At 34.3% G+C, this 60,948-nt stretch overlaps 4 long non-coding RNA genes across 5 annotated transcripts; 2 read left to right on the forward strand and 2 right to left on the reverse strand.

Annotated features, from left to right (window-relative positions):
• Positions 1–27,441: 27,441 nt before the first annotated feature.
• LOC148782978 (uncharacterized) lies at positions 27,442–28,628 on the reverse strand. Its single transcript, XR_016051798.1, has 2 exons — positions 28,504–28,628; positions 27,442–27,683 (listed from the first exon to the last, which is right to left on the reverse strand). It is a non-coding gene; the product is annotated as an uncharacterized LOC148782978 (long non-coding RNA).
• Positions 28,629–37,576: 8,948 nt separating this feature from the next.
• LOC148782979 (uncharacterized) lies at positions 37,577–38,931 on the forward strand. The gene is made up of 2 exons (XR_016051799.1): positions 37,577–38,481; positions 38,680–38,931. It is a non-coding gene; the product is annotated as an uncharacterized LOC148782979 (long non-coding RNA).
• A 2,600-nt stretch (positions 38,932–41,531) lies between these two features.
• On the forward strand, positions 41,532–59,305 carry LOC148782980 (uncharacterized). 2 transcript variants are annotated; one of them, XR_016051802.1, is made up of 2 exons: positions 41,532–41,705; positions 44,885–45,251. It is a non-coding gene; the product is annotated as an uncharacterized LOC148782980 (long non-coding RNA). The 2 variants fall into 2 exon arrangements; XR_016051800.1 differs by lacking the exon at positions 44,885–45,251 and adding an exon at positions 56,194–59,305 and having other exon boundaries at positions 41,539–41,705.
• Positions 44,208–45,881, reverse strand: LOC148782981 (uncharacterized). The gene is made up of 2 exons (XR_016051803.1): positions 45,682–45,881; positions 44,208–44,435 (listed from the first exon to the last, which is right to left on the reverse strand). It is a non-coding gene; the product is annotated as an uncharacterized LOC148782981 (long non-coding RNA).
• Positions 59,306–60,948: the final 1,643 nt, after the last annotated feature.

Genomic DNA, 60,948 nt, shown 5'->3' on the forward strand with positions numbered 1-60,948 from the left:
CCTTCTCGATAGTTGCAGCTGCAATCTCGCCGTTCACGCCCACCAATTCCGGCCAGGAGCTCTTCCCTGTCTCAACAACTCATGTCACTTTGTTAATACGTGTCACATATGAACGTAATGATCAAATCCTAGGGGGAGTTTGGATTGATCGAGTAGGTGCATTATTGACTTCCACGAATCGTGACTAAAAAGTTAAAACCGGTAGCTATACGAGTCAATAACAATGTGAAAATGGAGAGAAAACAACAAAAAACAAAATCAAACACAGAGCAAATAGAAATGCAAAGAAACAGAGAAGGATACTGGTATTCATGTAGTTTAACGTAAATGTGATTACATACATGTGCAAAGATGATTAATGATTTCATGTGCAGCTCCAAAAGGTGCAAGATGATTCTCCTGATAAATTTTTCATTTTAAAAAAAAATACATAAAGATCTTCTACATCATCTCAAGCACTACAGGGGTGGCAACAAGCTGGGTGGCCTGGCTTGGCTTGTCCTGTCCCCGTCAGCCCAGCCCAGCCCAAAAAAATTAGTGCTTGGGCCACAAAGTGTGGCCGAGGGTAGGGCCGGGAAGGCCCGGCACATTGCCAGCTCTATCATCTAAGATAACCCCAAAGAAACTTATTTATATGCTTGAAATACCACTATAAGTCCAACGAACCCTCACACTATAACTAAGGAGCGGGATCCAAAATGGGATAGATGCTATGTTACAATAACTACAAGAAACAGTAGCACACAGCAAACAAAATGATAATATTCCTCAGTAAGGCCTCAGGAAAATTAACAAAAATAAAGAAAAATTATGAATTTCAAGAAGTGTCAAAATGAATATGAAATTTCTCTTTCAAAATGTGTGCACTGTCAACACCACACGTGCGAGAGACCTATGCAGAGAGTGGCCTTTCTTTCTCTCCATGCACGCCAGAATGAGTGGTAAGGGATATCTTTACCTTGACACTCTGAAGCCATGTCTGAACCTTTTCTTCTTTCTTCTCTCTCTCTCTCAAAATCCTTATAATTGTGTGAAAGTAAATCTCTCCCTTTCTATATTTCTCTCTCTGAAAGTCCTTTTAAATGTGAGAGAGTCACCAAGATTTATAGCCATTGGATTAGTGCTTGAGGCTGTACATTATTGACTGCACACCGCCATATTTGAATTGTCTCCTGCTGCATCACGTACCAGGCATATGACTCCATAACTTATCCAACTTAGATGGTTATGTCTTACAATATACATCCTTTAAAAGAAAACGCTTTCTCATTTCAATTTCAAGATGCCTCTCCATTTTTTTTTGAAGTTTTTTCTTTTGAGGAATTTTGGACATTGCATTCAAAGCCTATCTCCTCATTTAATTGGGTTGAATATGGATTTTAGATGACACGTTGTGGGTAGGTTGAATGAGGATAAAGGATACATTATCCTTATGACAGAAGGCCACCTTTGTGTTCATCTTCCACAAGCAAGCTAAGGATATCCATATTTTTCAAACACATAAAGGACCAAACGCATTTTGAGGATATTCATCCACCTCACCTAAGTTTATCTTGCCCATTCTTGTTCAGTTTATTTGGAAATCAATTTTTCTAGTCATAAGATTTCTAACCTTGCAAACTTGGGGTGGCAATGAGCCAGGTGGCTCGGCCCTAAAAATCTAGGGGCCTAGGCCACATAATGTGGCTCAAGAGCCAAGCTAGGGTTGGGTCACAACAGTCCAAGGGATACGCTAAACTCAATTTGTAGGAATGGGCTAAAAGATAGATGGTCAAGGTGGTGGGTCGCTACTAGATTATCAGAAAAAAATAAATAAAAAAATAAAAGAATAAGAAAAAGGAAACATCAATTTGTGCAATTTTAAGGATATCAAGGCTAGGTGGCAAGGGTGGCGGGCTACTACAACATGACGTCAGTTTTACTCCAAACATAGATAAGATTTCCCTTCCAGTAAACTATGGGGTTACTAGAAAGGTAGAATTATATATTCCAAGAGCAAAAAATATTATTGAATTCTCACTTCCGACTTTGGAACTAACAAAGTAATGTGGAGCACAATGTTACCAGATAGGTAGGGTGGGAATGGATCCGATTAGACCGGGGAACCGATGGGTCGAATCCAAGTCCAAAACCTAGACCAGAACACTATTATGCTCTGGGCCCGGCTTCTGCCGGACCCCGCCTATACCCATAGACCGTTGGAGATAAAAACTTGACTTTAAGCCCAATTCGTGTGAGTCTATTAAGGATCATATACAATAAGAACTTGTAATTATCTTTACCTATTAAATGACAAATCATACGTCTTGAAATCTAATGCGGGTGATTGTGACCTTGTTGTTAATAATATGGGTATATGATGATAAAAGAGGAGGGCAAAAAAAAAGAAAAGCTAAGAATCATAGGGTGGCTATGGACCCGACCAGACCAGGGACATGAGGATGGGTCCGGGTTCAAAACCTGGGCACGAATGCTATTGGGTTCGGGTCCAGCCGGACCCGACCCATTGCCACCCCAACAGATAGGCAGGATAGCCTTCCTTTTTCATGTAATATAGTATAATAATATACACATTAGGATATAATATTTACCCATGTTGATAGTTTCAAAAACTCTTTTCAGTGTTTAAAAAAGTCGTAAGGTATACATAGTGTTGTCAAGTGGGAGCACAATGTACACTTATTCTTGCACCAAAAGAGGTATATGCAAGGATCTATTGGACAAGAAATTTGGAGAAATTAAAAAAGTTTAAGTTTTCTAAACAGCTAGATCTGAGCATCCATAATTGGGATGGTTTGTTTGATCTAGGATGTTATCTTTTTTTTGAAGAGTATAATTTTTAATTTAATTGGAATTATGTATTTTTTGCCGTTGGTTGCTAGGTTGAGGAGTCACATTCCTAAAATTTTGGGTCCTAAAAGTACTACTACAAAGGGGTAGGCTTTACCTGATGGAGTAAAAGGATGATATGCTCCCCCGGGAGCATATAATATTTTGACAAACTATTCCATAGGACTGATTACCTTGTAAATGAGACTAGAGAAACTTCAAGATAGAAATAGAAAATAGGTAATGGAGAGAATGGGGCAGGATAATGTTTGGAGAACCACTATTATTTGATGGACTTGGATCTTTGTGGATTAAAAATTAGGATTGTTAGTTTACTAGTTGAAGAAGGATAGATGGTGAGCTTGTCTTTGAGGGATTGTTAGGCGTTAATCTCACATTCAACGCGTTAAGAAGATAATTTCCCTAGAGGCATCTGTATGACATGGGAAGGCGTAAGGTTTAAATGAATGTTTAATAAAAGTAATGTGTTGATATATAAGTCGGTGTTAATTTTCCACGTTTATGTATGGATAAGGACCACCTGGTGATTGTTCAAATATGGGGGCAGCCGTCAATGGCGTGCACCCTAAAGCAAGGGAAACAGCACTATAAATCTCTGAGCTAACACTCGTATCCTGCATTACAAGGATTCACAAAAACTGAGAGACATGGCGTCAGAGGACTGCCAAGGTAAGGATCCCCCATTTATATTTACATTAAGAGAGAGGCCCAGTCTTGCATTGCCTGTTGCACCTATACTGCGGGTTTGGGCCTACACAAACCCAGTGCATGCAACATCAGAAACTCATTTTCGTCATTTCCTTTTCCTTATCAAATTACTTTCGTTGAAATAAATCCGTGTATTGCTTTTGTTGAAATACATCCGTGTACAAATAACTACTGAAATATGATGATACACGGATTATATTGATATCCAAATCTCATATTTTAGGTAACTAGATGCGAAGAACATCATGATAATATATTTAAAAGATATTTGAAGATATCAATTTCTTTTTATTTGTTATTTTGTATTTTTTATTTAATACTCGATGAAAGAAATAATGGGCACTATTGAATAGCCTTTCAACTGTAGATGTAGATCCAAGAGACCGAACCACTTGTATTTTCTTCTTCTTTTTTTCTTAATTTATTTTATAACTTCCTTCACGGTTATCCAGCACTTCCAAGGGGACCAGAATGTTTATTTGGTTCCACTGGCAAAACCCAGATTTCCATTGACTGAAAATTTCTTAATCTTTTATTGTATTTATAATCAATGTTAAAATAAAAAATAAATAATCGATTTTCAATAATGAAAATCCCACGGTCGATGGTGTGATTTGGTGCACTTCATGAAGTCCAAATCCTTTTTCTTTCAAATTGATTTTAAAGATGAATAAAACATTATTCGAGAAGTATAGAATAAAACTAGCCTTTTAAAGATGGTGTTTTAGTTGTGGGGCCGAATCTGCAATTTGGTTTCTTGGGATCACCAAACCCTTGTTCCTTTAATTGATTTCAAAAAGAAAATGCCTCCCTTCATAAACCGACTCGCGTATAAATCATATCATCTTTTGATGTTTTTTTTATTCCCTCTTTACGGTGCAATTTATCAAAGTAAGAGACACATATTCAAACCCTATCTTGGCTATTTAACATTTTACTTATATGTTTTAATTAAACTTCAAAATGACCATAAAATTTTACGGTGCAATTTATCAAAGTAAGAGACATATTCAAACCCTATCTTGGCTATTTAACATTTTACTTATATGTTTTAATTAAACTTCAAAATGACCATAAAATTTTACGGTGCAATTTATCAAAGTAAGAGACACATATTCAAACCCTATCTTGGCTATTTAACATTTTACTTATATGTTTTAATTAAACTTCAAAATGACCATAAAATTACACGTGATTTTGAGTTGAAATACTAGAAAAGGGGTACAATTTTACATGGTTGAAATGCGAGGTACATTTGGATAAATTTCATGCCATAAAATTTAAAAATAAGAAAATGATTCCTTTTTTTTATATTAACTTTTGATTAGGATTGAAATGTTATGACACCTGTCACCCTTTCAAGCGGTTTAAGTGTAAACAAATGGACATAATTTGCAGGGAAGAGCTCATGGCCGGAATTGGTGGGAACCAACGGTGAAGATGCCGAGAAGACTATCGAGAGGGAGAATCCATTGGTGGATGCTAGAATCGTGACCGAAGGATCCTCGGTTGATCTGCAATTCGGTGCGATAGGGTCTGGGTTTGGGTGAATGAAGATGGGACCGTCACGCGTGTGCCGGACATAGGCTAGAAGCTGTAAACGATTCATTCAGTTATTTCTTAGCATTTGGTTTCTAAGTCACGTGTGTGTTTATGAAATAAAGGGGAGCTCCCCATCTCCATATGTATGACTATCGTTAATACAGTCAATATATGGTAGCAGCTTAATGCTTATTGTGAAAAGTAGCGCAACATGACTTACAAACTGGATTTACACTATGCACATCATGAATACTTAGTTTAGACCGACCGACCAATGGCGATTCCACCGTTTTTCTAGCAGGCATGCTTGTGAACCTCATGTCCAACTTATAATATGGGATTGTACACAATAAGATCATTTACCTTTGGTATAAGGATCTCACCTTATTTATAATCATCCTATGTGAAATTTGAATGCTTGAATGTGTTTCAAAATTCGAAAAAATTTCTTTTGAACTTTGACGTTAGTCAATGAAATAAATGTAGCTACCCAATTTTATATCAAGTGGTAAAGATGATATATATATGTATATATTGAGAAAATATATTGTGCGCCCAAGTGTGTACTGCTACAGTAAACGCCCACAGTCCAGATTGAATCTCGGCCGATCTGACCATCACAGATGTCTTATAGTGTTTGAATTTTATTTATTTTTCTACAAATCCAAATTACTTGAAATTTTAAGCGTATATTCTTAAAAAATAGGCCAATCTAAAAGATATAAAAAAACATTTATATGAAATAAATTAACCAAAATACCCCTAAATATTTTAGGGGATATTTTGATCAATTTTTTCGTGCAAATTATTGTTTTTATATTTTTATTAGGTGCACCTTGATGAGAAGAATACACGCCTAAAATTTCAAGTGATTTGGATTTGTATAAAAATAATTAAAATTCAAACACTATCGGACATCTGTGAGAGTTAGATCGGTCACAGATCTGGGTCATTATCGTATGGGCGTACAGAAGTGACTCCCATATATAAATAGGGCAATGATTTCATACAACCGTTGTATAGTAATATGATGCAACAACCTTGAAAAACCATGTTATTGTCATTTGTTTGATCCAAATTTAAAAATATACACGCTTTTCATTCTAATGAACAATCACAAAAAAAGAAAAAAAAAAAAATGGAAAACACAACCTAGAAAGTACTTTTTTAGCCCAATTAACATAGACCATTCATTTTGGTGAGATTCTTAGATCTAGGCCTTAGAATGATTTTTTTCATTTCTAATTTTTTTTGGATGGCTTTATTATGATTAGATGTACAATTAAAAAAAAAAAAAAGATTTTGAGTTTATAAAAGTTAAGATAATGAAATTCATAAAATAAATGGTCTAGATTCGTTTTTGAAGGGGACTCATTTTGACGATATCTAGGGTTCAAAGTGAACTTTTTATTTTTTGAGGATTGATTATTGAGATGAAGAGAGTGTGTGTGCATAATTTTGGGTCGTACAAATACCACAAACATGGTCTTCTAGAATTGTCGTTGCATTATATTATGATACAACTGTTGTATTGGATATATATATATATATATATATATATATATATATATATATATATGAGGCATGTTAAACTACAAACCGATAATCATACTTGCTGTCCAACTAGTTCAACTTGATTTATTTTTTTTGATAGATCTGTGGGGAATACAGGCCGCTACACGTTTGGAATGGAGACAATTTCTTTGAAAGTAATAGTAAGAATTGAGGCCGTGACCTTTAATTGGGTCTCATGTGACCATGACCCGATCCGTATTCTCAGTTAAGTCTGATCTTAATAACATTAGTCAATTTTGTTTCTCTTTAAACCTTTAAAAGTACCCCAAATTCTGGCTAAAAAGAAATAGCCCTCCAAAAAAAATGTTTGTTTTTTTATACAAGAGCACATAATTTTATTGATCAAAGTGAATTACGAATTACACAAGTAAAGAAGAACATACAACTAAATCTAAAGATTCAGATTCGTCTAATATATCTACGACCTCGTTTGCCTCCCTATAGGCGTGGTTGAAGAGTACCTTATGTGATTTGCAAGAATCAGCAGATTCATTTATTCACAGGCATCCCCCTTGGGAGATTCATCTTAAATATGGATTTTGATTCTAGATTTTTAAGGATCCAAAATCTATATCACGGCGATCATGACTAATTAAACAACCACCTATTTCTGCTTACCCGCCCAATAGATTCCAAGAGACAAGTGCTTGTGTGCCTATTTCGTCCCGCTCCACAAATTGATTTATGAATTCAAAATTCATAGGGCATTCGAGCATAGTGACAAAAACAACCTCGTCTGCCTACTCGCGACCAAAAATCTCATGATCAGGGATCCAGGCGGCTTCTCTTACTGTCCTTTAGTTGGTCACGGTTTAAAAATACAAAGTTTTGTTTTTTTTAGGTTTTTATGAAACCGTGTGCCTTGGATTTAGTCGAGCATATCGTGTCTTGAATTTCAGTTGGCATCCTTTGTTTAATGGCAATATTTTTTTTTATTTTTGTGAGTAATTCTATAAAGAAGATAGACCCCATTTTGCTAGTAATTTAAGAAATTTTTTTTAAAGCGTTGATAAAGTAGTTTTAGTAAGAATGAAAACCACTACGTAGTGATTATGTGGGGGTGCTACAACCCTAGCCCTTTTCCCAAACGTGTATCTTTAAGGACATTTGATGATGAGGGAACACATGCGTCCCCTAACTCGCACCTTAGACTAAAGGGTAAGATTTTGATGAGTCAGTTGACTCTCTATTTGCTTGTGTACAACTAAATAAATTTATCACTAAAATATAGGGCACCCCAATAGCCTTAGATGGTAATAACATACGGTGTTTTGAAAAATAAATTTTGAGAAAATAAATATAAATAAAAAATCCCTTCTAATTTGTAACGTAGTTACCTCAAAATTAACAAGATTATACCATTTTTTAAAAACCTTAAATACAGCTTAGAATTTAAATTTTAAAACCTAATCATTGTTACCTATAAACAATACCCTGAAAATCTATCATCTAAATTTTAACTTTTGAAAGTGGCTTAAAACTTACTCAAATTTTAATTTGAATATCAGAGCTATTTTAAGGAATTCACTTAGGAAAGGCATTTATAGAAATTTATATTCGGTGGAAAACAATATAACTTCATTAAGGCCTTGTTTTGTAACTAAGAAAATAGAATATAACTTTCATTGAGGCCTTGTTTTGTAACTAAGAAAATAGGAGAAAACGACATGTTTTCACAGTTACCACATTTTTTTCAATTCAAGAATGGGAAAATGCATGGAAATAAGGCGCCTCACATTGCTCCGCATTTCCTCAGGAAGAGAGGGGAAATAAAAGACCCCCCTCATCCGCTTTTATTTTTGCCATGCTTTAGTGCGAGCTTTTTTCAGTTTTCACAAGTTATTAAACAAGGGTTCTCGGAGTCCAACCGTGATGTTTTTTTTCTTGTTTTTGGGTAATTCAATGGTTCTTTTTTTTGGATAATTTAGTGGGAAAAATAAACCCCTACCTATTTTTTTGAATGGATTAGTGAGTGACCTTTTTTGAAAGAATTAGTGGGTGGTGTGAGCAGGATTGAAAACCACAATATGGTAACTACGAATAGATTAGTGAGTTACCTCGTTTGAAGGTATTAATGGGTGGTGTGAGCAGGATTGGAAACTACAACATGATAACTACGAATAGATTAGTGAGTTTATCTCTTTTGAAGATATTAGTGGGTGGTGTGAGCAAGATTGGAAACCCCAACATCGTAACTAAGTATGCGGTGCTACCCCTATGACGTAAACCCTTTTCCCCGAGTTTTCTACTTTTACCTTCCATTTTTTTTCAGAGATTCCCTAAAAAACACAGCTTGCACAGTAACAAAACAGGGTCCAAGAATAGATGAGCACACTAAATAATATCACACGTATCCTTCTTAAAAGTATACTATATCCTTTGAGATTTAAATATCGAAGAAATCGAGTATCATCAAGGGCTTTCCTTTTCTGAGGTTTCCTGAAATGGAAACACAGAAGAGAATTCCAAAACCAAAAGACCCGAATTAAGAGGTTTCCTTTTCTGAGGCTCCCTGAAATGTAAACTACAAAGAGAAGTCGAAAACCAAAAAGCCTGAATTAATTCCTAAATATTTGAAGATGGATCTCTTAAATGGACAATTAATTTTCTAAAAAACAAACTATTTCTTTCCTGCCATTCTGTGGCAGTATAAATACCAACGGCCTCTCCTCCATTTATGACTATCACAACCACACAACAAGATGGCAGGAGTATGCAGCAGTGACCGTAAGTCTCTCTCTCCCCCTATCTCTCTCTCTTTCTCTTTCTTTTTCTCTCTATATAGATCTCTAAGAGCAATGGATGAAATAGTGTCAGTAATGGGGAGAATCAGAGATACCCCCTTGACCCTACTTTTTTACGCATGTCACCCGCCTATAATTTGTAAATCGCACCCATAATGCCCAAGTTCTTATTTTGCAACCGCCACCCATGTTATAAAGTAGGATCTTTTAGGATGAAAATACCCCCCATTTAGCCCATGTTTGCCCAGCACGTGCCGATCCGGCACAAAAAAATGTGTCCGACCAATTTTGTATCTTCTAAATGCGTTGGTCCCGCAACCTTCTGACAAGGTGTACTGGTCCAACAAAAACTTGTGCGTGACTGAATTCTAATAATTTACTGGTCCGATACAAATTGTGCTGGACTGACTTATATTGAAATTGTGCTGGTATTGTACAAAATGTGCTAGACGGGCTTCTATATTCAAGTTGTGAGGATCCAATACATTTTGTATGAACCTCCTTAAACGGCGAAAGTAGAGATTGAAACATGAGTTAAAATAAAGTTATTTTAGTCCAAAAAAGTTAACTCTTTTGCTTGGGGGTATTGGGATTAACAGTGTGATAGAAAAGTTATTTTAGTCTCATAGGATTCACAAAATGAAGTTATTTTAGTCTCATAGGATAAATGAATCCTTGACCTCTTGAATACAAAAGATAATACCAACACCAGCAATTTCATGAATAGATATTAATGTGGCATACACAATATTTGGTTTTTTAAAAAAAAATATTTTCCGTCCATTTAATTATTTAACTTAGATTTTGATAGGGCCAACTATCAACCATTTTAATGAACATTAAAATCAAGAGTAACCAATTGACAATGAAAATAGAAATATAAATTTTACTATAATCAAATATTAGCTAACTTAGTTTCGTTTTTTGACAAAATCATGGAAAAAAAAGTTTTTCAGAGCATACACCAAGTTATGCTTTCTTAAAAGACTTTATACTCAAGAAGGAGCACATATTAGATTCATTCCCTTTTATAAAACCCTATCTCAAAGTATTCTCAAGGTCCAAGACTCTTTTGGATCCTTAAGAAAAAAAAACACTTCCTGAGCACTCAGTGTTAGTGGGAAAACAATATGCCCTAAGATGGTAAATCTAAAGTGTTTAAAAATTAAAAATATTTTCTTTTTTATGGTCATTTATTAGTGCTTCTGACATCCAAAGATGGGCAAAATCCTACTTCGATGGCCTTACCGTGCCCTCCAGAAGGAGTCCTAGTGTATACTTTCATTGTTTTTAAAAACGCGATCTAGGAAACAGTTTTTCAAATTATATTGCACATTACAATTATTTGTTTTATAACCTTTCTTAATTTTCCTTTTATATATATATATATATATGGACCAAATTTATCTATGTAAATTGTTTAAAGTGACCAAATTTGAATGGATATTGCAGAAAAGACCAGATGGCCCGAACTGGTTGGAACCAAAAAACAATTTGCAGTACATACAATTGAGAAGGAGAATCCGAACGTCCATGCTCAAGTCGTGCCACCGGGATTCTATATTCCTCCAGACATCCGTTGCTGGAGGGTCTTGGTTTGGATTAATGAACATGACATCGTAATAAGGATACCAATTGTAGGATAGATAAGGTTATCGCTACTTTGTACTGAATAAAAGAAGACAAGGAAAAAGAATAATTGAATAGGTTCTATACATGCATTTTCAGAAATGCTTTGTCCTATGATACTCGTCTCTGTTTTGCTTTATTTATGTAATAACAATGATATATTGGTTTCTATCTAATCCAATTCATGATTGAATGAAAGTCAGTAGGGAGATTGCATTTAAGGGTACTTCTTTTGAGCATGCAACTCATAAATGATTTATCTTGAGTGCATGGTAGCCATTTCTTCAATTTGGATATTGGAATTTTGAAATCTAGGTGTTTATTTCATTGAAGACAGTGAGAGCTTCTAGTACGTTCAGGTCTAGTTCATTCAAAGAATGAATTCAGTTTTAGTTAAATGTTCAAAATTAAGGAACTCTATGGTTCATATTGAAAGTTGATCTAAGAAGGGTGAGAACCTTAAAGTTTCTCTAAATCTATCCCAAGCCCAAGTGCAGAAAGTAGGTTGTGTTATGCAGGCAGCCAACATAAAATAGATAGTCGAGATGATCAATTGGAGGGTTGCATCAAAACAACCTTTTTGATAGATTTTTGAAGCGCCCCACGCTTTAATAGTATAAGGTTACACCTTATATAAGGTTTTTCCTAGTAAAGAAAATGTTTCGCGTTTCTTGTAAAAAATTAATGTTTAGTGCACACAAAACATCACAATACTTATAACGTGAGGTCACTAAAATAACATAAAACCTAGCCAAAAATCAAATGAAGGGCCTATAACATTAACAAATATCATACTTTTTCCCATCTCAATTTCTTGTGTGCTCTGTCGTGCCTGAGCAGGTAAATCTGACTTTTTCGAGCGTGTAAGTGGGGGTTTCACTTAGAGGAAATAGATAAGGATTGACATCTTCTTGCTCACTTCAAAATGTCAGTAATGCGTGCCCGGCATCATCTTTAACTATTCAAACTTCAAAGAGAGTCTTATGGAACCATAACACTTTCACACTACCATCCTATGAATGGACGGCTACGATGGTACTTTTAATAAGAACCTAATTATGCATGAAGACTTATGGGCCGTCCATTAGAGTGTTGAGATGGTGGTGTAACAGCATAGCATTGCACATGTGTATACAAATGCTTTGAAATGTGAAAATCGGAGTTTCTTTGAAAAATATGAGTTGAAAGTTCAACATATAAAGAAGTGGAGCACCTAACCAAATTAATAGCATTGCTCCTTACACGTCTCCAAAGGATATAGTTGTATAAATAGCATTGCTCCCTATACATCTCCTACTATCGATCTCCAAGAGAAGAGAAGAAAAGATGTCATCAGATTCGATATGCCCTCCTGGTAAGATTCTCTCTCTCTAAATTAGCCCCAGTAAGGTTTCTTTGTAAATTAGGATTCTTTTGGTCCCTGTTAGCCTCAGTAAGGTCTTCAATGTAACAAGCACATACTCATGGCCAGTGTTTTGAGACTCTGCCGACCCCTACGAGCGTTTTGTTCTAAACCCCATTTTTATAGGTTTTATATAAGGAAATTTGTTTCATGGGCCGATTCCTAAGGTCGTAGGGCAAGCCCGAGTCCCTGGCTATCAAATTTCACATCAAATGATTGTAAAGAATTGTTACCCTTTTGTATCAATGCTAAATAGTCTCATTGTATATGATTCTTTTTATGGGAAATTGACTTTTAACGATTAAAATCCCATGGTCGATGCTGTGATTTGGTGCTCTTTATGAACTCCAAATCCTTTTTCTTTTAAATTGATTTTAAAGATGAATCAAACATTACTTGAAAAGTAGAGAGTAAAAGTAGTCTTTTAAAGATAGTGTTTTGGTTGTGGGGCCAAATGTGCAATTTTGTTTCTTGGGACCACCAAACCCTTGTCCTTTAATGCATTTCAAAAAGAAAATGCCTCTCTCTCTTGATAAACCAAGTCGCGAATAAATCATATCATCGTTTGATTTTTTATTTTTTTAGCGATGCAATTTATTATCCTTCAAACCCTCTGGGAAGATGCAATCTGAATTTCTGAGGACTTGAAAATATGTTTCTACCCCTAACTATAAAAGAGAAATTATTCAAAATATTCATGTTGGCTATTTAACATTGTATCGTTATATTTTGATTTAATTCAAAATGCCCATAAAATTACACATGATTCCGAGTTGAATGGTAAAAAAGGGGTAAAAACGTTACATAGTTGAGGTGTATTTCATGTAAGAACATTCTTTTCTGATAGACTGTTGAGGTGGGTCTCACTTTTATAGAGTAAGGGGCCACGTTTATGTAAAATTTTTCAAGTTCTTTATATTAACTTGAGATTATGATTGAAATATTATGCCATCTACCGTCCCCCCGTTCCTTTAACATCCTTTTGAACTGGACTGATTTAAGTGTAAATAAATGGACGTAATTTGCAGGGAAGAGCTTATGGCCGGAATTGGTGGGAACCAACGGTGAGGATGCCGTGAAGACGATCGAGAGGGAGAATCCAACGGTGGATGCTTCAATCGTGCCTGAGGGATCCATCGTTACCACGGACGTTCGATGCGATAGGGTCCGTGTTTGGGTGAATGAATATGGGACTGTCACACGTGTGCCCACTATAGGCTAGAAGCCGTAAGCGTATTTATTAAGTAATTCTTAGCCTTCGGTTTCCAAGTCACGTGTGTGTTTATGAAATGAAGGGGAGTTCCCCATTTCCCTATGTATCTATCTATTCTGATTATTGGTAATACAGTCAATATATGGTGACAGTTTAATGCTTATTGTGCACAGTAGAGCACTATTTCTTACAAACTGGATTTACACGTCTTCACTATGCACGTGCGTATCTTCATGAACACTTTGTTTCGACCAACGGAGATTCCCACCGTTTTTCTAACAGCCATGCTTGTGAACCATTTCATGTGCAACTTATAATATGGGAATTGTATGCAACCATATCATTTACTTTTGATACAAAAGGTGGTCACTTTGCTTATAATTATTCCACATCAAATCTTATAGCTTGGGTGTATCTTAAAGTTTTTTTAAAAAAAAAAAAAAAAATTGAATTTTAAGTTTGGTCAATGAAATAAGTGCAGGCACTCAAATTCACATCCCATCAGGTTTAGAGCTTTCACGCAAAACATATTTTTTCAGGTGAGACTACATTTTGTTTTTATAAAGCCTAGACCCTATAGGAACTTCCTCCTACTCTAATAGGAGGAAAATACAAACGGTTAATACACATTAATAATATGTACGTGCATTGTACGTGATATTGAATATTAATAAATGAAATATTTTATCATTGAAAAAAATTCAATTTCAATAAAACATGGTATATTAGAGAGAGAGATAATTTAATACATTTATCTTCACAATTGAATATTTTATTAATTAATAATAAATGTGATACTATATTATTGAAATATATTATTAAAATATATAGTCAAAATACATAAAGCCAAAGTTATGATAGAAACATAGTTATTATTTTATTTTTTTTCTATTATTAATATTAGTATTAATATTATTATAAATATAAATTAACAAAAAATAAAATTAGAAAAATTATTATATTATTTTTATTGAAGTAAAATAATAATAATAATAATAATTTATTTATTTATTTATTATTATTATTATTATTATTATTATTATTATTATATTTTTTATCATATAAGGTAGGACCCATTGATCTTGAATACTAAAGAAAAAAGATTATTTTTCTTTTTTATTCTTATGTTAAATGATAAATCGACTTTCTTTCTATCCCAATTTTGCCCTTTAATTTTGTTCCATAATAAAGAGTTCAAAAGAGGCAATAATACACCTAGAAAATAAGAGAAAGCTATTACTATCATAAAAACACTATTGTAATATTAAAATATTCATAAAACACTAAAATATAACAAAATGAAGTTAAAATCATAAAGGGTTAAATTGAGATAGAAACAAAATTGATATAATCTAACATAAAAATCAAGAAGGAAAAAAAAAATCATTTCTTCCATTAGCATTTAAGATCCATGGGTTTTACCTTATACGATAAAAATAAATTATAAAATTAAAATTAAAATATTATTTCATAATAGATGAATAATGCAACTAGAAAATAGCAAGAGAAAGCTAGAAGAAAAATAACATAAATAAATAACTCATAGAAACTCAAAACAAAAAATTATACAAATAAAATATTATTATTAATAATAATATTAATAATAATATTAATAATAAATAATAATAAGTATTATTTTATGAAAGAAGAAGAAAAATAAGATAATTGGCATAAAAATAGGGGGCGAGAGAAGAGAAAATCTTGTAGATAAGGGGAAAGTATAAGAGAGAGAAAAATAGTGGGGGGTGGGGGGTGGGGGGTGGGGGGTGGGGGGTGGGGAATGGGGATAAGAGTAGAGGGGGGAGAGGGGTGTGTTATTTATTAGGAAGAGGAAATGTGGGACATGTGGCACAAACAAGGGAAGATATTTAAAGAAGGAAAAAGTTTTTGTAAGGTTGCAACTTTAAAATATAGATTCAAAGATACACATCAAAAATAAATCGAAAAAAATTGTTTTAATGTTGCAAAACCCTCTAATTGAGTCTAAAAAATAGTGCATCTTGGAACACAATATCTAGTCCGTCTATTTTCAAGATTTTCATATGTTTATATATCTACTTGATTTAACAAGTTTTGGAGTTTAAAATTTTATAATTAAATATGAAAATAAATTTTGAGATAATCCTAAAAAACTTTTACACCAAAATTACATGTTATAAGAAAATTTGGAGATGCGCCATACTTGGACTGTTTAATATTGCAACCGTATAGAAACTACGCCCTTTAAATAAAAGTGTAATAGGGAGAGAGTGAAGAGAGAAAATTGTGTCGGTAGAGAGAGATATTTATTAAGGAAGAGGAAAAATAAAGAGGAGAGAGAAGATGAAATCTTGTAGGTAAGGGGACTAACTTATTAAGGAAGAGAAAAAATATAACACGTGACACAAAAATAAATGGGTATTCCTCATGCTTAATGTATAACTAGTAATATGCACTTGCGTTGTAGGTATATTAAAATGTTATAAATGAAATATTCTTTGTAATGTCATTTTATAAATAAAATAAATTTACAAAATCTAAAATGAAATAAAATTTAGAATAAATTCATCAATAAAATAAAAATAATAGTTTCACACATATATATGGAGAAAGCAAAAGAGAAATAAAATACTTTTCATAATGAAAGAGAGATGAAATATTTTTCATGAACAAACAACAATGATTGAAATACTATTTGATTGAATCGACACTAATTTAATGAAATGAATAAATTATTACAATGATTGAAATACTATTTGATTGAATTGACATTAATTTAATGAAATGAATAAATTATTTTCACCTTATACCTAATAACGCATAAAGTTTTAATATATCAAATTAAGTAACATAGAAAGGTTATTATTATGATTATTAATTTAATTATAGTAATATTTATTACCTATAAAAATAAATTTATATTATAGAATAATTTATATGTTATTAAAATAGATTGAAGGAAACTTTTTTTCCGTCGAATCACATGGAATCAATGGTTTAAAAACCGGATCGGGCTTCCAAGAAACCGATCCGGATCGGCGAATCGGCGATCCGGATCGGGAATCGGGTGAATCGGTCAGCATAAAGCTTAAAAAAAATTCGAAAAAATTATTAAAATTTATTATAAATATAATTTTTTAGGAATTCAATAAGAAATGAGGGTACTCCATTAAGAATTTTCATGTTTTTGAATGAATATGCGAATATTGATATGTTCTTTCCCTGCATGAACCGCCATTCAGCATTTATTTTACATCACACAAAAGGATAAACATATAATTATCATGGAATAAGTATATCAACATACATAGACTACAATAAAGCATAAACTTAGTAACATATGATCTAAAAATAAAATGATAGACGATGTTATTGTTCTTCTTGATCACGTTGGTGCCATTGATTGAATTCGTTTAACAATTCATTAATTCGATCATGGATTACATAAAATTCAATCATGGATTACATAAAATTCGATCATGAATTACAAAAAAAAACAAACAAAAAAAACAAAAAATTTAATCGTGGATTACAAAAAAAGAAAAAAACAATTCGATCATGGATTACAAAAAATTCAATCATGGATTACAAAAAACTCTATCATGGGTTACAAAAAAAGCAAAAAACAAAAAATTCAATCATGGATTACAAAAAAAAAAACAAACATTTCGATCATGGATTACAAAAAAAAAACAAACATTTCGATCATGTATTACAAAACATTCGATCATGGATTACAAAAAATTCTATCATGGGTTACAAAAAAACAAAAAAAACAAAAAATTTGATCATTGATTACAAGAAAAAAAAACAAACATTTCGATCATGGATTTCAAAAAATTCGATCATGGATTACAAAAAATTCTATCATGGGTTACAAAAAAACAAAAAATTCGATCATGGATTACAAAAAAACAAAAACAATTCGATCATGGATTATAAAAAAATCGATCAAGTATTACAAAAAAATCTATTATGGATTACAAAAAAAAAAAAATCCGTACGGACTCGCCTATTCACTGTTCGGACTCGCCGATTCCGTACGGTGAATCGGCGAGTCACTGTGCGAAATCGTCCGGTTCTCTCTAGAACCAAGACGATTTCCGATTTTTTAACCGATCCGGTCCCTTTTCGAGATTTCCGAGTCGAACCGGGTGAGTCCGGATCGACTCGGCGTTTTTAAAAACGCTGCATGGAATGCATCCCATCTATCAAATGTAAACAAAGACAGTTGGGGTGTCTCATTCCGCGACATTCAAAACTTTTTGAAAGACCCAGTGAAAGAATAACACACACCACCCATCTTTCTTGACATCAACAGGCTAGGGATGTAAATCAAAGCAATATATTAAAAGAAATTTGCTTATTGACCATTTATTTTTCTTAGAAATAGAGGGTTTTGGAAGAGAGAGACTTGGAGCATTGTGGGTGCTTTCAATGTGTGTAAATGCTTAATAAACAAACAAGTGTGCGGTGGCGGGCTGAGCCCAGCAACTCGGAGCTAAATCGAAGTTTTTTTTTTTTTTGGTAAGTAGCTAAATCGAAGTTGGAACTTCTCACCGCGTTTATTTTTATGGATTCTTCTGGGCCTTTTCTAGGAGTCAATTTTTGTGAACTTTCTCGTTCAAGAGAAGGACCCTATCAAAATAAGTGAACTCACATCAAAAAAAATTTCTAAAATTGCAATTGTGGCATCACAGAACCTTCAAATCGATCAACTTGGCTTTAATGATAATATTTGTGGAAACCATAGGATTTCAAGCTCTAAAAATAGTGTATATTGTTATATGCAAAACTTCTATTTCTTCCTAAAAATAAATATTATCGATCCGCTAGATTTATACTATTTTTTTAGCATCAAATTACATTGCGATTATTGAAAATTCATTTTAGAGCCATCATGGAGATTTCTGATACCCAAAATGCTTTCTATTGGAAGATTCAAGGTGAGCTTCTACATTATTTTCATAAGGCCTAGGCCTTATAAAAACTACATCCTCAACAAACTGAAGGTTCACCTCTACCCATGGAAAAGCCCACCGACACACCAACCTCTTGTTTTAAGATAGACTTTGCGAAAGGCTACAACTGTATTGATAATTTTATTTTACTTTTCATATTTATATTTTTTTTTTTTCCTTAATCATGATCATCTTAGCCTAGATCGTGAATGCCAAAAAATTTGGAATAAAATCCATCTTTAACATTGACTTTAAAGAGGTCCGCATGTGTACAATATGAGTCGGCTGAATCATAGAAACCCGTCCTTTTTTAAATGAACAAATGTAATTGGATGTACCAACTTTGATCGTCAATAGAACTTTTTAACATTGTCAAAAAGAACAGAGAAAAAAAGAAAGCTTTTGTAGGACCCAAAGGCCAATGAATTATGTAGAGATGAATTCTTGTGTGACAAAAGAAATTTAGAATTTGGGACGTAATGTTTAAGGAATAGACTAATCTTAATTTTAAAAAAAATAACTTGCACTCTCTATCTACGTACTTCAAAGAAAATAATGTCTTAGTATTAAATAGAGACCGTCCAACTTTTGGAGGGTGTGATCTAAGTGTTAGAAAGTGTGCAATTCAGATTTTTTTTTTTCTTTTAAAAATAGTCATCTAGTGATTTTTACGTGGTTTTCAAAATTTTAGATAAAAAAAGTCAACTCAAGTATTCAATGTTGGGTTTGATGCTATCCCAAATCACCTACATAAGCAAATCTCATATTATATGGGGTTGGGATGGTACCTCTTGTAGAAAGTTTCTTGAAAGTTTCTTATGGAGAGAAACATTGGGATGATGACTCTTATAGACTCCTCAAAATTGAGAGAACCTGTTTTCTTGTAGAGAAGCATTGCCATGAAGATATTGGGCGGTTTTCCATTTTAGTTAGAGAGTCAGTTTTTGGTTGCATGGATGGTTTCTTATAGACAAGTAGTTACATGAAAAATTTTGGGTTGTTTTTTGTTTTAGTTAAAGAGATAATCAGTTTTTCATTATTTGGTTTCATGTAGAGAAGCACTTTCATGGAGATTTTTTGTGGTTTTTCGTTTTAGTTAGAGATAGTCAGTTTTTCGTTGCTTATCTATCTGGTGTTATAATGTTTATCAAAAATAAAGAGAAAAAAGAGCCATATGTGATGTCGGTCGGGAGAGTAGTTTAAAAGGGTTTGCTCGACTAGGTTTTATAGACGGTTAAGAGGTAACTCTATGTTCCAAAATCTTTAATGTAATTTTCAATTTACCATACCCATGAATGTAGGGAACCACATAAAATTCGGGGTTCTTTTTTCTCTTAATTCTTTCCTGCTTTATTTTTCTTGCTTGTGTCTTCTATCGGGTTTAGAGCTTCCGCACACAACATTCCACCCGAGGGAGTAGGTACACATTTTGCTCCCTCGAGAACATACTATAATTCTAATAGTTTATTTCTTGAAGAAAGATAGGTTGCTTGTTTTGGAAGGATTATCAGAACTCAATCCCATATTGAACGCCTTAAGACTTGATCAAATTATTAAAAGATAATTTCCCAAGAGGCATCCCTATGCTTTGAATGATTTGTTTTTAATCTCCTGTAACAAGAATATACCTTGAGAAGTCAGATGGGTGGTGAGATTGAGATAAGGCCATATTCTTCAACTTCAAAGCAATTTTTTAATAAGAGTGATAAGATCATATGTAGGTTGGAAACGTTATTTTTCATGTTCCGTAATGACGAAGGACCACCCAACGATTATTCAAATATGAGGGCAGTAGTTAAAGACGTGCAGGCCAAAGTATAAACCGCAGAGCAATGCCTTTATAAATCTCTGAACCATTTGCTTCCTGCATCACAAGGATTGAGGGAGAGAAAGAGGAGATCCAGTGATATATTGACATGGCAGAGTGCAAAGGTAAGGACTCCATTGTTATGGCAACTTGCATGAGAGAGAGAGAGGACCATCTTGTGAAACACAAGAGAGAGAGAGGACCCCATCTTGTAAAAAACAAGATAGAGAGAGAGGACCATGCTTCAGTTCCCTCTTGCACGTATGCTGCAAGCCTGCACAAGTGCAGGATTGCATAACTATCATTTTCCTTTTCATTTGATCTTCTTCATTGTTGACTGCACGTCTATGTGGTCCAAAGGGACTAAAATATAAGATGGGTCTCCAGAAAAAAAACACGGATTTCTTTGTTGTTAAAAGTTTCCAAACCCCTTTTTTTTTTTGTTCTCTACCAAAGTCTGCCATCCACGTGTTGAAGGGCGTTCAGGCCTTTTTTCAAGGCCCCAATCAAACAAGGGCACATTACGTTGACATAAAAAAAAATTATATTTTATTTTTAAAATATTATTTTTAAGATAAAATATCTTTATATCTTTTATTTTTAAGTTTTATATATAGAAAGACCCAAAATTTGAAAATGGATCATAAAAATTTTAAGTTTTATATTTTTTAACTCTTTAAGCTAACTTTATTCTCTTTAAACCTATTTTTTAACTCCAAACAAATATAAAAAAGACATCATTTTTAAACACCATCATTTCTCTCTTTTCACGTGATTTTTTCTTAAATCTCTTTACCTATTTTTCCACTCTCTCCCATGTCTCTCACTCTCTCTCCCCTATTAAAGAGACAAAGAGAGTGAATGTTAGAGAGAGAGAAAATTTTGAGGGGAATATATCACAAAAAGAGATGAAGGGGTTACAATGAGCATGTTTTTTTTAATATTTATTATGACTAAAAAAATAGTTAAAAGTTGAAAAAGTTAGTCCAAAGACTAGGAGATATATTTTAAATCTTTGGATCTATTGATAAATAAAAATAAAAAATAGATGATACGATGATATTTCCCCCTATTTTTAATTTTTATTTAAAATCATGCCGTTATCCAAACGATTTAAAGTCGGTTTTACAAGATTTTTGAATTGTAATTCAAAAATATTCCAATTTTGAATACATCTAAACCAGCACTAAAGTTTCCAAATCTTTTTTCTTTTTTTTTTTCTCTCTCCCAAAATCTCCCATCCACAAGGGTGTTCAGCCTTTTTTTCAAGGGCCCCAATCAAACAAGGGCACATTCAATGGCCCAATCAAACAGGTTTTTTTTTAATTTTTTAACTACAAAGTACTAATCTATCAAATTGACCTCAAGATGATTTAAAGATGAGTTGAGAGTTTTTGGAGTCCAGAAGAAAAAAAAAAAAAAAAAGAAGTTTATTTTATCATTTGCTTGTTCAACATGACAAACTACAACTATGAAATGAAGTGGCCGTCTTTCCGAATGAGCCAAAACACATATAAATCAGAACAAAACTTAGCTTTATGTATGTGATTTTGTATAGTAACTTAGGTGCACGTAAATGGACTTAATCTGCAGGGAAGAGGTCATGGCCGGAGTTGGTGGGAAGCAACGGTCAGGATGCAGCGACGACTATCGAGGAGGAGAATTGTTCTGTGAAAGCCATAGTCGTGACCGAAGGCACCATCGTTGATCACTTATTTCGGTGTGACAGGGTTCGGGTTTGGGTAGATGAATGAGGTTGTGACACGTGTGCCCTCTATAGGCTAAGAAACTAATAAAGATGGTGATATGTGTGTATGAAATAAGAGCTTACCATTTGCATATATGTGTGTCTATGCAAATAATGGTGAACATTGTCAATATATGGTGACTATTTAATGCTTATTGTGAACCATGGACCACCGTGTCTTACGAATTGGATTTACATCTGCCATTACAACGCATGTGCATGTGCTTACGAAATAGGACAGGACACTGAACGGCCACGGGTTCAATTGAATTAAAAGTTGGTCTGATTACTTAAATTTTGAATTAAAGTTGGTCTGATTTCTTATAATTTTTTTAAAAAATAAAAAATTAGGCTTCAATGTCTTTACAAATAGATGCACAATTCGTAAGAGAGGACTTAACATAGGGGGTTAGTGAAATACTAGCGCTCATGAGGTAAGGGTATATTTTCCGCCAATATGTCAAAAGGGCACTTGATGACCTCATTCGTAAGCAATTTTGTAGAAAAATTACCAATATCTTATAAGGCATTTTGGGCGAAATAGTACGTAGCGTTCAAACATTCAAAAGTATCTTGTGTGCAATGTAACATTACTAGAAGGAAAAAGTTTATGTAAGGTTACAATCTTATACTATAGAAGTAAAGTGCATCCTAAAAATCTAGTAGAAAAGAGTATTCCAAAGTTAGAAAACCTTTCAATTCATAATATCGACCTCGAGAAAAATTCAATTCTTGAAAATAGTGCAGCTTATAATAAATTATTTGGACCATCTGTTTTCAAGATTTTCAAGTGTTTATATGTATGTTCGATTTACACAATTTTTAGAATTTAAAATTTACAATTAAGGTTAAATTTCTGACACCGGACCTATGTCTTCAAGCAAAATTTAGAGGTGTGACTTACTTGTATAAAGTGGGCTATACAAATATCACCCTTAGTAGAATATGCTATCTAAAGATACCAATATGATTTAGTGAAATATTATCCAAATATCTCATGAGATAATATACAATGAGACTATTTATCTTTGGTACACGGAGGTCACAATCATTCTTAGCTATTGAATGTGATATTTAATAGATTGAAGTTTGTCAGAACAGTCAAAAAGTTTTATTTTGGATATTGAATGTGATATTTAATCAAGGGTGTGGTTTCTACAAGGTTCAAACCTTAAACAATCCAATTACAGCACGACTCCAAATTTTATCATGAAATGTAATTTTGGTGTAAAACATTATTAAGATTATCTCAAAATATATTTTCATATCTAATTATAAAATTTTAAATTCCAAAAATAATTAAAATCAGATAGATCTATAAATATATAAAAATCTTGAAAATGGACGATCTAGATAATGTATTGCAAGATGCACTATTTCTAGGACTCAAATTCTTTTTTTCCCCCATATTCATACATATTGATGTCGAGATGATCAATTAGAGGATATTTCAATATGAAAATAACCTTTTTTCGATTGATTATTTAGGTACATCTTTAATTCTACATTTTAAGGTTGCAACCTTATACAAACTTTTTCCGTTAACCAAATCAATTTTTTGAAATGGTTGAGCGTGCATTTGCGTAGTGTAATTTAACAAATTCCACATTCACAAACAACCCACATACCTTGAGTTGTATTCAGATTTTTTATTCCAAACGGGACATCAAATTGTTGTCTCGGGTCGGGTCTTCCTCCGAAATTGCCCTAATCAAGTCTAGGAAATCAACTCAAGAATAGATTCCATTCGTTTGTTCAATTAATTTGATCATACTACCAAGAATTACAACAATTCAATTGACATTATAAATACCATCTCAAATGTGAACCTTCAAGCTCTATCGCGACTATTGGAGGGAGAGATTTAAGTGTTAAAAAATGTGCAATTCCAATTTTTTTTTCTTCTAAAAATAGTCATCTAGTGATTCTTAGGTTGTTCCTAAAATTTCAAATAAAGAAAAATCATCCCAAATAAGTCTTCCACCCGAGGGAGTAGGTGCACATTTTGCTGCCACGGTAGCATGGTATACATGCTCATAATTTATTTCTTGCCGAGGGAGTAGGTGCACATTTTGCTGCCACGGAGCATAGTATACCTGCTCATAGTTTATTTCTTGAAGAAAGATATGTTGCTCGTTTTGGGAGGATTATGAGCACTTAATCCCATTAATACTTGTTCAAATTCGCCAAAGATAATCTCCCATGAGGCATCACTATGCTTTGAATGGTTTGTTAACTTGTTTGTATTCTTCTACAAGAATATGCCTTGAGATTCAAAGAGGCAAATTTTTTAATAATGAGTGATAAGATCAAATGCGGGTTGGAAATGTTATCTTTTCACGTTCCGTAGTGAAGAAGGACCACTCAATGAGTATTCAAATATTGAGGGCTGTAGTTAAAGAGGTGCAGCTCATACTGTAGCGTAGTTAAAGACGTGCGGCCCATACTACATACCACAGAGCAATGCCTTAATAAATCTATGTAGCATTATTTGTAAAATCTATATCATCCAACAAAAATAAATGTTATTGAACATAACCAACTTACTTGTACACGTAAGGATGCCAACCATTCTTTTTGTTTACTATCTAACCCAAACCAAGAAAACTAATCGTTACGCTGTTGATTTAACCGCTTTATGCCAGATCCAAACAAACTTTTACGAGGGAAAACTCGGACAATATCATAAAAACCATGGTTCTAAACTCCCTAAGCCAACACGAGATCTCATGTCGTGCACCGTGGAGGGTTCTCTTGTGAACTTGAGTGAGTATTTGCCTCCTGCATCACAAGGATTTAGAAAAAGAAAGAGGAGATTGAGCATATTGACATGTCAGGTAAAAGGATTCCATTATCATTGCAACGTGCATGAGCGAGAGAGAGAGAGGAACATCTTGTGAAAAACAAGAGACAGAGAGAGATGACCATGCTTCCGTTGCCTGCACAGTGCATAAATATCATTTTCCTTTTCATTTTACCTTCTTCATTGTTTACAGGAGACCTCTATGGTAGTCCAAAGGGACCAACATGTAATATGGTTCTGCTGAAAAAAAAGGGAGTTCTTTGACGTGAAACTTTCCAAATCGTTTTTATGTTATCTGCCAAAGTCTTCCAGCGATGTGTGAAGGGCGTACACGCGTTTTTCTCAAGGGCTCAAATTAAACAAGGACGCATCCAATGGCCACAAAAGAGATTTGTATATATATATTTTTTAATTTTTGTTTAAGATGGTACTTATCTAAAGAATGGGTAATAAATGGTGAATCAAATAAAAATAATAAATATATTTTTTTTGTACCAAAATATCTTTAAATTGTTTGCGAAGCATTTTGGTCAACTTTTCGTTGAAAATATTTTTTATTTTCCTATTTTACATTTCTATATAAAAACAAAATTATACTTTTTTTAGATAACTATTTTTAAATTAAAAATAAAAATAACATTTGAAATTCTTTTTGAGCCATGAAAAAAAAATACTATGTTCAATCTGAACTATGGAAGAGTGTTTATGCATGATTCAATGGTCCACATCATGTGAGACTCTATACTATCCGTTGTTCTTTTGGTAGTCCCGTAAAAATTGAGTTTGTTTAGCCATCAAATAGAAGGTCGCGTGTGTAACTCGGATTTTTTTTTATTTTTTATTTTTTATGTAGTTCCGATGTAGTTATTTTTCAAATTGACCTCAAAGAAGATTTAAAGATGAGTCCAGAGCTAAATTAGCCAGGGGTGTACTACTAGTGGTGTTCAAAAAATATTAAAAAAAAATCCAAACCGAAACATGACATGTTTTATTTTTTGAATTTTTTTGAATTTTACATTTAACCGCTAAAGATGATTCAGATTCTTCTTATGCTGATGATAAATGGGAAGGAGTCAGAGAGAAAAATAACACAATTACAAAAAAGAGGGTAAGGTTAGAGAGAGGAGTTTGAGATGGAAAAGACATGACAAGAAAGAAGAGGGTTTGGAAAGAGAAAAGTCATGGTTAGAGACAAAGAAATTAAAAAAAGTTAGGGAGATGGTGAGAAAAGACCTGGGATGCAAAAATGAAGGCAAAAGAATACTTGAGATATAAGATATCAGAACATGTCTGGGGAATAGAAGTTGCAGCTTTTTTTTTTTTTTCTTTTTGTTTGAATAATTTACGTACAGACAATAAAATTATAAATAAAATACAAAATGCTCTATTTATATGCCGAATTTACAAAAGAAAGTCAGTCAATCTTTTTTTTTATTTTTCTACAAAATTACCTTTCAACCTATCCAAATTTTAATTATTTTTTATTCAAGTAATTTTTTTTTTTTTCATTACTATGACAATGCCTCATGCTTTAAGGCACCACCCTCAAGCTTTAAGGCATCAAAATTGCCTCAATGTTTTCATTAGTTTTTCATTTGTAATTCTACATTTTAAGGTTGCAACCTTATATAAACTTTTTCCCATTTTTAAAAGTTCTTCAAAAGTGGAGCATATTTTAAGCGATTTTTTAACTTTTTAATTTTTTTAAAATTGGTAACACGTATCCCAACTAAAGTTTAGGCTTTTATTCTGACTTTACATATTCAAAAACTATTAACGACTTTAAAAAACGGTTTAGGCTTTTATTCTCACTTTACACGTTCAAAAACTACTAACAATTTAAAAAAACGGGTAGGGACCATTATCCCAACCTAATTACCTAAAAAAAATAAAAATAATTGGTGTATATAGATGCGTTTGTGCTGTTTCATTTGTTATTTTTCTCTTTCTTGAAAGCTAACTTGGACTTTGTTTTTCTCTTCCTTCTCTCCCTGTGATTGACTCTTTCTAAATCATTTCGAAATTTTGTTGATTTTACACTATTTTATTGATCCCTGCGAGACTATTTTTTTTTTTTCTCACTGTTTGACCCCTCTTGAATTCATAGCGAAATAGAACATGTTAGAGAAGTGAAAATATGTGAAGAAAAAGTAGGAAGTCATTTAACATACCACTTATTAATCTCAAATAACATTACAGAGAAATTTGGACAGAAACAACGGTGCTCGAATCTTTCTATAATGCGTATAATGTGCACGGCTCCGAATTATTACAATAAATAAACCTAGCATCCACTTGTTTTAGAGGACTAATAATGAGAGGGGAGACACAGAGAGAGAGGATTTTGGACCAAACATCCATTTATTTTAGTGAGAGAAAGAGGCACATATTTTAGTGAATGAAAGAAGGAGAAGGAGAGACGTACAGAGTGATAAGGAGACACAGGCGACCTAGAGAGAGAGAGAGAGAGAGAGAGAGAGAGAGCCAAAATCCAGTTACTTTGAGGACGGAGGTGATGATATAATTGAACTATCCAATGACAGGGGTTTGCCTCACGTTGCCATACTCATCAACCCAAACCACCACCCTATCGCACTTAAAAAGTGTAGCGATGGCCCTATCTGAGGGCACAATCGACGTGCGCACCTCTGGATTTTCTCTTCTGATAATCGCCGCTGCATCTACACCGTTCATTCCAACCAATTCAGGCCACGATCTCTTCCCTGTCACATTCATCCAAATCACGTTCCAATAAACACATAATCCCATTTTAATAGTAATTTAAAAAATACTGGTTTGGCGCGTAATTGTCCGATCCGATCTAAGAATCGTGTTTTATATATATATATATATATATATATATATGGCCGAGTTCAAGAACGAACACGCAATCCCGCACCGTAAATTAAAAGGGTAATTCAAACCGCCAAAGTGCCTGGCCGATTCGTTTTTTAAATCATTGCATTTAACTACTATGCTACGCATGATATTTGACAGTGGAAAGCATCGTCTGAAAAGGAAAAGAAAAATAAATAAAAAAAATCACATTTTCCTGTCATAATGGTATTCTCACTCTACAAGACTACAGCATTGGTCGTAGGGGCTTTTCATTATTTATTCAAAGCGAGCAATAAATCCTTGTCCCTGTCTTTTCTCTGTATCTAATGCTCGGTGTTGGCTACTTACTAAGAATGGCTTCATTGTCAAGCTAAAGTGAACCAAAACGATCATTTTTCCCCAAGTGGACTATGAAGGCAGATAAATGGGCCTATGATGCTACAGGGGAGAGTGTGTGTGTGTGTGGGGAGAGAGAATGCCTGTGTAACCGCGCGTGCGCATAAAGAAAGCGTGTGCCCTTCTAAACAGGTGTGTATGAGACAGCACCCAATTGGGTGAAATATGAGTGAGAGAGTAAAAGAATGTAAGCTCAAAACAGAGATGATTAGAGTATTGGGTACCACAAGATATCACGAGTTCCATTCTCATAAAGTTTCAAATTAACCATAAAAGGGCGAGTGATAAAAAGAGAGCGAGAGCTCATACCGCCGGGGCAATGTGATTCGGAAGCCATCCCTATCTCCTTTTTCTGTCTCTTTGCGTTAGTTGAAGATGAATGGCTGCAATGGTATTCAGAGAGATGATTGCAATAGCATTTATAGAGACGTTTGGCTTTGATTTGGGCTTTTAAGTCATCCTCACTTGAATTTTTTTTTTTTATCAAAAAAAAAAAGTCATCCTCATTTGAACATTGAATTGTCATCCATTGCACTATTTTCAAACAAAGGCCGATCGCTCACCGACACGCATTTATTATATTAATATATGTACGAACCAAAATCTATTGAAGAAGATATTTCTCTCTGCACGCTGCCGGTACGATCCTGCATGAGTTTGGGTTTGCACGACTACACGTCCCGGCGGTAGAACCTTGCCCGTGGTTTGGTCTAAGTAACTTGGAACTGGTTTGGGCATCAGGCCGTAGTAGGGAATGTTAGGCAATGGGAAAAAAAGTGTTTAAAAAATAAAAAATAAGAAAAAAATCTTTAAAATATATTTAAAGTAAAATTAAACAAAACACATCTCAATGAGATTAAAAATAAAGTGAAAAATCAATTTTGAAAAATCAATTTGTAACTGAGATATTTTAAAAAGGAAAAGTATATAATGAGATCATTTACTTTTTATACAAGGTGGTCACATTAATCGTGATCATTGGATGTGAAATTGAGTGGCTGTAATTATTCCAATGACCAAACTCAAACTTTAAAATAAATTTTTTCAAACTTTGTGACACATCCAAATATATCAAATTTCACAAATAGTTGTAAAGAATTGTGATCACTTTGTATCAAAGGTAAATTGTCTCATTATATACAATCCTTTTTAAAAATAGGTTTTGTTAGGCTATAATACTTGGTGGTACAAGATTTTTAGACACTTAGATACCCTTATTATATAGTGTAGTAACTTTTTGTCTAGGGGTATTTTAAGTAATTAGTCAAGAGTAAAATAAATTTTTTTAATAAAAATAAAATCATTTATTAATAATAGTAGACAATGACATCATCGACATGATGTGTGGCATCACCTACAAAATGTATTAATTGTTTTTTAACTACAACTAGAATGTCACTATTGTTTTATATAAATATCTATTTTACCCTTGTAAATGACAAAAAAATGCCCTTATTTTAAAAAAATTGTATTACAATTCAATAGTATCTATATGTCAAAAAATGTTGAGGACTTTAAGTTATGCGTCACCAAGTGATGTAGTGTAACAAAACCCTTCAAAAAAATCTAAAATAGAAGAAACAAATGTAAAAATAAATATTTATAGCCAAAATATTTTCCAATCTTTGTCAAAATGATGAACAATATATAAACTATAAAGACACGTTACAAATAAATTCCTTATTTTTTGGATTTTTAATAATTTCTTATGAATATTTTTTAAACTTGGGAGCATGACTACCAATATAAGGTTTAACTAGACCCGCTCGTGGGCCGGTTATAGGTAACTCAATATGGTCTGGTTGAAGCTAGCGTGTTTGTCTCACACTGGCCTGCATGATTAAGTTCAGTGTAAAAATACGCCCATTATTTTATGAGTGCAGTTGCCATACGGATGCATCCGTAGCTGTAGAGGTAAGGTGCACCTTTAAATTTTATCATGGTATATAATTTTGATGTAAAATGTTCTTAGGATTATCTCAAAATCTATTTTTAAATCTAATTATATAATTTTAAATTTCAAAAAATGTTAAAATCAAGTAGATCTATAAATATATGAAAATCTTGAAAATGGACGGTGTAGATAATATGTTGCAAAATGCACTATTTTTTAGACTTAAAATCTTTTTTTTTTTACGGTCATACATCTCGATATCGACATGATCATTCAAAGGGCTTTTCAACATTCAAACTACCTTTTTTGATGATTTATTAGGTGCCTCCATAGTTCTACATTATAATGTTGCATTCTTATATAAACTTTTTCCTTACCTAATGGGCATCAGACTATCATTTATTTTATATTTTACTAATTTATGAAGTATAAATAAAATATTAACTACTCTAATTCATGACTGTGTTATGAAATTAAATAAAATAAAAATAAGTCAGAAATACCTTACTACTTGAACCGCATGAACCGCAGCTTGCCTTTGCTGACAACGTGCGAGCCTGGTTTGGTGTTCCTTCTTATCTCTTATTATTGCAACTAGCCTTGGGGTTAAAAAGACTTAGGGCTAAGAAAGTGTCGGTGTTGCTCAAACCAGTAATCGAAAAGTCAGTCGATAGTTTCTACTTGGCCGAGTTATTCGGACTTTTAGTTGTTGCCGAGCTTGGAAGTCCAACTCGGGGATCTTAGCAAAATTTTTGAAAATTATATAAAAGATTATAAAAAACTAAGAAATAATTTTATAACATGTTTAATTATATTTTATATCATTTTGACTAATTGTAAGCTCATTGTACAAAGGTAAATGGTCTCATTATATATTTTGGTCAATGGAATAAATACAGCCACTCAATTTTATATTCAATGGCCAAGATTAATTTTGATCACCTTATACTTTAGCTAAATAGTTTTAGTATATACCGTTTCGGGAAGAACAAAAAAATAAACGAAAAGGCCGATGTTCCAGTACTTTATATAGTTAACCTCGAACCCTACTTAACAACTGTACGTAACAAGTGGAGAAGTCCAAGTCTCTCACTGAAAAGTAAACCATACCCTAAATAAATGTATTGCGCATTATGTAACTGTAAATGTCACGAGAGAAGCACATAATTCACCCTGATCCTACGTGAGATCGGTGACTAGAGATCTGCTCCAAAATTTGGAAAAGCTCAATGTAGATCATGTACGTGGTCAACAGCACATCTCTAAAGAGTGGACTTTTGACCAAATGGTTAATAATAATTATGACGTTCTTGTATAATTTTTTAGAAACAACTAAATGGTGTATAATGAACATGATTTTAATTACTTCAATTATCAGAATCGGACTCGCCACAAAATTAGTGTGATGTTTGGTGAAGTTTAAATTGGTTATGCTGGAATTCTAACCATATTTAAAAATATAGAAAATAATGATAATAAGTCTAAAAAACAGATATGAAATCTATAAAAACAAATGTTTCCAACCACGTTCAAGACAAATAAAAGGACCTGATTTCTATGCGGTCAAGCCCGCACATGTAAAAATGCGGGTTTTTTTCATAAATCTATTTTTGAGTTGGATTTTAAGACTTAATTTTTAAAAAAATATAATCTCTGTCATGAAAATCATGAATATGAAAAATTTAATAAATGTAGAAAACTAAAAATAATAATTCTAGTAAAAAAAATTGGACCATTAGTTTCTATTGTTTTTAGATGGAACACCTACTTGCATCCATTTTTAAAATGGATGCTTTACACTTTTTGGACCACGTAACCATCTTTATCTGTCAAATCACGTCAAGAATTGATTTTTTTAAAAAAAAAATTTATTAATCAATGATGTTTACTTTGTACAAGATTGTTGGGTTCATGTGGTCTTTAAAAGCCTTACGAGTACTTGTAAAATGAAATGATAGAGTGGAACATGAACTCAGTGGGAGTATGGTCCCTTGTGGGCTATCCTAAGCAAACAATATTTGCAGATACCGGACTGTGTTTGACAATCTAGGCAAATCGGTTGGAAAAAACTCATATTACCTGGGCATAAAAAACAAACCGAGAATGGTTATAATGGGTTAGCCTTTAATGAGGTTGGAGAATATGCCCGGATGAGTAAGCCGGATGACTGTATGAACCTTGTGTGTGATAGTGGCCTACAGAGACGGGGGCCAAAACCTCATCCATGTGCCATCACACGGCATGTATATCAATAGATAGTTCGAAAAAGCTAGAAATCTACCATTTAAAAGGAAGCGTATGCATGTACGAGATATAGCCCTATGCACCATAGGAGCTATTGTCGCATCAGGTCTAGGTGACGTTGACTTGTCTCTAGGGGAGGACCTGAAATCTACAGACTAGGATTGTGATCCTTTGGCTCATCGGTCAGACTTTGGTGACCCACTAATGAGCTCCTGCTTGAATTGTGGGTCATGTGAAACACTGGGTCGGTCTGATAAAGTAAGTGTGGTCTGTAGTCCACAATTGAAGGTGGAGCGCCCCATGATTGTTGATTCCTAAACCATATAGATCATTTTCCCTTAAAATTAATTTAATTTTTTTTGTTTTATAATGGAAATTATTCTAATATTATTATTTGAATTTTTATGAAACCCTCGATATTTTATTTATAATTTTTTGATTTATAAAATTAAAAATATTGATATTACAATTGTTTAAATATTCAAATAATATTTAAAAATATTTTTATTAATTTTAAATATATAAAAATATCATGGAGGCCCATTGTGTACATGGGCCCGCCATATTTTAAGAAGGTGAGGCCCATGAGTGCCTCCCTTGGGTGGCACGCCTCACCTTTATTCTTTTTCCTATTTTTTGGTGATATGACATTATTCTCTTTCCTATTTTTTTAGTGATATGGCATGTGGCCATATGGTTGGAAGATATTGACTAAATATTGACTTGACATATATTTGAAAGATTTTGTAGAAAGATCGAGTAGACTTGTGTTATTTTATGGTATGCACAATATTTTGATTAGATTTATTTTCTATTGATGAGAAAATGGTTTAGAAAAGGGGGATTATAGTTCATGCACCTTCCACAATGTTGATGGCCCATTTATGAAAAGGATGGCTCAGATCTCTCATCCCACAAGTCACCTTTGATCGATGTTCTATGTTCAATCTCACAGGAAGATGCAAGAAAAAGAAAATCTTAATCTTATTCAAAACCTATAAAAATGGATTGTTTCTATAAAAAAATCTCTACACCTTACCTTTCTATCTCCCTCTTCATAAAGTTAATCTCTCTCATACTTGATCTCTCTCTCCCACGTTGTGAAAGAACTTAAGAGTTTAAGTTATAGAGTACTTATCTCCTATCTCTCAAATATGGATTTATGGCTAATGGTTGTAGGGTTTAACAAAAGAGAATTCACCTCTCTCAAACTATGTTGCTAAGAAAATTCACCTAGGGTTTGAGTTTGTGATCAAAGGGGTTCATGTTCTATTGGTGTAGCTTGGCCAAAATTTACTTTTCTAGTTCGAGATTGAAGCTAGATCGTTGATCCCGCTTCATCGGATGGTGGTGACTCGGTGTGGGGTGTAATAAACTCGGTTGAGGTAATATCCGACACTCTTCCTTTTGTTTCTTGCAATCTTATCTTTTATTCTTAAGCAAATGCATAGTTGTTTCAATGACATCAAGTTGTTAAGATCTTGGTTTTATTGTTATACTGATTTTATTTTTAAATTTATCTTATTATAATAAAGACCACATGTAAGTGATATTTTTCCAAAAAAAAGGGGTGAAGAAAAAAAAAAAAAAAAAATTCCCCGGCAAAAGATTACATAGGTATTTCTTTTGGTATCAGAGTTATTGATATTTGATGTTATTAGTTATCTTTTCTATTTATTGAGTTTATATCAAGCATAGGAATGAGATATAAGAAAGGTAATGACTTTTGAGGTCAAGAAATACACTCACGGTTAAGAATTATTGAAATATTCCAACACCGAAAAGGCACTCTGCATAAAGAGTATTTTGGGTTATTTTGGAGTAGTGATATGAAGAATATAATGAGGTATTTTCCTATTACATACTGCAGTGATATTTTGTGTCTTTAAGAGTAGGATCTACCGGAAAAAGTTTTGTAAGATATCCTAAGGGAATTGAGAGTTATGGAATCATCAATGAAGAGTGTCAGTTCTGATCCTGTAAAATCAAGGAACTGTCTATTGAGTTCCGTGATTTTTCCCACCAAACATATGATTTTATTTATTGCTGAAATTTTTCTATAACTCACAAAATTGAGTTTTCTTTCAAGGAAAAAAAAGTTTCATGAAGAAATTCATTGTAGTTTGAAAGATATGATCAATTTATTGAAGGGTGAGTAAGTGCTATTTTCTGCAACAAAAACTATTTCCATGACTTGGAAGTCATGATTTTATTTTTATATTTAATATAATGTTTTATGATCCACACTAAATTTTTAGACTTCTATTATGAGTCTATTTTCTAATAAATTTTATTTGAAAGAGAAATATCTACGGAAAAAAAATAAAATAAAATTTTGGATTGAAAAGAGGTCACCCTGAATTTTCTACAAATTGGATAGGCTAGCTTAATTGAATCCTAGAACTCTGGTTTGTATCATGTCCCGAACCCTAAGGATCCCAATAAATGGCAAAACGGTTGGAAACCGAGAATAAACCAATGGTGATTCATGGTGCTTGGTACATAATGGAAGCACCCACCGTTTTTGTCAAAAAAATGGAAGCCATCGTTCGTTTTCGTTGGAACACTGAAATGATTGTTCCTAGTAATAAACGATGACCGGGCCATGGCTAATCTCTACAATGATCGGGAACTCACACCGGATATGGGACTAGGCCTCTGGCCAAGGCGAGTTACGCAACCGAGTCTTATTGGTCTTGGCAGAGTCGCTCTAAATAATAAATCAATTTAGAGAAATTGATTTATAGCTAGTGCATTTAAAAAGTAAAAATTAAAAGAAAAACTATGAAAAATAGGTTTGGAAAATTATATAATGAGATCATTGACCTTTTATACAAAGTGGTCACATTAGTCATGACCATTGAATGTGAAATTGGGTGGTTACAATTATACCACCGACCAAACTCAGACTTGAAATGAAATTTTTTTGAACTTTCTGACACATCCAAGCTATCAAATTTTACATCAAATGATTGCCACATTGTATCAAATGTAAATGATTTTACTATGTACAATCTCAATAGGTTTATGCCAAAAATATAAAGGATTATATTTGTAATATATTTAAAAAATATTTTTATCATTATAGTAAAAATTGAAAATTGTTTTATCTTGTAATACTTATTTTTACATTTTTCTATCTTTTTTAGAAAAAATTCAAGAAATATCCTCAGGCACAAATCATTTTTTTAAAATCCATGTATTTCAATAATTTTCAATTTTTTTTTGATATGCTTTGTATATATATTTTTTAAATATATATTTTTTATTTTATTAAATTTTTTTTTTCAATTTTTATACTGCACAAGACTTTCCGATTAAACTGGTTGAACCGTTTGAAAGCCGACATCCAGCGAACCGTTCTGATTCGATTTTTTCGTACCTACACTGCAGGTGCATAGGAAAAACTTCCTTATTAATTTAGTCTATATTGAAGGTCAATTTCGTACTGTATTTTACTATTTTAAAATGTCGAATTGTATTATATCCCTTACAATATTGCATCTGACAACTATCTTCTTGAGAATGTGAAACAGGCAAGCCGTATTCAAAGATGGGGGCTCAAGGCAATGATGTGCAGCCGCTCAAGTCAATGAGGTGCAGGCCAAAGGAAATTCAAACACCACTGTAAATCTACTTTACCACATGCACGCACAAACTCCATATATCTCTGTCCTCCTGCATTAGAGAGAGAGAGAGAGAGAGAAAGACGGGGAGAAGGGAAAGAGAAATGGGCAAGTGCGAAGGTATGGTCCCCTTTCCCTGATATGCAAGCTCAGAGCGCTTTAGATTTCCTGGGTGGCTTTTCCTTGAATATTAACAGCCTGCATGCATGTTCCCTCGAAGCAAGTAAAAGATTTGACTGGAAAAATCATTCGTCCTTTCATTTTGGTATTCATTTTCTACCGAAAAATTACTCTACTCCATTCCAATCCTTTCACCAAGCATAGTGAAAAATACCTCCCTATCTGAACTTCTACCATACCACTTCATTTACACGGTTAGCAAAAGGGAAATGTAGTTTAGCATTGTTAGACCTACTTGGGGGCTTGCCGAACCCGAGTATCCCCGAGTTGGACACCCAATTCAGGGATCTTGAAAAAAATTTAATTTTTTGTTTATAAAATATATAATAAAAATAAAAATTTATTTGTAATATATTTTTTTATGTGTTCTATCGTTTTGGCAAGATTGGAAAATATTTTAGCAATGAATACGTATTTTTACGGTTTCCCTTTTATTTCTCGAGTATTTAAAAAATACTACCGGTTCTAAATTCTGGTTTTAAAGAGCAATGATTTCATGCTGCAACGGTTCTATCACAATATAATGCAATATAATAGAAAATCATGTTTGTGATATTTGTATGACTCTAAATTTTGCACATCCATTCTCTTCATCCTCATAATCAATCTTATAAAAAAAATTAAATTTCCACTCTAGATATGGTCAAAATTAGTACCCTCCAACAATGAACCTAGACTGTCCATTCAGTGAATTTCAAGATCTAGGCCTTGACAGATTCAAAATCATTTTTTTCTTTTTTCTAACATCGTTAATCTAATGAAGATAATACTGTATAAAAACTTTGGGAATAAAAAAATCTTTTTCAGGCCTATATCTAACCTTCTTACTAAAATGGATGGCTTATATTAATTGGGCTAAAAAAACTCTTGTTAGGAATTTTTTTTTCTAAATTTTTTTTTTGTGGTTATTCTTTAGAATGAAAAGAGTGTACATCTTAAAAATTGTGTCAAACAATTATCTTTAATATGTTTTTTTTAATGTGGTTGCATTATATTATGATACAGCCGTTACATAAAATCATTGCTTTTTTTTAAAATATATATTTTTATTATTTTTTCTCACTTCATTTATATGTGTTTTGTTTAATTTATTTTAAACACATTTCTTAATTTTTTGCAATTTTAATTTTTTTTACTTTTTAAGCTTGACAGCTTGGGTTGAGCGCTTGGCCAACTCCGGCCGTGTTCAATCGAACATTGGTCTAGCTTTTAAATAGTCAGAAATTTGAATTATTGTTAGGTGTTTTAGGAAAGAGCTCATGGCCGGAGTTGAAGGGAGCCAACGGTGTAGATGCAGCGACAATAATCGAGAGAGAGAATCCAACGGTGGATACAGTGATCGTGAAAGAAGGGACTCCTGTCACCAGGGATTTTCGTTGCAACAGGGTTAGGGTTTGGGTTAACACATATGGGATTGTGACACGTGTCCCAACTGCTGGGTAGAGCACTCCCATCCCAGCATTCCTCATCATATGGTAAGAATAATTGGCCTAAAATTAGGCTTCTATCAATATGTAAAATAATGTAGACGTTCACATCCATGTATGACGATTATCACACGATGACTTAATGGCAATGACTCTTTTATAAGGAGCTTTTCGTAGAATTTGCAATAAGAGAAATATAATGAGTGAAGTAGAAAAAGCCCGTATATACGTGATTCAGCAATAGTGCAAGCGTATATGGAAGGTAAATAAGTATCGCTTTCATGATGAATTATTATGATTTATCAGTAATTTATAGAATTATAATTGTTGTCTTTTAAAAACAAATCTCAGTAATCTCATAAAATAACTAAACATCATAACTTGTATATTACAAGACAGAAAATTCAATATTTGGTTTATATAAAAGTGCATTTGATTAGGTACCAAGACAATAATAATAATAAATAAATCAATAAAAAAATAAACTCCTACTAAGGAGTGGGAATAGTGGTGACCTGGGATCTCTCTGTAGACCCTCCTTGTAAGCTTTATACGTATGAGCAATTATGTTTAGTCACGGAATGCCCCATCGTAATTTCCTTATGTGATTACGGAATCCGAAAAAAAATATCAAATTTTGTAAAAATAATAACTCTGATTAATTAAAATTATTTAAATATTAATGTGATTGATATATGACAACACTTTAATTTTTGTTTTAGATTTGCCATCCAATGGGAGTCCAAGCGACTTTGGATGACCCTCCCTGGTCAACATAACCAATTACGACGGACAGTTCATAGAGGTGGGGCTCACATTTTTGCCATGGGTATTGCGATTTCCCTTGTGACGACCGTCCATATCACTTCTGATTCACTACAGATGATGGTTGATTTGAAGCCCAGCTCATCTACTAGTAAGCATGACGTATTGTGTCGCTCTCCTTTCTAAATGTTTCAAGGTTACTGACCTTTACATATAGAAAGAGAGAAGGTATAACAACCCAATTGAGCGTTTCTAAAGTGGTAAATCAATTGTCTGTTTGGGTAGGAGGAACTTTAAGAGTTTTAAATTTGCAAACTCCAAGATTTGATGAGTTTTAAACGTTGAACAGGTGGCAAATCTTGGATTTTGAAAGCTCGACCTCCTCAAATAGGGTCTAAAAATCATTGATTAGAGGAAGGATGCAAAACTGCCCTAGAAACCCCATTCGGAAACACATTTCTGGTCCGCAAGTGGCTATAGATATATGTTTGCCTTTGATTTTGAAGTTTGAAGCTTCAAAACTGAACAGATCCAATGAGTTTGCAGACTCTTACAAATAGACAATCAATACTATGTAGCGTGAGGTGCACCATGTTTATGACTTTGAATCTTCTTTTTTAAAATCTAGAATTATGTAAGTTGATGCTTTTCCCATTGAATGTCATTTCCTTGTGAGATTTGATCATTCACCCAAAAAAAAAAAAAAGTCCCTAATAAAGCCACGACCTTCAAAAAAAAAAAAGAAAAGGAAATGGGTTCCTTCAATAAGAAGCAATTGGGGAGTGTTGGCCTTTTGTGTAAAGACGTATTCAGCTGACATAGTATGTTATTGAATAATATAAAACAATGCTTATATAAAGCCGAGACTCAAAACAATCAAATTAGAGCCCACCTAAAAAATTTCACTACAAAAAGCTGTTTTGCAGCTTAAATATCTTCAAATTGATTATCTCAACCTCAAGATGCATGGATAAGAGAAAAAAATACATTTTAAGTTTGAAAATAGTGCATCTTGTAATGCATTTTTAGACTATCAATTTTCCCGTTTTCATAGATTTGTATGATCTACACTATTTTAGAAGCTTTAAATTTATAGTTAAAGATGAAAATATATATTAAGGCCATCACAAAGATTTCCAGTATTGAAACCACATTTTTCGAAACTATTTGAATGTGTGCTTTGCTTTGATTGTTTTGGAACCTCGGCTCTATACAAACCGCACCCCCATATTATAAGCATGTAATGTAATGTGGCGCGTTTTCTTTTATCTTTTTTTTTTTCTTTGGGGTAAATGAGTGATGTGGGCCCTCTTCCAAACTGTAGTGGCAATTCAATTTCGAGCAACTTGCGAAGGACATACTCATCAAGGATCTTGTTTTATAGTGATGGTTATAATGTGGACCTGCAGGTCATTATTGACGTATAGTGTCCTCTTACTCAAATCAGCAAATGTCTCTGTCACGCTTTTACTCGCTTCTGTAAGGACTCCCATTCCCATTTCTTGTGGACCTGTGAAAACTTAAAATCAATAGATGAACAACCTCACTTTGATTATTTAAGATTTCAGACTTATTCAAACGGCATCCTTTAGAAAATAAGAATTTGCGTGTTGACTTGGGGACCCAGTGATCCAAGTTGCGTGGTTGATTCTCGGGCTTTCCGATTTTGGTCTTTTGCCATCAATCATTGATAAGAAAAAAGGAAAAATAATGAAAACAAGAAATGATACTCGAGTACCAGCTGTGATTTGGTATTATAAGCTCTAGGGTTCTAAGCAACTAAGGATTATTCCCTAATTTGAGGCAAATATGAAATTAAGGATCCCTCGTCTGAATTGAATTGATGGGGGCGATTCTGAATCAACTCGTTAATTTTTTAAAATCTATTTCAAAGATATTCCTTCCCTCCAAACACTTCCCTTGCGAAATACACTCCAAATGCCCCCTCAGCTCAATGAAGCATGTGTTCTCGTTGTAACTTCTCCAAATATGTACAAAACCATTGCGGAGTTAAGAAGAACTGAATATGTGAATGATCTTCTAGGATCATGGATAGAATTCCATGGATTTACTTGAATATTTGGACCCACCTTTTTTTTTTTTTTTCTATCTCTGTTCATTAGGAAGAGTGGAAACTATTAGTGATTATTCAAAGTGGCGGCAAGGAATGGTGATCTTTCCCATATTTAACGCAGAGCCTCAATGGATAAGTCCAACTGAGAATCAGCTTTCAAAGTCAGATCTGATCGATAACTGCAAATAAAATAATGGGCGTATTTTTCACGCTGACCTTAATCATGCAGGCCAGTCTTAAAGTTAAACCGCACCATACCGGGTTACCTATAACCGCCCTATTGGCGGGTCTAATTAAACCCTATTTTGGTAGTCAAGTTCCCAAGTTGTAAAAAATATTCTTTCATAAGAAATTTATTTGTTACGTGTTTTTATAATTTATATATTGTTCATCTTTTTGACGAAGATTGGAAAGTATTTCGGTTATAAATACTTATTTTTACATTTTTTTTCTATTTTAAATTATTTTTAAAGGGTTTTTTTATACTACATCACTAGGTGGTGTATACTCTTAAAGTCTTCAATATTTTTGGACATATAGATACCCTTGAATTATAATACAAAACCTTTTAAATAGGAGCATTTTTTGTCATTTAAAAGGGTATAATGGATATTTATATAAAAAAATAGGAGCATTCTATTAGTAGTTAAAAAACAATTAATGCATCTTGTAGGTGATGTCACACATCATGTTGGTGATTGCATTGTCCACTATTATTAATAAATGTTTTTGTTTTTATTAGAAATTTCTACTTTACTTTTGACTAATTACTTAAAATACCTCTAGACAAAAAATTATTGAAAATTGATTTTTTAAAATCTACTTTTCACTTTATTTTTAATCTCATTAAGATGTGTTTCGTTTAGTTCTACTTTAAACATATTTTTAAGATTTTTTTTCGTATTTTTTATTTTTTAAATACTTTTGTCCCAGGGCCTTACACGCCCCACTCTGCCCTGTTACCCAAACCGGTACCAAGTTACCCAGACCAAGCCCGTGGCCAGGTTCTACGGCCGGGTCGTGTAGCCACGCAAACCACTCATGCAGGATTGTGCCCGCGCCGTGCAGAGATAAATATCTTTTTCAATAGATTTTGGTTTGTACATATATTAATATAATAAATATTAACCATTTAGAGACAGAAAAAGGAGAGAGAGATGGTGTCCAACACAAATTGCCCCGGTGCTGAGCTCTCGCTCTATCTTTATCACTGTATTCCTCGCTCTTTGATTTTTAATTTTTGTCACTCATATTTCACATAAGGGTGCAGTTGGCATACGGATGCATCCGTAGCTGTAGAGGTAAGATGCACCTTCAAATTTTATCATGGCATATAATTTTGATGTAAAATGTTCTTAGGATTATCTCAAAATCTATTTTTATATCTAATTATAAGATTTTAAATTTAGAAAATGGTTAAAATCAAATAGATCTATAAACATATGAAAATCTTGAAAATGGACAGTGTAGATAATATGTTGTAAAATGTACTATTTCTGAGACTTAATATCTTTTTATTTTTCATGGTCATAACATCTCGAGATGATCAATGAAAGAGTTTTTCAACATTAAAACTACTTTTTTTAATGGATTTTTGAGGTGCATCCATAGTTCTACATTATAAGGTTGCATCCTTATATAAACTTTTCCCTTCTTTTATTATTCATTTAGGTTGCATCCTTATATAAACTTTTCCCTTCTTTTATTATTCATTTGTGTTTGTTGTAATGAATGGAAATGGCCCTAATCTAAGAATGTATTGCTTCTCTCTTAAAATGTTAGTTGTTTACCTTCTCGTGAGATTAGGGTTTCTTAAACCATAAGAAATTAGGGAGAAAAAACGAGGATGAGAAAGCCATGATTAGGGCTGCTAGTGGGCTGGGTATCGACGAACCTCACCTGGCCTTAATCCTACATTAGGGCGGGCAATGGCGGCCCTGGCCTAACCCTACTCCCAATACGGCCGGCCAGGCCTGGCCTAAGTCCACTCCTAGCCATTTTTGGGCCGGGCGGGGCCAGAAAAAACTAAATATAATAAAAGGAAAAGAAAAGAAAAATGAGGGCCAACTAGGACGGGCAGAACGAAGCTGCCCCTGTCATAGACCTGGCCTGGCCCTTGGGCTACGTTTTATGGCCTAGGCCCTAAAATTTTAGGGCAAAGCCTACTGGCCAGGAGGGCCACCAACCCATTGCCACCCTAATCATCGGTAACTTTTTCTAGTTAGGCCCCGATCCAAAAGTAAATCATTTGCAGCCTAGGCCCAGATTGAAATAAATCATTGAATCCCGAGCCTTGCCCAAAGTGTTATGCGTGTAGATATAGTGCTAGGCCCGGGTCAAGCCTGACTTTGTTTGGTCCTTGAATGCCTGGCCCATGTATTTCAAAGTGTGGCCCTAAGCCCTGATTAGCCTGGTAGCACACAAGTTAGCCCGACCTGTTTTGTAGATCAGTGTAAAGTAGGGATGGCAATGGGCAGGGTGGCCCGACCCGGTGCGGTCGGCTCAGCTCTAAAAAGCTAGGTTTGGGCTACAAATATGACTTGAGGGCCTGGCCAAGGCCAGGCCACCATGGCTTAGGCGGGCCTTTGCTTGGGCAAGGGCCTAGACGGGACTGGCCTGATTCCACGGGGCCCAACCATTATGTTGCTATGTTTTGTTTTTGTTATTCTTAATTAGCCGGCCCAGCCCTAATAGGCCTTGAGCTAGGGCCACTTTTGCCCTGTCCAGGCTAGCCCTCAGGGGAACAGGGCCAGGCTTGGGGCAATGCCGGGCTGGTCCAGGCTTGGGCCAACGCTGGGCAGGTCCAAGCTTGGGCCAATGCTTGACTGGCCCAGGCCCCATTACCAAACCTAATATGAAATATGGAGTCATATTCTCAAAGGATTACTTTGTGTAATAAAGTTCGGATTTGAGTCGAAGATTATCACATTGTTGTCAAAGTACTGCATTGTCACATGTAGTCCAACATTTCTGAACGCATTCCAGGTACATGATCAAACAATTTATGTGAACTAGATCACAAGGTGGTGTATTTTGTGTGTGTTGAATTGTCTATCAAACGAATACCGTTAACTTTTCTTTATAGTTTGCACCATGAGGTGGCCTAAACGATAGACCGGCGAAATTTTGGATCCAAGCTCCACCCATAAACTTTTACTTATATTATACATGAAAAATGATTGTTGTACCGTACAAAAGTGTACACTTCCAAAAAGTTTGTATTCATCTCTTAGGATCATCTCATAAAAAGGAAAAGTATACACTTTCATTGTTTTTAAAGACACGATCTAGTAAATAGTTTTTCCAAATTCTATTGCGCCCCATCGCGTATTTCATCCATTTGCGCCGAACTACTGATTTTTATTTTATTGGGTTTTTTTTTTTTTCTGACTCTTATTTTTTGGAGGAAGTCTTGCACTATACTCTTGATTGTTGAGCCGCCCTTGCAACTTGGTTGTAGATGGTGTCCCTTATTGTTATTTATTCACCTCTGATTTTTTTGTATTGGATTTTTATTGAAACTCTTATTTTTTAGGGTTTTAGAGTGATGCTTGTGGTGTTGTTTCTCATATCTGATTTTTTCTTAAATTGTGGCTTGGATACACCAATTTTTTGTAGGAAGCCCTTGACCATATTCTTGATTGTTGAGCTGCCCCTGTAAGTCGGTTTATATACTTGACAGACTCGAGGCTCATTCATGAGAGGGACTTTTTGTAGTTTGACAGACTCAATGCTCATTCATGAGAGGGACTTTTTGTAGAAAGAAAAGACTGAACGAGATTGAGGTGTGTTAGAGAGTGGGCTTTGTTTTAAGTCGGTGAAAATCTCTCCACTAACTTGTTTAGATGATGTATCGAGGAAAATCAAATTAGCCCAATCAGAAATGGAGCTTATATGTCAAATGTGGTCGTGAAACTGGGTTTCACTGATGTCAAAGATCTTCAACAATTCCTGAAAGTTAGACCCAATACTCCACCTCGAAATTGATTTCAGGCCTGAGAAATCAGAAATCCTTTCCAGAACTCCATTTCCTGCAAGATTATGAGATTTGAGCTCAAGCACAACAATTTTGTGGGATTTCCCCAACTAATCTATTTAAAGAAATATCAATAGAAACCAGAGATTTCAAGCTCAATATTTGTACAGGAATGCTCCCCTCAAAAGAGACATACCTGTACAAGAAGCACAACAATCCATAGTCTTTGACCATACCTGTCGTATTTACAAAAAAATGTCTACATATATTTGTATGCCACAGAACAGTCACTTCAGGATTAGAGGTAGATGTTATTGAATTTGCTGATAATTTTATAAAACATGTCTATTTTCCATGTGAATAGATGTTATTGAGTTTGCTGAAATTTATTTTTACATGCCTTATTCACATACATTCCAGCACTTCAATGTTGCATTTCAATGTCTGATCTTGGCATGACTAAGTACCATCATTATGTTTACTTTTTATAAAATGTGGATGCAGATCAAGACCTTTGAACCCATAAGGATGTCATCAGCTTCCACAAACAATGGAGGATATCCACACCGTCTGCGGTGTCGAATACCATGTAATTTAAGTACATCAAGTTTCCTATCCAACCCTAGAGGAATGTACTATCGGGGTCCAAATTGTACTTTTTTTCAATGGTGCGATGAATATATGAAAGTGATAAACTACATTTTGAACTTGAGACATCCTCATGTACAACAAAGGAATCAATCACAAGTATCGCAAGTGCATCTCATGGACAAGCAAGTGCATCTCATGGACAAGCCTAGGCCGATGGTCATTCAACAACGAATTGTTGATGCCTTATGGCGTATACAATAGTTTATGTTTTTCTTTTGCGTAATGACTACGGTTATTATTGTTGTCAATATTCATTTTGGAAAATTTTTGTTATGGGAAAGCGTACAAGTAGAACCAAACCCATATGTTTGCATTCTTGACCTTTTTTTAAACTGCAGTAATTGATCGGCGCATTGGTTTACAATACAGTGGTACAAATTGGTGTATTCAAGCCACAATTTAAGAAAAAATCAGATATGAGAAACAACACCACTAGCGTCACTCTAAAACCCTAAAAAATAAGAGTTTCAATAAAAATCCAATACAAAAAAATCAGAGGTGAATAAATAACAGTAAGGGACACCATCTACAACCAAGTTGCAAGGGCACATCAACAATCAAGAATATAGTGCAAGACTTCCTCCAAAAAATAAGAGTCAACAAAAAAATCCCAATAAAATAAAAATCAGAGGTGACGCCATGAAACTCACCTCTGGTGTGGAGAGAAGTAACGGCTGAGCGTAGAGAGAAAAGGGTGAGGGTAATAGGGAGAGAGAGTAGTTGACAGGAGAGAGTAGTAAAATGGGTAATGGCTGAGCGTAGAGAGAGAAGGGTGAGGGTAACAGGGAGAGAGAATAGTTGACGGGGGGGAGAGAGACTGGTAAAATGGCGTAGAGAGAGAAGGGTGAGAGCAACAGGGAGAGAGAGTAGCTGACAAATTTGCAGGCAGTTGCAGGACCCATTAATTGTTCCCATGTAAACCTGGGACGTTGATTACGAGGATAATGATCTCAGCCGTTGGGAGCAAAAGCATGGAAAACGCGATGGGGCGCACCTCATCATTTCCCACAGAGGCAAAACTTGGGATTAGTCCGTTCATACGAGTACAACGGTCGAGATTGAATTTGAGTCGATTTGACGATCGTATATGTTTGATAGTGTTTAAATTTTATTTTTTTTCTACAAATCCAAATCACTTGAAATTGTAGACGTGTGCTTATAAAAAATTGGTGAATCTTCTAAAAATATCAAAAAAATATTTTACATGAAATAAATTGATCAAAATACCCCCAAAAAGTTTTGAGAGGTATTTTGGTCATTTTATTTTATGAATACTTTTTTTTATATTTTTATTAAATACGCATTGATGAGAAGAACACACACCTAAAATTTCAAGTGATTTAAATTTGTAGAAATAATAATAAAATTCAAACACTACGAGACATTCGTGATCGTCAAATCGGCCGATATTCAATCTGGGCCGTTGGTTGGGTTCATATAAGCTAGTGGGCTAATCTACGTGCGTACTGCTACAGTAAACGTCCACGACCCAAATTGAATTTAGGCCGATCAAACGATCACGAATGTCCGATAGTATTTAAATTTTTATTTTTATTTTTACAAATCCAAATCACTTGAAATTTTAGCCGTGTTTTCTTCAAAAATAGACGAATCTATGAAAAATATCAAAAAATATTTTACATGAAATAAATTGATCAAAATACCCCCGAAAATTTTTAGGGGTATGCTGATCAATTTGTTTTACAAATTATTATTTTTATTAGGTACGTCATGATGAGAAGAACACATGTCAAAAATTTCAAGTGATTTGGATTTGTAAAAAAAAAATTAAAATTAAAATACGAAATGAGATAATGACCGTCCGATTGGCCTAGATTCAATCTGAGCTGGGCCATTGGCGTTTACTGTAGCAATCAACGAGTGGGCGTACAAAATCCACTCCCATATATATAGGAAAATACTGATATTAGCCCACTAGCTCATATAAACATATGTGTTCATATGAGCCCAACGGTCCATATTGAATATGGGCCGATCTAACGGTCACAACTTAATTTCGTATTTTAATTTTAATATTTTTTCTAAGAATCCAAATACTTTGAAATGTTAGGCGTGTATTTTTCACAAATAAGAGAAACTAATAAAAATATAAAAATAATAATTTGCAAGAAATAAATTGATCAAAATACCTTTAAAATATTTCAAAGGTATTTTGGTCAATTTATTTTTTACAAATTATTTTTACAATATTTTTATTAGGTGCACGTTGATGAGAATAATACATGCCTAAAATTTCAAGTTATTTGGATTCGTAAAAAAAAACTTAAAATTCAAATGCGAAAATAGGTCGTGACTGTTAGATCGGCCCAGATTCAATCTGGGCCATTGGGCTCATATGTTCATATGAGCTACTGGACTAATCTCAGTATTTTTCATATATATATAAGATACTACAAAATGCCTATAGGAAAAATGAACAGTGATTTCGCCTACCCTCATCACCATCCAAACTTCATCGCATGGTCACAGTTGTCTGGTAGTGTTTTATTTTTTCTTTTATTTTTACTAATCGGAATGATCTGAAATTTGAAGTGTGTGTGTGTATATATATATATATAGTTTTAAAATGATAAAATTTGGATGGATAAGGCAGAAAAGACCATGTGGCCTGATCTGGTTGGAACCAAAAGCAAAGTTGCAGTACATATAAGCGCAAATTACAAATAAACCCCAAGACTACACTTTCTATGCAACTTATCCCCAAGCTTTTTCTCTCACTTTTTTTCCAAAAAACAAACGTTCTATGCAAATACCCCCCAAGGGAAAATTTTCATTTTTTTAAGATGAAAATGCCCTTCCCGTACACAATTTGGCTAGATTTCACGTTAACTTTTGGACTCCAGTAGAACATTGCCGGAGCACACAATCGCATTGCCGCACCCAATATTTCAGAAACTTAAGTGTCGAGCCACCCTTTGCAACTGTTGGAGCCCAGTGACTCTAGAAATTCTACTACATGTGTGCACTTACACAGTGCTGGAGTGTTGTGATTCGAGAGTGTTCTACTACCGGACTGTACTTAAACAGTGCCGAAGCCCTGTGACTCCAGAGTGCTTCACTATCGAAGCGCACTTACACAGTGTCGGAGCACTATTCTACTGTTGGACCTCACACAATGCCAGAGCGCTGTGATTCCATAGTGTTCCATTGGTGGAGCACATTTATACAGCACCGACGAGATGTGATTCCAGAGCGTTTCATTGCCAGAGCGCACTTACACAGTGCTGGAGCGCTTAATCCACTGTTGGCTCTCTATTCGTCAACCTTTTTTTTTTTTTTTTTTTCTTTTTTTTGCTTTTGGGTAGTGTTACATGTTAGCTAATAATAAGGAGAACTGGAGTTACATGTTGCTTTTAGGTGGTGATGACATTGTTTTTAAGTGGCAAATGGATTTCATGGCTAAATCCGTTTTGTAATCACAAATAATTTGCAATAGAGTTGCAGTTTAGAGAGAAAAACCAAATACCATCATCATTAAATCGAGCTCAAGCTTTCTAGGGCAAAGATATTGATAGTTGTTTCACATAGAGAGATTGGGCCCTGGATTCAAGGAGACAGTAGAGAAGAGAGATTGGGCCCTAGATTCAAGGAGACAGTAGAGAAGAGAGAGAGAGAGATAGAGAGAGAGGGTAGGACTCGGGCCAAAAAATCCCTCGAAGAGGGAGAGGGAGACAACTCAGGCTGGGAGAGAGCGCAAGAAAGAGGGATGGAGCTCGGGTCGTGAATGCGTTTGTAGATTGTGGGTCCCCTTGCTGTAAAAAATTAGGTCTCGAGGGAAAGAGGAAGGAGAGAGTGACATGGGGAAAGGGTAAAGTATGGGAGGAGAGAGGCGTTGGTAAACGGTAAAGAGAGAGTACTTTTCTTTTTTTTTAATTTTTGAGATGGTTGGTGGTATTTGCCAGGAAACATTCTTTGGGGGAAAAAAGTGAGAGGAAAAGCTTAATTAGGGTTAAGTTTTGCTTGGAAAAAAAAAGTGAGAGAAAAAGCTTAGTTGGGGGTAAGATGCATAATAAGTGTAGTTTTAGAAATTTTTTTTGTAATTTTCCCTACATACAATTGAGAAGGAGAATCGGAACGTCCATGCTCAAGTCGTTCTACCGGAATTCTATATTCATACGGTCATCAGTTGCGATAGGGTCTTGGTTTGGATTGATGAATATGACATTATAATAAGGATGCCAATTATAGGATAGATAAGGTTGTAACTACTTTGTACTGAATAAAAGGAAATAAGGAAAAAAGAAAAATCAAAATCAGAACTTGAATAAGTTCTATATATGCATTTGCAGAAATGCTTCATCCTATGGTGCTCTATTTTTTGCTTTATTTATGTAATAACAATGATATATTGGTTTCTGTCTAATCCAAGTCATCATTGAAGGAAAATCAGCAGGGGGATTGTTTCCCAGGGCACTTCTTTTGAGCATGCAACTCATAAATGATTTATCTTGAGTGCATATTAGCCATTTCTTCAATTTGCATATTGAAATTTTGAATTCTAGGTGTTCATTTCACTGAAGACAGTGAGAGCGTCTAGTACCTCTGGGTCTTGCTTAGGCAGGGAATGAGATCAATTTGGGTCAAGTTCAAAATTTAATGCTTTTGGAACTCTATGGTTCAAGTTGGTCTAGGAAGGGTGGGAACTTTGAATTTTCTCTAAATCTTTCTCAAGCTCAAATGAAGGAAGTGAATTGTGTTATGTAGGCAGTCAACATAAAACAGATAGTCGAGATGATCAATTGGAGAGTCACATCAAAACAACTTTTTCGAGAGATTTTTTAATTGCCCCTCACTTCAATAGTATAAAGTTACGCCTTATATAAGATTTTTCCTCGGTGAAAATAATGTTTAGTACTTCTTGTCAAAAAAAAACAAAAAAAAAAGCTTAGTGCAAGCAAAACATCACAATACTTACAAATTGGGGCCCCCAAAATAACAAAAAACCTAGCCAAAAATCAAATGAAGGGCCTATAATATTAACAAATATCACACTTTTTCCCTTCTCAATTTCTTGTGCGCTCTCTCTCAAGCCTGAGCTGGTCAATCTGTGTATGTGCAAAAAGATAAGGATTGACATCTTTCTCAGTTAAAAAAGGTGACATCTAAGTAATGCGTGCCCGGCATCATCTTTTAACTATTCAAACTTCAAAGAGTGTCTTATAGAACCATAACACTTTCACACTACCATCCTATGAATGGACGGCTACGATGGTACTCTTCATAAGAATCTAATTTTGCATGAAAACGTATGGGCCGTTCATTAGAGTGTTGAGATGGTGGTGTGACAGAATTGCACATGTTTTGACAGCATTGCACATGTGTATATCAAAGCATTGACAGCTTTGATTTGTGAAAATAGACGTTTCTTTGAAAATTATGGCAACCACTTGCTGTTGAAAGTTCAACTTATGGGCCCATAGAGACCTAGACCACTCAACCAAAGAGTATAGATCTCCTTCTATAAATAACATTGCGCTCTATTCATGTCCTACGATCTATCGCAAGAGAAAAGATGTCATCACCTTCGGATTGCCCTCCTGGTAAGTCTCTCTCACACACTCTCTCATTTTCTTCCATCTTTAAATCAAGATTCTAAGACTTTTTTAGTGTCTATTCACCATAAACTCTCTCTCTCTTGCACGCCTTTTTTTTTTAGTACACAGACTCAAAATATCATCTCGATACGATTTTTAGAAAAAAAAAAGTTTAAAACTCACATAGTAATACTTATTTTGAACTATCTGACGAAGATTGGACAGCTGAGATCACTATATTATTATTTAATATAGTTGTCAAGTATTATGTTACTCTTGATATATATATATATATATATATATATATATATATATATATATATATATATATATATATATATATATATAAGTTTATATAAAGCCGAAGCTCTATGCACTTACCTCAAAAATTTCACTAGGTTGTTTTGATACCCAATTATTCTCAAATTGATCATCTCAACATCAAAATGCATGGACATGAGAAAAAAAATGGATTTTCAAAAATTTGAAAATAGTATATTTTATAACGTATTTTTGGATCGTGAATTCTCAAGATTTTCAAGTTCTCATAGATCTATCGGTCTACACTATTTTTTGAAGTTTTAAACTTTATAAAAAAAGATGAATATATATATATATAATATATGTAGGGATTGTCTACAAGCGGACCATTTATCTTTGGTATAATAAAGTCATAACTATTCGCACTCATTAGATGTTAAATTTGATGGTTTTGAAGTTCAATAATTTTTTTTTTGAACTTTGTTACAACCACCCATTTTGAAGTTTAAGGAACAATAGTGATGGCGATCTCTTTATACAATGATAAATGGTCTCTTTATAGACAATCTCACATATATATGGGTGTGGTTTCCATAAGGTTGCAACCTTAAACAATCCATTTAAGGCGCACCTTCAAATTTTATTATAACATATAATTTTGATGTAAAATATTTTTAAGATTATCTCAAAATCTATTTTCAAATCTAATATAAAATTTTAAACTCTAAAAATGATTAAAGTCAAATCGATCTATAAACATATGAAAATCTTGAAAATGGACAGTCTAGATAATGTGTTGTAAGATACACCATTTCTAGGCTCAAAATCCTCTTTTTATTTTATAGTCATACATTTCGATGTCTAGATGACCAATTAAAGGGGTTTTCAATATTAAAACAACCTTTGCCAATAGATTTTTGAGGTGCATCCATAGTTCTACATTTTTTAAGTTTCAACCTTGTGAGCCCACTAGCTCACATAATAGTATAAGCCCAATGGCTCAGATTGAATCTAGGCCGATCTGACGGTCGAGAGTGTCTGAATTTTAATTTCTTTTCTATAAATTTAAATTTTTTGAAATTTCAGGCAAATATTCTTCTTATCAAGCCGCATCTAATAAAAATATAAAAATAATAATCCGTAAATTTAAAGTGACCAAAATACCCCCAAAAATTTACATACGTATTTTGGTCATTTGTTTTCATGTAAAATATTCACCTATTTTTTATCAACACACGCTTAAAATTTCAAGTGATTTAAATTTGTATAAAAAAAATTTAAAATTCAAACACTATCAGGCATCCGTGATCGTTAGATCGGCCCAAATTCAATCTGGGCCATTTGACTCATTTTTTCTTGTGAGGCCATTGGCTCACAGAAGCCTTTTCATATTCATATATATATATATATATATATATATATGTTCTTCTAACTAGAACATACACATGACAAGTTACCGGAAAGGAGAATAGTAAGGCTTTCTATGTGACCCCACCCATCTATATAGTATATGTGACCTTAGTTTCAATCATCAGGTCTGGGTAGATGGCTAAGATGACTTGAGTCACAATGTCATGAATTGGCTTTTAATGGTCGAATCTTGATCAGACGGCTCAGAGTTTTTTATTTTTAATTTTAACTATATAAATCATTTTAAAGCAAATTTTAGGGCATGCATATATCTGACAAGGGCGCACATGATAAAAATAATAATAAAATATTTTAGGTGATAAAAAATTATTAGAATAATCATGAAATTTGCAAGGGCATTTTGGTTATTTATTTTTACAAAAATATTTTGTAAAAAATAATAAAAATAAAATAATGTTTGACGTGACATTGGGGTATGAACAATCTTAGTGGGGTCAGATGTAATTCATATGTTGTTGGAGTGTCATAGAAACGTTTCACAAGGAGGATGCCAAAAAATGATATGCTCCCGTAATGGACATGTCATGAATTCACTTCCTTAGGAAGATACCCTATGAATGTGTATTTTTAGGAGCCCAAAATTTTGGGAGGTAATCCGTGACCAACCTCAAAGAAGAAAAAAAAATAATGCCCACTCTATACTTGCCGAAAAAAGATAGCGTCCTTAGATTGAATGAACACCGTCCAAATTTTGGATAGCGAGATCTAAGTGCTTAGTAACTTAAAATCCAATTTTTACTGGAAATGCTCATGTAATTATTATAAAGTGGATGCCAAAATTGTAGATCCACGAAATGCTCCTAGGTAAGAGTTTTGTCCGAGGGAGTACATGTACACTATGACCCGAATGGGCCTCGGTCTTGCTTTGAAAAAACAAACTGTGACAACAAATGTGCCCAATCACCATCCCAAATTTTAATCCCAATAGAAAGCAAGTGAAAATGGATTTATTGTGATTACAGGGAAGAGCTCATGGCCAGAGTTGGTGGGAGTTGACGGTAAAGTTGCAGCAGCAACAATTGAGAGGGAGAATCCAAATGTGCAGCCTCGAATCATTCCCCCAGGAACAATTATCCTCCCAGTTTTCCTTTGTGACAGGGTCTTGGTTATGGTTGATGAAAATGGCATAGTAACAGAGGTCCCAAATATAGGATAGAATCTTGCCATCTTTATTAAAATAAGTGGCCCATGCTCCACATTTATGCCTGTGAGAGACCCCTTGTACCTTGTCGTCTTCTGTCTTTGGATTCCACATCATGTGTAATAATTGGATTTCTACATCTAACATAACAAATGCAACTTTTGCCCTAAATCTACGTTTCTGGTTGTGTTTCTGTTTCTCTGGTGGACATCCTAATTGTTGTATAAGAGAGACCTTAAAGGGGCTGGGTCGTGGTGGTGGCACCCCTACTCTTAGTTATCACGTTATGGTTTTCAATCCTACTGCACCCATTGGCATTTTTAAAAAATAGTTAAACTCTCTATTTTACTTGAAAAAAGTGGGTAGAAGCCTATCTTTCTCACTAAATTGTAAAACGGAAAATAAAAACTTTGTCGACAATCCCCAAAAATTGCATCTACTTTTATTCTTATTAAAAAAAAAACTATACATTTATATATTTAATTCTCTTGTGGTTTCAAACTATATATTTATATATTTCATTCCTTGTGGTTCCCTTGGTGGTTGAGTTGATCGTGCCCTACATTATATAATGCAGCTAACATAGCCAAATTCTAATTAATTCCAATTTTTAACTAACAATATAAAAGGTCATGAAATATTGCCACAATATGAAAACCAACCTAGTAACTATGGGCAGTGATTTCATGCAACGTTGTATCATAGTATCATGCAACGACACTTCTAGAAAACAACATTTTGTGATATTTGTATGACCCAAAAGTTTGCACATACATGCTCCTCATCTCAATAATCAATCCCCAACAAAAAAAAAAAAGTTCAATTTGAACCTTAAATATGATCAAAATGAGTCCCCTCCAAAAACGAATCTAGACCATTCATTTAGTGAATTTCAAGATCTTAGCCTTTACAAATTCAAAATAATTTTTCTCTTTTTTAACATTGTTCATCTAATGATAATAAAGCCATGCAAAAAAATTGAAAATGAAAAAATATTCTAAGGCCTAAATCTAAGCATCTCACCAAAATGAACGGACTGTGTTAATTGGGCCAAAAAACTATTTTCTAGGTTATTTTTTCAAATTTTTCTTTTTTGTAATTGTTCATTAGAATGAAAAAAATGTATATTCAAAATTTGGATCAAATAAATGGTCATAACATGATTTTTAAAGATTGTTGCATCATGTTACCATACAACTGTTGCATGAAATCATTACCCAGTAACTATTTATTTGTTTGTGCACCATTTATGATCGTGACTACCGGTAACAATTTCCATTCTATTCCTATCCATGATATGAACCTGCTGATTGGATAATTCCCATTGCATTCCTAACCATGATTTAGAAACTCCTTATGGTAAATAATATGTATCAAACAATTTAAAAAATATTAAAGTGTTAAAAACTGTTAGTGGACACGAAACTTATCAATACTTATACACCAATTTGGCCAAAAATGAAAAGTGGCCAAAAATTGGCCAAAAATGAAAAGTGGTTATTATGTGTCTGCGCGCGTGTGCGATATCCTAATTCTCACACATGTAGAGAAATAATTATCCTCAAAACATATGAGTTTTAGAAAATGACAGTGAACCTACTCAATCATTATTCTCACAGGCAACCCGGTCTCTTCTTCCTTGTTTCCTAATTTATTTTTCTCGTTTGCGTTAATCCTTGACTTGAGAACATTAATAACTTACTTTAGTGTTAATGTTCCCTTGATTTAGGTGAGTCACGCTTCAATTTTTTTTCAGTCATTCCTTGCCAAAAAAACTGCTGCATCAATTAATAGCTTACTATAGGAATATTAACTTTGAATTATAAACTGCCGCATCATTTGACTTGCAAAGATAATGCTGCTCCTGCTATTCGTGATCATGAGGTGGAGCTCAAACTCATCGTCTTCATCTGATTGAGAGACCTTTGAATCAAGGTTGCTCAAAGAAGCCCCTTCCGGTAGTGGTCTTTCTGGACCAGGTTCTTTATCATCTACCTTTCCGTTCTAATGAATTTGCTTTCCTGGAATGCGAGGGGTTTGGGTGACCCCAAAAGAAAACGTGATGTTTTGTTTTTAGTGGCTAAGTATAAACCTATACTTTTGGCATTACAGGAGACAAAACTTCCTAGCCCCACGCTTGTGGGGGTGAGGGAAATTTGGGGCTAGAGGATAATGTCCTTTGTTGGTATTGATGCAGTGGGTACTTCTGGAGGCCTATGGATTCTTTGGGATCCTACGGTTCTCTCCTCTTTTGAGACTATTATCAGATATAATTTGTTGGGTTTTAGGGGTCCTCACGTGGATTTTACTTGGGGTTTTATGAACGTCTATGGGTCAAATGCATCTTCTTTGAACGATGGTTTTATTTCTGACATGCATTATGTAATTCCGTCTGTGCCATATGTTGTTGTCATTACTGGGGATTTTAACCTTATTACGTGGCCTGATGAATGTTTAGCCGGCCACCCAATTATTTTTTTGATGAAAAAGTTTAATAATTTCATTGAGACCAATGCATTCTTCTACCTACCTATTGTTGGTACTAAGTTTACCCACTAGCCTCTGTGAAATCAGTGATGCGACTCTCCTCAGATCACATCCCCATTCTTCTAAATACATGAAGTTTGAGGGGAGGGCCCAGACCTTTTCACTTCGAGGTGGGATGGTTAGCTGAAAAAGATGCGATGGAAATCATTAAAAGAACCAGGCTGAATATGGCGGTGATTAGCCAGATGGATTTCCAAATTCACAAAAAATTGTTGTATGTTAAACAGAAGTTGCTGGATTGGAAGAGAATGAATAAGATGGATATTAAAGCCAAGATTGATGTGGTCATTGCGGATATTGAAGGCTTAGAGTCTGATATGCATAATAGTGGAGAATTATCTAAGGCTGTGATTATTGATAAGAATCTGAAATTGAAGGAGCTTGAGGAGTTACGTAGGATTGAGGAAGTTCATTGGAAGCAGCGTTAAAGAAATAAGTGGTTGAAGGAAGGCGACCTCAATAAAAAAAAAATTTCATTGTATTGCCTCCTCTAGCCGAAGACAAAATGATGTTTCAGGATTGACGATCTTTGGAATAGATCCTCAGAACTTTGTGGCCATAGAATATAGTGTAGTGAACCATTTTAAGAAGGGTTTTTCTAGAGAGGTTTTCTTGAGTCCTAGATTTTCCAATGTGCCCTTTAAGGTGCTTCAAGGGAACCATGCTTGCCACCTGGAGAGACCCATTTCTATGGAGGAATTGAAAAATGATGTTTTTGCCTTGGCTGGGGATAAGGCGTCGGGTCAAGATGGTTTCCTTATGGTGTTCTTTCAAAAGTTTTGGGATATTTTGAATGAGGACTTACTAGCCATGGTAAGTGAGTTCTTTATTAGAAGTCAGATATTTAAAGGTATTAACTCTACGTTTTTTGCTTTAATTTTCAAAAACTCGAATATCAATGAGCTTTCTGACATTAGACCTATTAGCCTATTTACGATTACCTTATAAAATTATTGCCAAAATTCTTGTTAAGTGACTTAAAGAAGTTCTTCCCTCCCTCATCTTAAAGTCTCAATCGGCGTTTATCAAGGATAGGCATATTACAAATAGTGTTCTTGTGGCGCAGGAATGCATTCACTCTTGTGTCCTGAGCAGAGTGGAAGGTGTTATACTAAAGTTGGACATGAAGAAGGCTTATGATAGGGTAGAATGGGGGGTCTTGCTAGAAGTTATGAAATTGATGGGTTTTGGTGATAGATGGAGAAGCTGGATTTATGGTGCCTTTCTTCTACGCACTTCACTATTTTGTTCAAAGGAAGTCCCGCTGGTTTTTTTAATGCCTCTAGGGGACTTCGCCAAGGTGGTCCTCTATCGCCTTTTCTTTATACCATTTATGCAGAATGTTTTAGTCTCATGCTTAGTAACATTGAGAGAAGCGAAGCGTTTACAGGTTTCCAAATTGCAAACTCTGATGTCACTATGTCTCATCTCCAATATGCGGATGATATACTTGTATTTTTTTATGCTAAAGCAGAACAACTGGAAAATATTGCAAGATTCCTTGAAATTTGTGAAGTGGTTTTGGGGATCAAAGTAAATTTTCACAAGTCGTCTTTGCTGAGTATTAACTGTGGAGAGAGGCTAGCTGAGAATCTTGGAAGAGTGGTGGGTTGCAAGGTGGGTTCGTTTCCTATTTTCTACTTGGGCCTACTAATTTCGGATTCTAAATTCCCTATTGTTGTATGGGACAAGGTAATTGAAAGAATACAAGTTAAGTTAGATTTATGAAAGCACAAGTACTTATCTTTTGGTGGTAAGGTAACTTTGCTCCGTTCCTGCTAAACCAACTTGCCTGTATACCAGATGTCTTTGATCCAAATTCCGGCTTCAGTGGGAAGAAGGATAGAAAAAATGATGAGAGATTTCCTTTGAGGATCGGGGGAAGAGCATAGAAAGTTCCATTTGGTCAAATGGGATAGGGTTTGTACTCCCAAACGTGAAGGGGCCTTGGTATTCGTAATAGTAGGAAATTTATTGAGGTTTTACTGCGTAAATGGTGGTGACGTCGTACCTGTTTTAAAGATCATCTTTGATATAATGTGCTTCTCTCAAAATATGGGATGGACAACCACAATTTATGGCTCAATGGAGGTAGAGGGAAAGAGGTCTCTTATACTTGGAAAACCATTTCTAATTGTAAACCTATGATCTCGGGGTATTTTAAATAGAAAGTTGGCAATGGCAGGCAGGCCTTATTTTGGCATCATAAGTGGATTGGAATGTTCACCCTTGAAGTTGTTTTCCTTAACCTTTTCTGTATGGTCCTGAACCAGATTTGTTTGTTGGAGATGTAGTAGAAAGAAGAGGGGATAGGTTGTTTTGGAATATCAATCTCAGATACAGCAAGTGGTCCTTTCCTGAGATTGTCCATATTTGGAAATGGCCTATTCTTCATAAAGTTCAGCTTTTTATTTGGCTTGCAGCACAACAAAATTTTTTGACTATTGATAACCTTATGAAGCAAGGTAAGATTTTAACTAATGTCTGTTTACTTTACAAACAAGACAGGGAATTTGTTGCACACTTGTTGATGCATTGCCCTTTTTCCTCCCGGATCTAGCACTGGTTGTTTAATTTGGTTGGGATTTCTATGGTTTTGCCGCATAAGGTATCTGAAATGCTCACACAGTTCTCAATGCCCTTTCTTCCTAAGACATGGAGAATTGTCTGGAAGATTGCATTAGGTATGATGTTGTGGGAAATTTAGAAATAAAGGAATGGAAGGACTTTTGAAGGTGTACTCTTACCCTTTCAAAAGGTCGTTCCATTAATTCAACAGTTTATTTGGTATTCTCTTTCTGTGACCAAGGAAGGATGGGGAATTACCAAACTGGATATCATGTCCAACCTCTCCAATCTTTTTATACTAGGAGTGAAAAAAGCTAGACCTAAGGCTTTATGATGTATTCCTCCCTTTGGATGGCTTGAGATTAATTTTGATGGTATCTCAATGGGTAATCCAGGTTCGGCGGGTATTGGGGGAATTTTTCGAGATTGTTTTGAGAACACTATTATTTCGAATCTTGCAGAGATGAGCCCTTTACTCAAGGGATTGTTTATTTTTGTATACCGCAACTTGGGGAACATTTGTATTGTTGAAGGGGATTCTTTGAACGTCATAAAATGGTGTAGGAAAAAACAGTATGTTCCCTGGGAACTTCGGTCCTGTGGCTACAAATTTTGGATGTCTCAGCTTCTTTATGTATTTCTTTCTCCCATATATTTCGAGGTGAGGTTGCTGATTCTTTGGCTAAAAAGGGTGTTGACCTTGATTCTATTATTGTTTGATTTGATGTAATTTCCTTTTAGCATTTCAATAAAGTCGGTCAAAAATAATAATAATGCTTCTTGTATATTAGCGAGTCCCATTAAAACTAGAAAGTCAGTTAGAGTACAGAGGAGTTTTGAGTATGTTTTGTATCTCCTAAATTTAACATAAATTGTCCAAGTATAGCTCAAAGGCTAAGCACATCTTCATGAAGCAGGGATGGCAACGGGTCCGAGTCCTACTGGGCCTAGACTCGGATCAGAAAAAAATATTATGGGACCCGAACCCCGATCCGAATCTGATTGGAACCGAAGTCACCGGACGCAAATCCAATGATGAAAAGATAATTTGGGACTCAGACCCGGACCCTATCCAGAAACCCGGATCGGGTCCATGTCTATAGCCAACCCTGAATTTCAGCTTATGCTTTAATACAAGGCACATGTCGAACCTATGTCCAATTGCATGCCGCCATTGCTTATATAAAACTCGTCTCACAATTACCTTATGGTGGATCGCCATAGTACCTATGGACTAATTCTGATTACAGCATTATTATATTTCTAGTACCGTTGGCTGCTTGCCCGATGTGACATTGAGGTAACGTTTGCAGGGTAGGAAATTCACTGGACTTAATGTCTCGGGCCAACCATGTGAAAAAGGACATTATGTCAAGTCTTATTATCCATTAATTGGATAAGGTTTCACTATCCATAACGTGGTGGGGTCGTTTTTGATAGCACCCATACACTTTAGTCATACAGTCGTAGTTTTCATTACCACTAGCATCACCTGTAGCTTAAAATTTATTTAGAGATAACAAGAAAGTATAGACGTAGGGATCCCAATCCTCAACCACATACAACGTTAACAAAAACAAGGAGAAGAAAAACCACAAAAACGGCTCCCTTTCTCTCTACAATGAAATTCTTTTCGTTTCATAAAAAAATCAGAGATGTCCTCTTTTTTAAAAGTTATTTTTCTTAATTTTATTTTAAAAATGTAGATAGACTTTTTATTTTTATTTTTTTTAAACAAAAAAGAAGAATATTTCTCATTAAAAAAAAGTAAGAAATTTTGATTTAAAAAGACCTGCAGGTACGCGATGGACCGTCTAGTTCAAAAACTCAAGCCAACTTTAGAAGTTCTACATGTGATTCTAATAGGATGACCAAACAACGACCACAACAAAGTAGTTCAAAAACTCAACCCAACTTTAGAAGTCATTGTAATAGGATGAGCAAACAACGACCACAACAAAGTGCTTCTCCATTAAGTAAAGCAGGCAACACACTGACCCAAATTTGGGCACGAGTTGAAACGTTTGTTGTACGGCCAACTCAGAAATGGTGACAGGTGCTCCGTTTTCCAACTCAATTTTCAACCTCTATGGACCACTTGTGCTGTAAGGCCAACTCAGAAATAGTGACAGGAGCCCCATTTTCCAACTTTCCAGCTCATGCTACAGGGAGAGAGAGAGAGAGGGACTCGATGTGGTCTGCTTTTTGATGTGATACAACAATTGAATCTCTCTGCTATCTTATCTGGTAGGACCGTCCACAACTCAAGGACAAGCTTGGTTCCAAGCCTTCGTTCAAAAACCGCACTACAAAATGAAATGATAAGAAGATAGCCACCCATTCACCTTCACAACTAAAATGGATTGACCAGGATACTTAAAATTGGGAAAAATAAAATGATGAAAATAAAACAT

The sequence above is a fragment of the Amborella trichopoda genome, chromosome 3 (genome assembly GCF_054954075.1).
Source record: "Amborella trichopoda isolate Santa Cruz 75 chromosome 3, AtrichopodaSantaCruz75HAP2 v2.0, whole genome shotgun sequence".
Taxonomy (NCBI): Eukaryota; Viridiplantae; Streptophyta; class Magnoliopsida; order Amborellales; family Amborellaceae; genus Amborella; species Amborella trichopoda.